The sequence below is a fragment of the Motacilla alba genome, chromosome 18, assembly GCF_015832195.1.
Source record: "Motacilla alba alba isolate MOTALB_02 chromosome 18, Motacilla_alba_V1.0_pri, whole genome shotgun sequence".
Classification (NCBI taxonomy): domain Eukaryota; kingdom Metazoa; phylum Chordata; class Aves; order Passeriformes; family Motacillidae; genus Motacilla; species Motacilla alba.
In genome coordinates, this window is record NC_052033.1 from 5646976 (window position 1) to 5715257 (window position 68282).

The window sequence follows — 68282 nt, forward strand, 5'->3', positions numbered from 1 at the left end:
TGCGTGCTGTGCTCCCTGGGCTCTGCGCCCCAGGACAGGGACTGTGGGAAGAGATTCTTCCCAACAACTCAGCTTCTTTTCCTGCAGCTGCACAGGCTGGGACTGCTGCGAGTTTTGTGACGAAGACCGAGCCAAGAGTGAGCCCTGCCTGGGAGGGACATTCCCAGGGGGAGCCTCTGCCCTGCTCCCACCTCCTGCAGGGAGGAGAAGCCTTTCCCAGAGTTGTCACAGGAGGGACGTGCTGAGGAGAGGTTTCCCTTCGTCAAACAGCCACGTTTTGGACAATTTCCAGAGGAGTTCTGGTGATGAATAAGCATTTCTGCCCTGGAAAACTCTTCCTCCCCCTCCCTGGAGCAGCACAGTTCCCCAGCTCCAAGGGCCACATTGCCTGAATTCCAGGCGAGCCACCTCCCGTCCCCATCCCTCCCAGTGCTGGCACAGCGCGTGGCACGGATCTGCTGGGGGCTCTGGGACCCTCTGCCAGCCCCACACCACTCTCTCAGAGGGGCTGTGCCTCTGGCCCGGTGGCTGGGGACAGGCTGGGGTCACTGAGGGCAGCTCCTCTCACCCTCTGACAGAGGTCACCTCACACGGGGCTGTGTCACCTGCTCCTTCCCTTCGGGGCAAACCGGGGTGTCCTGGTGCTCACTGGGGCTGGGGATGCCCCCACAGCAGCAGGACAAACCACTCCTGCCAGCTGGGTGTGGATCCATCCCTGTCCATGGGACACGGGCTGGGGGGGCATCCATCCATCATCCATCATCTGTCCATCTGTCCATCCATCATCCATAATCCATCCATCCATCATCCATCATCCATCATCCATCCATCCATCCATCCATCATCCATCATCCATCATCCACCCATCATCCATCATCCCTCCATCCATCCATCCATCATCCATCATCCATCCATCCATCCATCCATCCATCCATCATCCATCCATCCATCCATCCATCCATCATCCATCATCCATCCCCCGGATGTTGTCTTTTCAGTGGTTTTTTGTGGTTTTTCTTTATGAGATCTGATCTGAAGCCCAGGGCTCGCTTTTGGCCGTGGCTCCGCAGCCGGGCAGTTCTCGGGAGCTGTCCCGGGAGCATCCCTGGCTTTGCTCCGTGTGGCGAGTGGGGCTCGGTTCTGGCCCAGCCCCTCAGAGCCACTGGAGCCCCTGGGGGGTTCAGGATTCCCTGGGGCTCTGGTCACATCCCGGGGGGCAGTGGGTGGCAGGAGGAGCTGCTGGAGTCAGGCTCTGCTCAGCCCTCGCTGCTTTTCCTGTTTCCCTTTGGGAATTCCTGGAGCGCCTGGTGCAGTTTGGGCAGGATTTGGGAAGGAGCGCTTTGGAAAGGAGGGAGGGCCGGGGTGGGCTGCACACGCATCTCTGGAGCTCCCACGGCAGCCCCTCACCATTCCCAGCTGCTCCCAGACAGCCCAGAGAATCCGTCCTGTTCCTTCCTCACTTTGGGTTTTGCTCTTGAGCCTCCACAGTTTTCTTGCAGATTCCAACCAACTTGGATAAAGTTTTTTTCCAAGCTTTTTTCCCCCCGAAGTTTCCTCGCATTAAGGGGAACAGAATCTGGGGTCTGAATTCTTCCCTTGCCCAAACAATCCGTTCGATATTGACTCAAGCACAAATATGCTCTCTGCAATCCAAGGTAAAGAGCCACGGAGCCAACAGCTCCTTCCAAGAGCTCTGTGGTGTGAAAATGAAGGCGCAGCCGCCGAGCCCTGCCTGGCACTGGGGAGCAGCCCCTCGAGTGCCTGCTGTGCCCCCGCTGCACACCAGAACTGGCCACGGGGCTCCCGGTGACCGGCCCATGAGCGAGGCTGACCCTCCCTGGAACGGAGATGGGGCGTCAGCGGGAGCGAGCACCCTTCCCGGGGCGATGGCTCTGCGTCCCCGGGGTGCTGCGGACCGTGTCCCCGGTGTCACCGTGGCCGGTGGCGGCGGGGCTGTTTCCGTGCTCGGCCGCTCTCAGAGGCAGCGTTTGCCGTGGCGCTGGCAGCCTCAGCGCGACCTTCTCGCGTTACAGAGCTCGGTGTGCCTGTGAGCTATAAACAGCCCGCCGGGGAACTGCGACCGCAGCGCGGCCCCGGCTCCGCGGGGACGGTCCTGCTGCCTTCGAGGGGAGGGAGCGCGGGCAGCGGGGGGTGTGCCGCTGGCTCTGTGTGTGCCATAGCGTGTGACACTGGCTCCGTGTGTGCCACGGTGTGTGCCCCTGGCTCTGTGTGTGCCATGGCGTGTGACACTGGCTCCGTGTGTGCCACGGCGTGTGACACTGGCTCCGTGTGTGCCACGGTGTGTGACGCTGGCTCTGTGTGTGCCCCTGGTTCTGTTTGTGCCCCTGGCTCTGTGTGTGCCACTGCAGGGACCCCGTGTGTGGCACTGCAGGCACCCTGTGTGTGGCACTGCAGGGACCCCAGGTGCGCCCCTGCGGGGACCCTGTGCGTGGCACTGTGTGTGGCACTGCGGGACCCCGTGCGTGGCCCTGCGGACACGAGCAGGGTTCCAAGGTGCCAGCCCCGGCCAGGCCCCCGGTGTGTGCAGGGCTGCTGCTCCACACCTGGGGCTCCTCGGCTCCGTGCTCCCGTTCCCGCGGGCTCTCGGGGGAGGAAGCTGTTGCACAGTTCAGCCGTTTGTTTTGGCAGCCCCTGCGGCCGTCAGCTCCGGCTCTCCTGGCTGTGCTCGCGGGAGCTGCTGGGCCCCGAGCGGAGCCTCTGTCCCGCCCTGCTCACATCACAACGGGCACAGCACCAGAGAGGTCCCTGCGCTGGTCCCGCTCCCATGCCAGGCTGCCCAGGCACTTCGGGATCCTCTGCTGCGAGTGGAAGGTGCTTCATCCCACCAGCCCTGCCAGAGCAGCGTTCCAGAGGAACCCCTCCTGTCCCAGCTCCCCCTGCCCTGCGGAAAGGAGACACCCCAGCTTCAATCAGAGTTCCCATCCACAATGTCCCATCCCATCCACAATGTCCCTGCAGCCCTTTCTGGATGCAGCAACTGCCAGCGGGCAGGGCTGGATGGGATCTTGGGAATTGGGGATTGTTCCCTGTGAGGGTGGGCAGCCCTGGCACAGGTGCCCAGAGCAGCTGGGGCTGCCCCTGGATCCCTGGCAGTGCCCAAGGCCAGGCTGGACAGTGGGAGGTGTCCCTGCCATGGCAGGGGTGGCACTGGATGGGCTTTGAGGTCCCTTCCAACCCAAGCCTCTCTGGAATTCCAGGATCTCCCATGCTCTTGCCCTGCAGCACCAGAGCTGGGGATGACAGGGACTGGGGGTGTCTCTGCACCAGGAGTGTCACTGCACCGGGGGTGTCACCACACCGGGGGTGTCACTGCACCAGGAGTGTCACTGAACCAGGAGTGTCACTGCACCGGGGGTGTCACTGCACCAGGAGTGTCACTGCACCGGGGGTGTCACTGCACCAGGAGTGTCACTGCACCGGGGGTGTCACTGCACCAGGAGTGTCACTGCACCGGGGGTGTCACCACACACCGGGGGTGTCACTGCACCAGGAGTGTCACTGAACCAGGAGTGTCACTGCACCGGGGGTGTCACTGCACTGGGAGTGTCACTGCACCGGGGGTGTCACTGCACCGGGGGTGTCACTGCACCAGGAGTGTCACTGCACCGGGGGTGTCACTGCACTGGGAGTGTCACTGCACCGGGGGTGTCACTGCACCGGGGGTGTCACTGCACCAGGAGTGTCACTGAACCAGGCGTGTCACCACGCAGGGAGTGTCACCAGCCCGGCAGCACTGTCCTGGTGACACAGGAGGGGCTGGGACTCGTGCCCAGACTCTGACTGTCATTATCCCTCTCAATCACTTGAGCGAGGCTGATAACAGCAGATAAGGCTGCGATTGCTGCTGCCCGTTCTGTCTGGGAGGATTCTCTTGCCTTTGGGGCACTGATCCCATGGGTGGCGTGTGCTGGCAGGGTGACACGGCCACAGCTTGGTTCAGCCGTTCAGAATAGCATTATTAATTGCAGGAAAATCAGAGCTAGCTAAATGTGACCATTATTCCATTAGAAACTGTTTTAATGAAAATTGTTTGGAGGCAGGTGGAGTGGAGTCGAGTCAGAATAAAGCTCACAATTTTTACTTTATCTCTGTAGGGCTCTTTTCTCCAGCTGCAGTCCCAGGGCCAGGCTGTGCTGAGGCAGGGCTGGGCCCAGGGTCCCTCTGCCACTCCTGAGGGAGCCTGTTCCCCTCACGAGCCCCAGGCTGGCACAGGGCAGCTCAAGGAGACACCGAGGACAGTGACCAGCGGTGGCATTTGTGTCACTGCGCCTCCTGCCCAGCCCAGCTCTGAGCACAGGAGGTTTTGTCGGCTCTATCCTCAGGATGAATCCCCCTCACTGCCGGTGCTCTCTGCACTGCCCTCTCCTCCTTGTGAAATCAGAGTATTCCAGAGAGCTCGAGTGTGTCTCTACAGCCTCACATCCCCATTTCCAGCGCAGCCTGGCCACACAAAAGGCCAAATCTGTGTTGTGTTGCTCCAGAGCAGCAGAGATTTGGCCCATCAGACCAGCAGAAATTGGTTATTTAATCCTGAGGAGAAGCACAGGGGGATGGAATTGCTCCGAACCTTTGTTTGTGCCAACTTTCAGGAATAAGAAGTTGGAAAAACACAGTCTCAGTTTCTGTCTTTGCTGCTTACCTGTGGCACAGCGTTTTAGCTCAGCAGATAAAAGATGGGTGGGAATGCTGTGGGGATGAGTAGGATGGGAGTATCTCAGATATTAAAGCTACTAAAAATTATTCTCAGGACAACTTTCCGTATGAACCAGCAGGTTAATTGAACCTGAGCCATGCAGTAGAAATGTGCTGATTCCAACAACATTTTACAGCAGAGGAAAAAAAAAAAGTGGAAATATTTTGTTTGGACAGTATAGAAGCTCCAGCAGAAGCAGAATGTTTCTGTTCTGTCATTAAGTTAATTTCACGTCATGCAGAGTGTGAACTTTCATGTTATTGTCTTTCCAGACCGTGCCACTCCTCGCACACGCAGCGGGGCTCGGGAACGGCTCGGCAGGGACAGGACCAAGGGAAGAGCTGCTGAGTGAGCCCCTGCGCTGGCCTGAGCTGCTGCCCGCGAGGAAACGCTCTTCCTCGGCAAACACGAGGATTCCAGCTCTCAGTGCAGACCAGAACCGGTCTCTCCCTTCGCGGCAGGATTTCCTCGGCAGTGGAGGTTGCGGCTCCCGCCGGGATGTCGTTCCGTGTTAATCATTCCCTGGAGTCAGATGTAGGAGATAACGCCGGGGAAGCTGGATGTCACCCCTGCTCGGGGCCATTCACACCCCGGGCTCCTCCCAGGCCGGGGCTGGTTGTGATCCCTGCTCCAGGAGCGGCGGCGGCGTGAGAACTGCTCTGATTCTTCCGTGGCAAACCTGTGTTCACCTTGGAAAAACAGCAGCCGCAGCAGCACCTTCCCCAGAACATTTCAAGGAGGAAAAGGCTTTCTGTTTCTAATAAGGGCCTCCAGCATCAGCTGAGCAGGCTTTATTTTCATTTTTCTTCTCCACAAAAGTTTCCATTGTGTCCAAAAGCCATTTTCTGTCAAAAAGGGTTTTGATGGAAAATATTTCACTAAATCTGTTTGCAACTGATTCGAAGCTGAGCCAAGAAAGAGGGAACGAGTGGAGCCCCTGAAGCTGCTCCTCGGCACATTGAAGGGAATATCCCAGACTCCCAGGGCCTCTGGAGGGTGTTTGGGTGGTCCTGGTGGGGCTGGGCTCATCCCAGCCTCCGGTAAATGTTAAACTAACAAATAAATCTGCCTGGCTCAGCAGCCAGGGCCGAGCCTCGGAGCTGGGGCGAAGCTTTTAAAAACCATCAGGAGCATTTTCTTTAAAGGAAGGAAGGATCTTAATTCCAGCATTCCAACCCAAAATAGACGTCCCTAAGAATAGCCCTTCCCCATGGCAGGATGCTGCCAGCAGGAAAAGGGGTCGGGGAAACCAGGGGTGCTGTCCCTGGGCAGGCTGGGACTGGGCAGGCTGGGGCTCAGCTTTGGCTGGGGGGGATTGGAGCATCCAGCCCCACGGGGGGAGTGGAGCCGTGCCCCAGGCAGGGAGAGGATGCCCCAGGCAGGCTCCCTGTGCCCGTGGAGGGAAGCAGAGGCATCCCTGGGATGGCGGGGCTGGGCAGGGGGAGTTCCCCTGCGTCTGGAGCTGCCAGAGGGATCGCTCTGGCCAGGGAAGGCTCTTGCTCCCATCTCTTCCAGTCTGGGGTAGCCCAGGCTCCACGGAGCTCCACAGGAGAGCAGAGGGATGGAGTCTGCATTCCCACCCCCACAAAGTGCAGCTCTGCAGCGTTTGAAGATTGTGACTTGGATGTTCCCCTTCTGGGCTCACCTTTTCTGTGCAGGGGGGAGCTCCAGAGAGGAGTCGTGGTTTGAGGGAGGAGTTTCTCACACAGCTTCATGGCCCCCGAGCTGTGGCTTTAAGAAAACCCCGAATTTCCCTGGAAGTCCAATGAAACAATAAAAGCTGGCAGCACAGGCAGCTCCTTCACCCCATTTCCTTCCTGCGAGGGCTGGCAGCGCAATTGCAATTTCCCAAGCTATAAACACCCCCAGAAGCTGAGAGCTCAGCATCTCCTGGAGGTTCCAGCTGCACCTTCCCAGTTGCTGCAGCTTGTCCCTGCTCCTGGGAATCCTCCCAGAGCTTTTGGGAGCTTTCCTCTGCAGCTTTGGAGTCCCATTGGACTGAGCTCTCCCCACAGTCCCCCACTGGACTCTGGTGGTGCTCAGCACTCAGTCACCAACCCGAGGCTTTCATGAGCATGTGCCAGACCTCAGAGATCCTGCTTTTGGCTTTACCAGATTGTGTCTTTGAGGGCTGCGTGTGCCTGGTGCCGGGTGGCATTTGTCCCAGTTCGGGTAGGGAAGGTGTCCCCATGGGAACTGGTTGTGATGGTTCCCGCAGCTCTCGGGGGGCAGAAAGAGGAAACTGTGGGGCAGAATCACCCCCTGCCCTGATGATACTGAATGTGCAAGCAAGCAAACGAGCCGGCTCTGTTTTACAGCCCAGCTTTGCAGCTGAGATGATTTATGGATCAGGTGGGATGAAAAACGTTGGTGTAAAACCAGGCTGAACCCCCCGGGCCTGGCCAATTGCTCACTTGGATCCTTGGGGCCCTCTCAAGGAAAACTCCAGGTGGGCGTAATGAAACCACAAACCCCCACATCGGAAAGAGGCCTCACCCAACCCCTGGCCAGCTGTGTCTCACACTCTGGAAAGGGGAAACAATCAGGTGGGAAAGCGTGAGCTCCACCAGGCTGGGAGCCTGGAACCTCCTGGTGCTCCTTTGGCAAGGAGGGGAGCTCAGGGCAGGACTTGGGAAGGGCTGGTTCCTTCCTGCCTCTGCACTTTCTGAGGGATAAACCCTCCTCGGAGACAGGAGGAAAAGCATTTCCCGTGGGATAAGGATTCAAACACACCTCTGTGTGTGCTGAGCCCTGCCAGGGCCTGAAGGGGCTCCAGGAGAGGGACTGGGGACAGGGCACGGAGGGACGGGACACAGGGAATGGTTCAGACTGACACAGGGCAGGGCTGGATGGGATATTGGGAACTGAGGAGTGTTCCTTGGCAGGGCGGGCAGCCCTGGCACAGAGTGCCCAGAGCAGCTGGGGCTGCCCCTGGATCCCTGGCAGTGCCCAAGGCCAGGCTGGACACTGGGGCTGGGATGACCTGGGACAGCGGGAGGTGACCCTGGGACAGCGGGAGGTGTCCCTGCCATGGCAGGGCTGGCACTGGAGGGGCTCTGAGGTCCCTTCAAACCATTCTGTGATTCCAGAATTGTTGGTGATTGCAGATGATCAGGGCAGGCAGATCACGAAATAATATAAATAGTATAAATAATTTCTCTGAAGAGTGTGGGGAAATGCAGATTTCCTGGAGTGCTTTTCCTGCTTTTGTGATATATTGCAGAGTCTTGTGGTCACTATTTGCTTCGCTGTCCGTGTCTGGTTTTATCTGTTTGCACTGTTCCTCGGTGCCCTCAGGGCGGGCTGGTCTGCTCTGTCCAGCTGGTGGCTGAAGGTGCATCACGCCCCAGGCCCCCTGCCCACCCCGGCTGCTCTGTGGGAGGAATTTTGGGCTGCAGGACCCTCCTTGCCCAGGCCCGTGGGTGGCACTGGGAGAGCCCAGCCTGGAGCCGAGAGTCTGTGCCCGGGTTATCCGTGTGTGAGGCAGAACTCGGGAAGAAACCACGGGAGCTGGAGGAGAACTGAGGGGCTGGCTTCTGGGGATGCAGGTGAAAATCCCAGCTCAAACCTTTGGGAAGGAGAGCCCTGAGTGGTTCTCACCCTTTCCTGTCAGTCCGAGCGACATCCATCTCTCCAAGCAGGCCAGAATCAACCTTCTCCTGCAGGCAGCTCGGGATACAACCACGAAACATCATTTACCTCGGCTCCTTGAAGATATTTGTCACCTCCAGGGGAAGCAGCCCACGGCCCCACCCCTGCTTGCCATTCCACGGGCAGCACCGTGTGCCCCTCTGGCAGAGTGGGCACGGCTGCAGGGATAAAATCGTCTGTAATATGAGAGAAAGTATCAGCAGAATATTTCTGTAATGAAATGTTAACGATGCCCCAAAGGCCTGGGGCAGGGCAGAGGGGAGCTCTGCTCTCGCTGCAGTGTCACAGGCAGGGACAGAGGCACAGAAGGCCCTGGCAGGGGCAGGAAAAGGGCCTTCAGTGGGAAATGTGATCTGCCTTTTCTAGCAAAACCCTGACAGAGACACCGAGTCATCTGCAGGATCTGCTCTGATCGCAGCTGTCTGAATTACTTTTCAGCTGGACAGGGAATGGTTCCCCTTTGTTTTGGAGGATAAACATCCTCCGTGCTGGAGCTCAGGGCTCGGAGCCAGCCCCGTTTCCCCGTTCCATGGAGGATCCAGCGCTGGGAAGGGGCTGCAGGGACCATTCTGGGGCTGCTGGGATTACTTTGGGATTGTTGCAGCTCCTGTCTCAGTGATCCTGCAGGCCAGCACTCAGGGGCACTCCGGCAGCAAAGGCTCTGGTCACGTCCTGAGTGGCACCAAAAGGACGTGGGACATCCCCAGCCTGTGCCAGGGGACACTGCAGGGCACAGCCCCCTCCCCAAGGACCCTGCCTGGGGAAGCGGGTTGGGATGGGGCGAGCACCTTGGCAGTGCTCAAGGGGAGCTGAAAAGTGAGGAGAGAGATTTGGGGGTTGGGACTGGAGGGTCTTTAAGGTCCCTTCCAACCCAAACCATTCTGTGATTTTTATTTATTTTTTTAGAAGCAATTTCCATGAGTGCTGGTTTGGTTTTCTCCCAGATGAGCTTTCTGGGCCCCTCCACACCAGGCTTGTGTTCAGCCCTCACGGTTTCCTGAGGAGCAGGAGCTGAGGTTGTTCCCATCAGCTCTGCAGACGTTCTGATCCTTTTGCTGGCTGTGGAGTCACAGCCTGAGTACGATGACAGGCAAAAAAAAATACAGCAACTCTGCCTCCCTTTTCCAATGCAAGCCCTTTGCCAGAGCAATAAAAAGCTTTAAACAATGGCCAGTCATGACAGAAACCAGCCCTGGAGCCGTCTGCCAAAATTCACCTCAAGAAAAGAGGTCCAGAAATAAACAGTAACCTATAAAAAGCCCCGCAGACTTCGAGAGAGTCCTCTCAGTGTGTTAATTGCTTTCACATCTGGCTCTGAAATGACGAGTGTGTGAGGCAAGGAGAGGCCACCAATAACTCACTGCAGCTGAGCACTACAGCGTGTGGGGAGCATCAATCACCCGAGCCATCCGCTTCCACACGGAGACCTCAGGTGCTGGGGCTCACTTTCAGATCTTGTGTTCAAAGTGCCCTGAAATAACGGGGCTGATGTTAATAAACAGCTTCACAGGTGGGGTATTCCAAGGTAAATGTGGAGAGACCGGGTTCATTGCCCTTTTCCCCCTCCACTGGAGCAGTTTTTACCTGCCCCTCTTGGGAAGAACTCAGCCCCACGGTGACAATGCAGGGTGCAGCAAGGTGGGACAGTGCAGGGTGCAGCAAGGTGGGACAATGCAGGGTGCAGCAAGGTGGGACAGTGCAGGGTGCAGCAAGGTGGGACAGTGCAGGGTGCAGCAAGGTGGGACAATGCGGGGTGCAGCAAGGTGGGACACAGCAGGGAAAGCGCTGGGGATGGTTTCAGGAGGCCGTTTCTGTGTGCCCAGGAGGTGAGCCCAGCCTGTGAGAGCTCCTGTGAGAGGGGCAGAGCTGCGGTGGATGCCCTGCACCCCCTGCTCGGGGCTGGTCTCCCCTCTCAGGCCAGGGCTGCCCCTCGTGGGGCTCAGGGGGGCTCCTGCTGGAGCAGCTGGGGGTTCTGTGCTGGCAGAGCCCCTTGCCTTGCTGGCTGCAGGACATTGTCCCCACTGCCCTGGACACTGTCCCCAGGGCAGGCAGCAAAGGCCAGAGCTCCCCCAGCCCAGCCCAGAGGGACTGGGGAGGCTCTCCCTGAACCCAGTTTTTGATTTCTGATGGTTCCTGGGCACTGCTGAGAGCGCCACCAGTAAAGGATGACATTTTCTGAGGCCACCACTGCTGTGATTACAGGAGTGATCCCAGGCTTAACCGTGGGGATGAGCAGAGCCTGCCCGGAGCATCTGTGGTTTGGTGGTTGTGACTCATCACGAGAGCTCGGGGAGGGGTTTGAGATGATTTATTCATGCCACACTTATTGTTTGGAGAGCTCAGTCAAATGCTGCTCTGGTTAGACTGAATAATTCAGCCGCCAGTCTACTTTTGGTTTAGTTTTGATCTCTTTATTGCTTTCTCTCTAAGAGCCTCGTGTTCAGAGGTGAAAATCATCTCTGAGAACCCTGGAATGGTTTGGGCCGGGAGGAAACCTCGAGCCCATCTCATCCCACGCCTGCCATGGGCAGTGTAAAAGCACACTAGAACAACCCCCCAGCGTCCCAGGCTGCTCCAAGCCCCGGCCAGCCCAGGCCACGCTGGGTTCTGTGCTGCTGGGAAGGAGCAGCTGATCCCTTTCAGGCAGGTGCAGCGTTTCTGGGAGCCAGAGGAAGATCCAGCGTGAGTGAAGGGTGGCTGGCTGTGCTGGGTACGTGCAGGCTCCCAGGGTGCTGTACAGGGTCTGCATCTGGGTGTTTTCAGCAGGGCAGCCTCTGACCAGCGTCATGCTGTATTAATAGACAGCAGAATGCAGAGCACACAGAGATTGACAGCCCTTGGCAGTAGATTTTGTGCTCAGGTATCTAAATGGATCCCTTGAAATTCCAGTTTGGCCAGCCTGGGCTGCCGTGCTGAGAACTGGCACCTCTGCTTCCCATCAGCCTGGTTTTGTTCTTTATTCTGGGCTGAGCTGGTCGGGGCTCCAGCACAAGCCGTGTCCTCACGTGTCCACCCGAGTAACTGGCTGTGCCCCAGCACAACTGGGTGGGGACAGTTGGTAATTTTAGTGATGTTGCAGCTGTTGGAGCTGGAGTCAGGATTAAGGAACCAGGTTTAATTACTCGAATAAATGGTGGTGATGTAAACAGCCTGTCTAATTCCCTGGGGTGCTCAGAGATCTGGGGTTTTGGGATCGCAGGCTGTGCACTTGGCAGCTCCTTGAGAGTCCCTTGTGGTATTTGACTGTGCCACCTGTGCCAGTTCTTCTCTTTGCAGCGTTTAGGATGTGTGAGAGGGGGTCTGGGGTGGATTCTAGGAACAGGTTCTCCCCCGAGGGTGCTGGCACTGCCCAGGCTCCCAGGGAACGGGCACGGCCCCGAGGCTGCCGGAGCTCCAGGAGCCTTTGGACACCCAGGGCGGCCCAGGGTGGGGCTGCTGGGGGTCTGGGCAGGGCCGGGGGTCCCTAGGGATCCTTGTGGGTCCCTCCCAGCTCGGGGCAGTCTGTGATGCTGGGGGCCCCCCGTGATGTCCCCACTGTCCCTCTGCCCGTGGCGCTGCCCCGGGAGGTCCTGCCCGGGCTGCACGGAGCACCCCTGGGCCATTTACAACACGATTGAATTATTATTGCCTAATTCAGCAAATGCCTCGGAGCCCTGGGGTTGCCTCCCACAATCAGTGGTGTCCCTGGCCGGGCAGTGATTCATCTGAGCAGAATTAGCCACGGGCAGGGCGTGAGAGCCGGGCTGGAGCTGGGAGCCTGCAAGGGGCAGAGCCGGGCTGCTCGCAGGGTGGGTGGGTGTCCTGCTGGGGACAGGGCTGGGCAGCCCTTCCCTGCAATCATTTATCTGCTGTGGCTGCAGAAAAACCAACTGCTGGGCTGATGCTTTGCTCCAGGTTGGTGGAGCCGATTGCTGCCCCGGCTCAGGCAGGGTGTGTGTTTGAGGTGAAATGAAGATGTGCTGCACTCTGGGTACTCCGAGCACTCTGGGTTCCCTTTCCTGTCGCTCTCTGGCCGAGGCAGGGCTGCCCGGGGAGCCAGCTCAGGACGGTGGCCAGGGTCACCAGGAGCTGGGTACCCCCGGTGCAGTCCCAGTCTGCAGCCGCAGGGGTTGGGGGAATCAGGAGAAGCTGAGGCTGTGAGAGGGCAGAAACACCCAGGGGACCAAGCCTGGGTCCTGGATGAGCCGTGGACACAGCTGGGAAATGGAGAAAATGAAAATATCCCTCTGGAGAAGGTGAGATGTGGAAGCTGGCACAGCAGAGCTGGGTGGTGTTCCAGAAGCTGGGCAGAGAGCCCCTGGGTGAGCTGGGGCGCCTGGGCTCGGCCCCAGATCCTCCCCAGCTCCTCCCTGCCTGCTCCCGGGCCAAAGCCAGCCTTTGCTGTGCCACGGCAGGGCGGGTCAATGGCCAGGACGGGTCACAGAGCCCCGCCAGTGTCACAGAGCCCCCCAGAACGCGTCACTGGCCACGGAACCCCCCGACCATGGCAACGGCAGAGCCAGGCAGTGCCAGCGCCAGCAGAGCAGCCGGTGATGAGCAGCAGCCCCCCCAGGCGCCCCCAGGCCTGACGCGAGCCCAGGGGGAGCTGAGCTCACCGAGGGAGGCCCCGCACGGCCGGTACTGTCCCCAGCCCCAGACCCCAGCCCCAGACCCCAGCCCGGCTGTGCCCGTGCCCAGGGGTGCTGGCAGCTCCCAAGGGGCGTGCCAGGGCATTAATTTCAGCTGGAAATGCTGGAAGAGCAATCCAGCCCATTCCCAAGGGTTTTTTCTCTCGAACACTTGTCTGTCAGGGTCTACAGGGAAGGATTTGTTGGCAGGGTGGGAGCCAGGGAAAGCATCCCCCACTCTCCAAATGCTGCTCCCCGGGTAAATACGTGGCACAGGGGCAGGGAATGGCAGCGGCCTGTCCCCAGCAGGGACAAAGGGCCGGGGTGACCGTTTGTGGGAGCAGCACACACAGGGCAAAGCTTTGCTGGAGCTGAGCGCAGACATCTCCTCCTGGTTCTGCCAAGGTGACCCGGAGCCAGTCACCCCTGGGAAAGCTCTTGTGCTGCGTTTGGGGCTGTGAGGGTCCCGCTGCCCATCCCAAAGCCTTTGGCCGGGCTGGATCCTGGCATGAGACTCTCTGGCCTGGACTGGAAGGGACCATCCAGTGCCAGCCCTGCCATGGCAGGGACACCTCCCACTGTCCCAGGGACACCTCCCACTGTCCCAGTGCTCCCAGCCCCACGTCCAGCCTGGCCTTGGGCATTCCAGGGATCCAGGGGCAGCTCCAGCTGCTCTGGGCACCTGTGCCAGGGCTGCCCACCCTGCCAGGGGAGGTCATTAGATTGACTGGGAAAATGAAGGGATAAGGGGAAATAAGGAATTAAGGAATAAGGAAAACAAAGGTACAAGATCTGGCATCCTCCCACTCAGCCGTGATTTGTCTCTCTCCTCATTTCAAGACCTGACACAAGCCACCCACAGCAAATCTGGTCTCAAATCCCTCCCAGTGCAAAGGCCTGGGGCGCTGTCAGAGGGGATTTACGTTCAGGAGCTTTAGGGGCTCTGTGGGTGCCCTGGGCAGGGCCGGGCCCATCACAAGCCGGGTGTGTCTGTAAGAGGTTCCACAAGGACAGGAACTTTCTGAGCGAGGTTTCCCTCTGCCCCCTTTGCGCAGGCCCTGCACCAGCAGCATTCCAGGATGGAACTCTACGGCTATCCCTTGAAAGCCAAGTTTAACCAGCCACGGCCACCCCCTCCCAAGGTCCTGCCAGCGACCAGCTCCGGGGCGGCCGGCTACAAGAACCGCATTCCCTATCACCCCGAGAGCGTCAGCATGCCATGGATGCCCAACTCCTACTACAAAGCAGCTGCCCTCAACCCCACCTTGTCCCCCCTCTCCGAAAGCTTCCCAGGGCTTCCCCCCACCAAGATAGTTCCTTTCATCTCCGAGAGACCCAACGGTGTCTTCACCCGGCACACGCTGGATGACTGGCACAGGTCCAACATGACCAACTACAAGGAGTCGGAGACCACGCGGCACAACGCGGAGCGCCTGCGCGCCGACCTGACCCGCACCATCAAGGACGTGTACCAGCAGGCCAAGAGGACCCAGGGGGAGAGCACCAAGAACCTGGGGGAGCGCATCAATGACATAGAGTACTGGAAGTCCGAGCTCTGCATCGAGCTGGATGCCATGATCAGGGAGACCAACTCCCTGATGGACATGCAGAAACGGCTGGAGCGAGCCTTGGCCGACACCGAGGGCCCCTTCCAGGTAGGGACCCTGCAACCCCAGACATCTGCAGCCACTCAAACCTCTCACAAAGTCCATCCCAGCCCTGTAAGGCTGGAAAGGTTTCAAGAAGAGCCCATTAGCTGAGTCAGTGATAAACAAATCCCCTGCATCTGCTGCATCCTCCTCCAGCTCATGCTGAGCGCATCACTGCAGTGTTTGTTTAAGCAGATGTTTCTATATCCAAGATCCTGGCTCGGCACACAAAAGCCCATGTCTTACTACGAGGCTCTGGGGAGGCCAACACCGGGCCTGACACGGGTCCCCGCACTCCGCTGTGGTGGCCGGGGACACGAGGGCTCTGTCCCTTTGGTTCCGTGCTGTCGTGGCACTCGGCTGCTGCTGTCACCAACCCGGCTGCCTCGGGCAGCTTTCTCCAGGCTGCCATCCTGTGCCCACCTCCACTTGCTGTTCCTGCGCTCCCTGGCATGGGCGCAGTCCCCGCAGGGAGCCCTGTCCCTGCAGCCAGCGCTGATGTCACCGCACGTCCCCACCAGGTCGCTCACAAGTGTTTGCTCAATCGGGAGAAGAGGATGGGCATCGACCTGGTCAACGACGACGTGGAGAAGCAGCTCGTCACGGTGAGTTTGGCAGCACGCCTCTGTGACAGAGCTGTTTCTGCCTGAGCTCCCCTGAACGAGTTTGGCAGCCCCGCTCCCTCACTGGCCCTTCAGCGCTGCGGAGGTGCCGAGCTCTTCAACCCCCCAGCCTGCTGGGGCAGGGGCTGGTGTTCCCACCCTGCAGCGTGTCCGTGGGAGGGGAAGGAAGAGCTGGAAAGGAGCCGGGTGCGTGTGGCATCTCAGGGTCCTCCAGGCCTCTGTGAGATGGTCCTGCCTTTGTGAGCCCTGCCTGCACAGATCTGTCTGTGTGCTCCGGCTGTGCATCTGCACATTCTGTGTGTCACACGCACACACGGGGAGGGACAGCTTGTCTGCTTGTCTGCTTGTCTGCTACATTAGCTGGGCTGATAAAAGATGTAACTGCACTTCCCCAGCTCTGCTTTGCTCAGGGCAGAGCGGCTGCAGCAGAACTGTCACTGTGTGCTCAGGCAATGGACTTGATAGAAATCATAAAAACCTGCGCTCCTGTCTGCCTTTATCTAAGCTGCTTTAAATCATGGATAAAAGCAATCATGGCACGGCAAATGGGATCCTAATGCAGGGTGCAGCGCAATGTAATCACCGCAAAAGCCTCACAAAACTGGGAAGGAAATCGCAGCCCCTGGGCCTGGGAAGCCGCTGCTCTCTTAGAAGATTTTTTTGTTATGAGCCAGGCCCTGAAAAATTAAAAGATTAGTTTAAAGGTCATGAGGGTTTAGGAAAATTATCAGAGCTGGCATCTCCATAATGCCATTTGGGTTTTTTAATGTTTGGGATGCATTTAGGCTGTGCTTTCAGCCGGTTCCTGCAGACAGGAGGGATTGAAAATCCCTGGCTTTGGAGCACTGATCACCTGTCTCTGGAAACCCTCAGGGGTGCAATAGGCTTGTGCTGGACCAAGGGAGCTGAGAGCAGCACGAGCCTTCCCCCAGGGGAGCTGAACCCTGCCTGGAACTGAGAACCCCTAAAACTGAAAACCCCTAAACTGGGTTTACACCAAAGTCCTCTTGTCCCATGCGGATGGGATTTCTTGTGGGGAGGAAAATGCCCCAGGGCTGGAGATGGGGATGTGTGGCACTGCTGGCCCAGGGCACCACTGTGCCTGTTAGGTCAGGTCAGGTCCTGTCTCCCTGTAATGGAGAGCAGCCCTGGCCATTGATGTCGAGGGAAAAAAACTTGGGAACCCACCCTGAAAGTGATTGCAGAGTGTCTGATTGTGACCACAGCCCCTGCCTGTCCCTGGCTGTCACCACAGCCCCCTCGTGTCCCCTGCCTGTCCCTGGCCATGGCCACAGCCCCCTCCTGTCCCCTCCCTGGCCCCAGCTGGCTCAGTTGCACAGGTGGGTGCCCTGGGGCTGGCACAGGTGGGTGCCCTGGGGCCTGGGGCTGGCACAGGTGGGTGCCCGGGGCTGGGGCTGGCACAGGTGGGTGCCCCGGGGCTGGCACAGGTGGGTGCCCGGGGCTGGGGCTGGCACAGGTGGGTGCCCCGGGGCTGGCATAGGTGGGTGCCCTGGGGCTGGGGTCCCCTCCTGCCCCCTGTGTTTGCTGTGGGGGAAGGGGAATTCCTGCTGTGTGCCCCAGAGCAGGAGTGCCCAGGGTGTCTGAGCACGGAGCTGATGGGCTTGTTCTGCCCTTGCCCAGGAAATCAAGATCATCAGGTCCTGCCGGGAGAGGCTGCAGCAGTGCCTGGACACGGTGAATGCCCAGATCATGTAAGGAGGGCTCGGGGCCCTTGCTGCAGGGCTGGTGTGCAGTTGCAGCCGTGCCCCCAGCAGATCCCTGCGGGTCCAAGCCCTGCGGGCTCTGTGGGAGGCAGGCAGGGATGCTCCGGGAGCACAGAGGGGCTGAGGGCAGCGGGGTGGGCACAGAGCCGCCCCACGGCCCATCCCGACTGAGGCTGCTGCTCGTGTGCTCCAGGTGCAACAAGGAGGCCCGGCAGGAGCTGGAGAAGGACCTGGCTGACAAGCAGCTGGGCCACCACATCGACAGCAAGTGCTACCAGCTGAAGAACACCTCCAGAGGCATCCACTTCTTCAAGGGCGTGGAGAGGATTGATGCCACGTGAGCTCTGGGGGCCCGGCAGGCACGGAGCGGGGAGCTGGGATTGCCCAGCCCTCTCTGCAGGCACATCCCTCCCTCCTGGAGACACCATCTCCGAGGGAGCTTTCCCTCGGGGCTCTCCAGGGGGAGAGGAACCCCCTGCTCTCAGCTGGATGCCAAACACGCGGCAGGCAAAGGCGAGCCCGACCTAATTAAACATTAGATCAGGGCTCAGGGCTCAGCCCGCAAACGAATTCAGCCCAGCGCCTCTGCACAGCTCATTAAGCTCGTGCATATTTTCAGAGATGTCTCAGTGCTTGCCTGAGTGCTCCTCACTGATGGGAAGTCTGAGGGCTCACCCCTGCATGGAGAGGGCCTGGCAGGGAGCTGAAATGACCCAGAAAATCAAGACATGAGAGCGTGGTCCTGGGACAGGGTTCCGCTGCCTTTGGGTGCCAGGAATTCAGCTTTGGCTCTGCAGTTAATGAACAGTGACCCAACCCAGCACTCGCAGAGAGAGGCCCAAGTGGCAAAGGGCTGAGAGAATAAATCTGCTCACACAAGCCCATGAAGTTTATGGAGAGGCAGAGGTTGAGACAATTTTTCCAACAGTTTGAATAATTATTCACAGTAGAGCTCGGACATATTTAGACAGGCAAATGGATTGCAAAGGATTGAAATTCAGAGGGGGGTAAAATGTGCCGAGAATCAGCAGGTTTTAAATGGAGCTTATGTGGTATTTAAGTCTTTTGTTGACCTTGTTCTGGACTGTTGCACAGGCAGGAGCTTCATCCCAAATGCACCGATGGGGAATGGAGAGGGATCTAGAGCTCGTTGGGTTTAGTGGGAGACTGAGATGGGCTGTGAGCAAGAGGAATTGACTGAAGTGTGATCTGTGTGTCCTTGTGAGGCTGGGAGTTCCTTGGCACTCGATGCCTGGAAGGTGCCAATAGAGCTCTGATTGGAATCTCTGTTTTTTATGGGAGAATGTTTGTTTGTCTGCGCTTTCACAAGTTGTCTTTGTGAGCAGTTGATAAATACCATCGAACAAGCGGGGTCCGGACGTTCCAGTTCCACGTAATTGAATTCCCAGCGCGGATCCCCGTGCGCGGCGCCAAGGCTGTGCTGTCCCCCCGCAGGGTCTCGGTGCCGGAGACGTGGGCCCGGTTCACGGACAACAACATCTTCCGCTCGCAGAGCGCGCGCGCGGCCTCGGCCAAGCTGCGCGCCAGCACCGAGAGCCTCCTGATGGGCACGGCCGACGAGATGTGGCGCCAGTTCAGCAAGGTCAACGACGCCTTCACCAGCCGCATCACCGAGATCGCCAACGCCAAGAGCAAGATCCAGACACACCTGGCCAAGGTAGCGGCCCCGCCTCCCCGGGATGGCCGGCTCCCCGGGGGCTCCCTGCCCTGCTCCGCCAGGCACGGCAGGGGCAGAGCCGTGATGGGCCCTGGCTCAGACCTGAGGGACTCGTGGGAAGCTGCCTGGGAAGGGCTCAGACCCTTCCGGGCTCAGTTTGCAGCACAAGGGGCTGACAGCACATCCTTAAATAAGGGTCATTAAAACCTTTTCCTGATGGATGACCCATTCTTGCAAGCAGCAGTTTTGGGAAGCTGGTAATTCAAGAGATCCATCACTCCTAGCTCTCCTCTGATGTGGCAGCAACAGCAAAGAGATTTTCCCTGAAAACTCTGCTGGATCTAGTCCTTGATGTGGCCTGAGCCCAGGGGCTGTCTATTGAACTTGGGTTTCTTCCTGCACCAGCAGGAGAGAAGGGAATGATGAGATCACTTCAGAAGATCTCTTTTCATTGATTCCTGTGTTTGTTTCACCCCAGACACGGCAGGAAATCTTCCAGCTGGAGACCAAGATCCAAGTGATCCAGAAGACCATAAGGGACAAAGAGGTTCAGCTGAAGGTGGCTCAGACCCGGCTGGACGAGCGCACGAGGAGACCCAACGTGGAGCTGTGCCGGGACGCCGCCCAGATCCGGTGAGGCCGGGCTGCCAGGGCCCGGGGGGCACTCAGGAGCATCTCTGCATGACAAAATGGCTTTTTTCCCCTAAATGTTCCTTCCATGAGTGCTCTGGTTGAACCTAAAGCACTGAGCAGGTGTCCCAGCCCTCGGGTGCCATCTCCTCTCCTGCCTCCTCCAGGTGGCTGCTTGTGCTCAGTTTTGGAGGATAAACATCTTGCTCTCCCTGCTGTGCCCCCCCAGCACCCTCAGGGGGCTGGAGAAGGAGGGAGAGGGCCTTTTCTACAGGCAGAGTGACAGGGCAAGGGACAGTGGCTTTAAACTCAGAAATGGCAGGGACATATGGGATATTGGGAAAGAATTCCTCTCTGAGAGGATTGGCAGCCCTGGCACAGGTGCTCAGAGCAGCTGGGGCTGCCCCTGGATCCCTGGCAGTGCCCAAGGCCGGGCTGGATGGGGCTTGGAGCAGTGGAAGGTGTCCCTGCCATGGCAGGGGTGGCACTGGATGGGCTTTGAGGTCCTTTCCAACCCAAACCACTCTGGGATTCTGGTTTATGGTTCTGGGATTCTGCTCTCTGACAGGCTGAGATGGAAGCGCTGAGCCCCTTCCTTTTGGGCAGCTCCAAGGAAGGGTGCACATGTGGAGCTGTCCTCCCCTCGCTGGGCACCCTGGAAATCCTTTCAAGGACCTGGGGACTGTGCCCCAGGGAGTGCCCAGCAGCAGCCCGGGGAGGCGCCCAAAGCTCACAGCTCCTCCTGGGAGCCCTCTGAGCACAGTTCCCTTTCCAAAGTGATTTAAACCCAGCCCTGGAATTGGTTCAGCATCTCACACACCGCTGGTTTTTCCATCCTCCGCTTGTTCCACGTTCCCTTTCAGCCTCTCCCAGTGTCCTGTGCTGCTGTGTGTGTCTCCTGTGCAGAACCCCTGCACGGGGGAATCCAGGAGCGTGAACCAACAAAGCCACAGACCCAAAGAGCAATGGGAAACCACAGCTGCTTGCCCCTGTTCTGGTGGCAGAGCTGCTCTGGCACACGTGGCTGAGCATATCCAGAGCTCTGGAACAAACTTCTCCACTCCTCCCCGTGGAGGTCGGGAGGAGCTCTGCCCTCGGCTCTCCCATACGGGGGCACGGGGGCGGGAATCTCCTGGGTGTGCTGGTGGGGGAACCCTGCGCCCAGAGCGCCCCTCTGGGTGGACACCGCCCCCACGGGGGGCTCTGACGGGGTCCCGCTGTTTTCCAGCCTCGTCCAAGAGGTCAACGAGATCAACGAGACGCTGCGGAACCTGCACCAGTGCCTGCGTGCCTCCGAGGACATGCTGCAGATGCTGGTGCGCTCCAAGGGGGTCCTGGAGCACGACCTGGTGGTCAAGAACAACTCGCTGTTCATCGACCAGGAGCGCTGCATGGGCATGCGCAAGAGCTACCCCAGCACCGTGCAGATCCTGGGCTACGTCTCCGCAGGCCTCACCTGAGCGCCCGGCGCCCGCCGCACGCCGCGTCCCCCTTCCCTCAGCTTCTCCGCAAATACACTGTTGCAATTTCACGACTTTGTTGGGATTTCATTTCCTGGCGTAAACTCCGGGTAGGAATTAAATGAGTGTTTTGTTTGTTGGGTTACCAGGATGATTCTTTTCCTTTGTATTTTCTCTTTCACTGTGCGCCAGGAAGGAGCGGAAAATATCCTGTATGTCACCAAATCCACCCACGGGGATCCATCCCTACCCTTCCAGGCCGTGTTTTCAGGAGAAAAACTGCCGTGTCTTCCTCCTTTTGAGTGTGTGTGATGTGGAGAAGGCACAAGGGGAAGTAAAGCCACTTGCCAGAATAATGAGCTGCTGACATCCAGGATGGATTTTTAATGGTGCAGCAGAAGAAACACAAACTGTCCCGGAAAGAGTTGCAGTTTGTGCTGTTCCTAAAATAGAAAAATGTGCATTTTAAGCTGATTTCTAATGATAATTGTCTTGCTTTTGAAAAAATGTTGAATGCCATCAAAAATGTCAGTGCTGGGGTCTTAAAAAGAGGAAGTAGGTTTGACTTGGAGAAAGTTCATTGAAGAAAATGCTGTGGGTTTAATTTTGGGTTCCTGGTTTAACCTCTCATGTGTAGTTCCTTGCCAGGAGCACCAAAGCACTTTGAAGATAAAGAGATTAATTGGTGTTTAAGCCCCTCTGGCTGCACGGAGCCTTCTCTCCTGCTGTAAATCCTGATTTTACCAAGTAATCTTCAGAGGGATAAGTCTTCAATCAATCTGAGTGTGAAAGTCACGTTGCAGTTTCTCTCCTTAGGCTATCACAACCTGAGTATTTGAAGCTCAGCTGTTGAGCTCAGCCTAGAGCCGGCGGGCACCAGGAATGCCAAAGGGGCAGAAGCTCGAGTCCCTCCCTCGGGAACCCAGGGCAGGGACCCCCAGCCCAGCGTGGGGCTCGCAGGAGCTGGGAGCACTTTCCTTGTCTGCCCCTCCTCACCCCACGGAGCCTCTGCCCTCCCAGCCCCTCCTGGCCTCAGCGTCCTGGCAGGATCTCCCTCCCAGCACCAGCCCTAAACAGGAAGCAATTGTCTTTCTAACCTTTTTTTTTTTCTTTACTAGCACTTTTGTCGAGACTAAAAATAGATTTCCTCTACTTTGTGTGTGTCCTGGGGCCGGAGCCCGTCGGGGGCAGCAGCCACCCTTTCCAAAGGAAAGAGACAACCGTGAGCAGGAGAGACTGCCCGGCCGATCCCACCTGGCCTTTCTGCACTTCCCCGCCTCCCAGGGGAGCCAGGGGCAGCTGAGCTCGGTTTTTGTCAGCAGCCTTGCTGGCCTCGGGCTGCTCCGTGCTGTTCTCTGCCTGTGCTGCTGTCCCCAGCCCCGGTGACCTTGGCTGCTCCGCTCATCTGCAGACCCACCCCAGATGTTCTCAGGCAGAGCTGCCAGGCTTTTGGGCCCCAGCAGTCTGTCCCCAGCTGAGCGGGGGGCAGCAGAGGCACCCACAGCCCTTTCCTTAAAGGCTCCAGCCTTGGAGTGCCCGGAGCCAAGTCCTGGCACCAGTGACAGCTTTGCCCTCGCTTCACTTCCACCTTTGGTTTGAGTCACGTCAGAAATATCTGGGCTTTGTTGCACAATGAGGGCACACCAGGTTCAGTCTCCACTTTTCTCCAGTTTTGCTTTCAGAGCTCCCCAAACACTGATCCTTCCGCTGGCAGCTCCTTTAGGGCTCTCTCCTAACTGCCCGCATTTGTGCGGCGCTGCAATTACCCAGCTCCATTTCCTCTTGCTGTCCTGGCCTCTCCGTGCTCCTTTCCAAGCACTGCCAAAGAGTTTCTTTCCTCTGTTTGAGCCATGACCAGAGGAATTTCAGCTTCAGCTCCTCTAATTTCTTTCACAAATACTTTCCACTTTCCTGCAGCAATTTCCCAGACGTTAGAGAATTCCCAGGCCCCTCTGGGGTTTCGTTCTCTCCACGCCAGTTTTCCATACGTTGACAGCCCTGGTGTTACTCCTGGCAGCTGACATCCCCCGGCCCCCGGCACTTTGATGGGGCATCCTGCGTGTGCTTCAGCATGAGTCTCCTCCTGGCCCTGGGGGAGCCTGCCCTGCCCCAAAGCCCTGTCAGGGGGGTCTCCGGGGACGGGCCTGGGTGCAGTTCCAGCGAGCACGAGGCTCTCCTGCGCAGGGAGGGATTTGCTTTCCATGACAGAGCTGCTGCTGAGTGAAGCTGCTCCATTTAATCCCTGCAGGGCCGGCTCTGGGATTTGAGCTGCCTTTGATGTGCTGGGAGATGAAACAGCAGCCCTGCCTCCTCCTGCTGATGGCTGAGATGCCTTTGCTGCCGTGCCATTAAATGATTTCCTTTCAGAGATCATTTCTAAATCACAGCCCAGGCCCATCATCTGCCTTTCTGCGCTGAGGGGATGGCTCCTTTCTCCACGAGAACGACGCGTCTGCTTTTATTGCTGTTTATTGCTGGTTTATTGCCGCCTCTATCAGCCAAGTTGCTGAGAAAGTTACTTGGTGGAAATTCCTTTGCCTCTTACAACCATATTCCCACCCCTCTGCATCATTCCGTTTGCATCACTGCGGCAGAGCTGGGTGTGTAAATTAATTGTGTGCTGACTGGAGGAGAGACAATAAATTAATAAACCCAGGACCCCGTTGCTGCGCGCCAGTGCAGGATCAGGTGAACACTGCAGGCAGGGCTAGCAAGAAGCTTCTCAGAAAGGAGGTTTTGTTGTTTAAGGAAACAAAAGTCATTGAATGTCCTGGAAGGGTCTGATACAAATTTGGGTGAAATCAAAGCTTGCCAAAACCCGTGTTAACAATGTCTTGCATAACCAGTGTAGATTATTGTGCTCCAGGGAGAGAGAATTCCCCAAACTGCATCAGCAGTCAGAAAAAACACCAACCCTAAACTCACTGCTATTATGGAAAACAAGGGAGAAAACTTTGGCAAAATGCAGAAGGAAAATCTGGGCAGTGCAGGATGGCAGAAACGCTCGTGCTGGCTCAGACCAAAGTGCAGCCTCGGGCGCAGCCCCGGCCAGAGCCAACGGGAGATGCTGAGATAAAAGCAGCAGAGCTCAGGCACGAGAACTCTGTGAGATTCTCCCAGCCCACTTTCCCAGCTTCCAGCAATCAGGATCCCAAGGACTTCCCGAGCCTGTCCTTGGGTTTAATATCCCCCAATGGATTTGTTTCACATGCTCCTCTTCAAGCTCTCTTGGAGCTGGTGCAGCTTCCGCCGTGTCCCTCGGCAGGGATCCTCAGGGCGGCCGTGGCCACTCTGGGGACGCTGAGGGGACAGGAACGGGGGCCACCCCTGGCGCTGCTGGAGCCAAAGCTGTAAAACCCAGCAGTCTGGGCAAAACTGGTTGACACCTGTGCCCTCTGTAGGGTCTGCTCCGTGCTGGCAGGACAGGAGCACGAAGCAGCTCCTCAAAGGGACCTGGGGATGTTCCCAGTCCCAGCTGGGGAGCTCAGTGGATTTTTTGAGGGTTTTGGGGTCAGTGGGTAAATGCTGGTTTCCTTGAAGTCAGTGGGATTTTCTCCTGTGATTTCAGCCTGGCTCTGTCAGTGCTGACACTGGCTTGGAGTGGAAAGCAGAAGGTTGGATGGAGCTGGTTTGGGGGCACGAATGCAGACACCACTAAAGTATTTTATAAATTCTTCTTGAACTGGTAGAAAACAAACCGGGAAAAATAAGTCAGTGTCTCCAAGATGCATTAGACCCTTTGTTATTGAAGTCTGCTGAATATAAAGTCTCCCTTTATGTTCTTTTTTTTCTGGTAGAAATATTTTTTTCCAATACCCATTCCACCTGTGTAAATGTATTTATATATATTATATATATATATACACATCTGCATGTGTGTTCTTTGCGGGAGCACCCTAGATCTTGCACAAAGGGCAGTCAAACCATGTCTTGCTCTCCTCCTTTCGCTGGTGGCACAGTGGTTTGAGAGCAGGGTTTTGCCCGCCCCGTTCCCTCCCCAGCCCGCAGCGAAGAACGGCAGGAGGGGTTCGCCGATGGCAGCGCAGATTTCGGCCCCTGCCCTTTGCATTTCAAACCCCCCTCGTGAGTGCTCTTAATCACCAGGGTAGGGAACAGGAAGCGATCCCTCAAATGTGATGAGAGAGCAAAATGTGGGGTTAAACGAGTTCATGCTCACAAGGACAGACAGAGGAAATGTCTTTTTGTGTAGTCGGAAACGGTTTGCCTTGAGAGGGGTTTCGTTCACCTGGCCCGAGGAAAGGGATGAGCAGAGCCCCGACGTGCTGGGTCAGTGGATGCCACAGCTAAAGGAGCATTAGATCCCTTTCAGCCCATCCCTGCCCGGTCAGATCAGCATCTGAGCCCCATAAAGTGACAGAAACCCCCCTTTCCCTCCTGGACTCTCATCATTTTAGTCTGGGATTTCAAGCTGAAGCACCACATTGAGAGTACTCCCATGGAATAGATTCAAAGTGAGAAATCCACACTTTTAACCCAGAGTTTATACCACTCTTCAATCTTCCAGTGTTCCCAGCACACCCAGTGAAGAATCCTGCCTGTACACAAAACATTTTCCCAATTTATTGTGGCGCCTGCTCTGAATTTTGCGGGGTGGCACTGCCAGCCCCAGAGGGGGCAGCAGCCCCGAGCGCGGGGGAGCACCGGGAGCACCTCCAGCCCGTCCTGCCCTGCCTTGGGGGGGACCTTGTCCCTCCAGCAAAACCCCGGGGGCTCTGCTGTGACCATCCTCACTGTCCCTCACTGCCCTGTGACCTTCCTCACTGCTCTGTGACCATCCTCACTGCCCTGTGCCCATCCTCACTCCCTCTCCTCCTCTCCTCTCCTCCCTGGACAGGCTCCCTCCAGCAGCTCTGGCTGGTGGAAGGTGTGCAGAGGAGCTTTGCCCGAGCCCCAGAGCTCTGTCACAGCACCCACAGCAGCGGCTGATGTCTGTCCAAAGCCCTGCTCGGTTTGAGCAGCGCACCTCCCCAAAAGCAGTGTCCAAGGAGCAGGGGAGTGATGTGCTTTTCTCTCTGGGCTTTCTCCACCGTGTCCAGCCCACGCCTCTCGGCCAAAGCTGGCTTTGCTACCACAGGCTGCTCTTTTCCCTGGTTTGACTCTCAGCTAGTTCTCCCCACGCCTAAGAAGCTGCTTCTGGCACCTTGTCCAGGAGGGGCTGGGGCGGTTTGCTGTGCCGCGCTCACGGGGGGGCTCGGGGCTGCCTGTGACCCCCGGCCTGCCGGGGCACCCCGCTCTGCCCGGGGAGCAGCTGGGATGCTCTGCCCAGAAACAGCAGCCGAGATCTCAGCCCGCACACCCAGGTCAGAGAAGGGTCTCTGCCAGAGCCTGGAGGGCAGCCCTGAGGACGAGACCTTTCCAAGACCTTTCCGAGACCTTTCCCTCCCAGCCCCGAGCGCGGGGGCTCCCTCAGGCACCCGGCCCAGGACAGCCCCATCAGCCTCGTTAGCCGGGAGTGTTCTGATGGTGGCGCAGATGTCCAGCCCTCTGGATGGCACTGACAGGCGCCACAGGGTGCGCACGGACGGCAGCAGCAGAGGAGTTGGCGGGATCTTTGGAGGGGAAGGGAAATCGCGTCCTTTGGAACCTGGCTTCAGCCGCTGCCCCTCTCCCCGGGCCCGGCCGGCGCTCGGAGCTCCGCTCCCCCTCGCTGGCTGCTGCCTGTGCCGGGACCCCTTCCCTGAGCGAGAGCCCGTGCTGCGGGAACACGCCTCTGCTTGCCAGGAGAGAGGAGCCAAGCACGCTTCCCCAGCTCCCTTCTCCCGAGATTCACAGTCCCGGTGGCTGGATGCCGAATTCCCGATTCCCGAATTCTGTTTGTGCAACACCGCGGGACGGGTCTGCAGCTGGTGCGGGGAGAGGGGAGCGCTGGGGATTGGTGTGAGTGCTCAGGGCAGGAGTCCTGGCGGGATTATCTGGGGGCTGGGGGGGCACTCTGCGTGTGGGGGGTTGTTTGAACACATTGGCTGTGCTCGAGAATGAGCGAGGGCGGCAGCGCAGCCACCCCTTCCCTCCCGAGCACCTGAGTCACCGAATCCCGGAATGGTGTGGGCTGGAAGGGATCAAAGCCCCTCCAGTGCCACCCCTGCCCTGGCAGGGACACCTCCCACTGTCCCAGGCTGCTCCAAGCCCGGCCTTGGGCACTGCCAGGGATCCAGGGGCAGCCCCAGCTGCTCTGGACACCCTGTGCCAGGGCTGCCCACCCTGCCAGGGGACAATTCCTGCCCAAGATCCCATCCAGCCCTGCCCTCTGGCAGTGGGAGCCATTCCCTGTGTCCTGTCCCTCCAGCCCTTGTCCCAAGTCCCCTTCCAGCTCTCCTGGAGCCCCTTTGGGTACTGGGAGGGCTCTGAGCTCTCCCCTGAGCCTCCTCCAGGCAGAACAGCCCTAACTCTGAGTGTTGTCCAGAGCTGTGGAAAATCGCACTCTCCGTTTAGTGAAAAGTTGCTCAGTTCTACCTAATTTGGCTCTCGAGTGCTAAAGAAGGTCGATTCCAAGTGCTCGAATCCCTTCAGCTCAGCCAGACGCTCGTTCCCCAAATCCTGTGCCACGGATCCCGTCCGGGGCTGCCCAAATCCCCCGGGCCGGGGCGAGGGGACCCGCGATGTGCAGAGCTCCGTCCTCCCCGGGCACGGCCGGTGCCGCTCACGCCGCCCGGGGCTCCCCCGCCGTCGGGGGGCCGCTCGGAGAGCGGGGCACGGCCGCCTGGGCAGGGGGCTCAGGAGAGCGGGCTGCTCGTCTCTTGTCCCCCCGCGAATCTCCTCGCTGCGGGGCGGGAGCCGCGTCCGGGGAAGGCGAGGGCTCCGGGGGGAGGCGGCGGGGCCGGGGCCGGGCGCTGCCCCGTTTATAGGAGGGCGGCGGGCGGCGGCTGAGCCCTCCCCGCGCCGCAGACGCAAACGGGGCGGTGGCCCCGGTTAAAGGGGAAACTTGACAGCGCCGCCGCCCGCTCCGCTCCGCGCCCGCTCCGCCGCCAGCGCGCTCCGCTCCGCCGCGATGTGAGTACGGAGCGCCCGTCCCGCCGGGAACCGGGCCGGCCGAACCGGGCCGCAGAGACCCCCGGGGGCCGCAGCCCGCAGGGAGGGCAGAGGCACCCCCGCTCTGGGGCTCTAAGGAGAGGGGCCAGGGCAGCCCCCTCCCCTCTTCACCGAGGGGGAGACGGGCTGGGGAAGGTCCCCCCTAGCTCGGGACAGGGTCCGGGAGAGGCTCTGCCGGGGGAGCCGAGGGGAGATGGGCCGAGGGCACCCCCAGGGAAGAGGGGCCGAGGCAGCCCAGCGGGCTGGAAGGGGCAGGGGCTGACGCTCCCTGCTCCCCGCCCCCTGCCCTCTCCCGGGGGTCGCCAGGGCAGATGAGCCCGGTAGAATTCCCCCCGGGGTGGGGGCCGGCAGAATCACCCACGCTGCTCCCATGGGTGGGTGGGCAAGGCACCCTCGCCCCCCTTTCCCCGCGGAACGGGGCCGGGGCAGCCCTCGGGTGCGATGAGCCGGGCCCGAGCCCTCCCGCCGGGCGGGGAGCACATTCCCGGGGGAGAGGGGCACCGGACCCCTCTCGGGAGAGGGGCTGGGGAGCCCCTTGGGGACCGCCCCCCTGTGAAGGTCCCCGGGGAGGGACTGGGAGGAGCCCCCTCGGTGGGAGAGGGAGAGCAGGCTCGGGGGAAGGTCTCGGGCGGTCCCGGCGATATCGGGGAGCGGGCAGAGGGCTCGGACCCTTCTCCGTCGGCGGGGCCCGCGGAGAGAACCCGAGCGCCGGGCACTGCCCCAGCAGCATCCCCCGCGCCGGGCGGGGCAGAGCGGAGCGTTCCCGCTGCCGCCGGACAGACAGACGCACGGACAGACAGACACACGCACTCAGCATCATCCCTGTCCCGCTGCAGCTCTGCCCTCCACCGCCGCCAAGATGCTGCTGCTGCTGCTGGGGATCATCGTGCTGCACGTCACCGTGCTGGTGCTGCTCTTCGTCTCCACCATCGTCAGTGTGAGTTCGGATTGCCCTGCTCGGGCTCCCGCCAGGCGCGGCCGCGGCGTGGCGAGAGCGGGAGGGGTGGTTTGTGTTTGTGGCCGGTTTTCAGCCTGGCTGTTAGCAGGAAGCCTTTGCTGCTGGGTGCTGGTCCCAGCAACGATGGGATTTGGGAGTTTGTGCCGTCAGGGCAGCTGGTGGGACCCTTGGCTGTGCTCTGTGGGGCTGCTCGGGGCATCCACGGTGGCACAGAGACACAAAGGCTGTTGGAAACCATCTCCTCATCCTCCCCAGGCTGTTCACATCGAGGAGCAGCCTCGGAGCACCCCAAATCCCCTCCTCTGGGGAGATGCTGCTCTCTCCTTTCGAAAGGGAGCTCCACCTGCCCTTGGGCTCCGGGCACAGCACCAGAACAGCCAGGCTGAGCAGGGCCCCCGACGGGGCTGGCTGGCGCTGACCCCTCAGCACGGCAGCGCTGCTCCCAGCTCTCCTCCTCGGGGTGGGAATGAGCACAGCCTCTTTCCTCGCCCAGCTTCCCAGGCTGGATCTGTGCGAGCGGCGGAGCGCTGGACGCGGCACCGAGGCTCCCCAGCGCTGTCCCGGGGCTGCAGCCCAGTGACCACGTCAGCTGCCCGGGGAGAGGCTGGAGCTGGCTTCGGGGCAGCTGTTCTGTGGAGCTGGCTTCCAAGCTCGCTTCACCAGCGGCTTCTTTCCCGGGTTTTTGGTTGTTTTTTTGTTTTTTTTTTTTTTTTTTTTTCCTTTTTGTGGTAGCAGTCACGGAAAACGTTACAAAAATCTTCCGAGCCGTTAGGAATCACGTGGAAGCATTCAAATATCCCGGCCAGGCAGCGGGCGAGGCCGGCCAGGGGAGGGGAGCGCGGCCCCGCGGGACTCGCTCCGAGCTTAAAGAGCATAAAGAGCCTCTGTTCCTGCGCCGCCGGGGCTAGAGCAGCTAAAGCAAACACCGGGACTGACTTCCCAAACCCCTCCGGACGGAAAAGCGTGTCCCTGGGAGCGCCTGGCCGGGCAGGCACGCCGGGGCGAGCCGGGGGGGACGCGGTGGCGCTGGGGGGACGCGGCCGGGGGTGGCGGGCCCTGCTCACGGGCTGTGTCTGTGTGTCTGTCCCGCAGCAATGGCTGGTGAACGGCGAGCGCGCGTCAGACCTGTGGCAGAACTGCAGCAGCGGCGGCGACACCATCCAGTGCGTGGCATCCTCCTCCAACGGTGAGTGCCCTCATGGGAGCGGGGCTGTGCCCTGGGATCGGGGCTGTGCCCCCCCCGGGATCGGGGCTGTGCCCCGGGATCTTGGCTAAGCCCCCATGGATCGGGGCTGTGCCCCCCCCGGGATCGGGGCTGTGCCCCGGGATCTTGGCTAAGCCCCCATGGATCGGGGCTGTGCCCCCCCCGGGATCGGGGCTGTGCCCCCCGGGATCGGGGATGTGCCCTGGGATTGGGGCTGTGCCCCCATGGATCGCGGCTGCTCCCCGGGATCAGGGCTGCTCCCTCCCGCTGTTCATTCTCCCCTGGTGCCTATGGATTCCCGAGGGATTTCCCAGACGGGTTGTTTGGGATTCCTCCTTGGATTTTCCTTTCCCCATCCCCTTGCCTGCTCTGCTCTGTCCCCCGCCGCAGGAGCACGGCTCTCGTGTCGGGTGTGGGGACACGGGGCTGGCCCGGCAGTGGGGGATTGCTCCCCGTCCCCTCCCTGTCCCTGAAGCTGGGATGGGGCTTAGGACAGGACGAGACCCGCTGGCCATGGCTCTGCCCGGCTGCCCTCGGGCTGAGGGCAGCTCCTGGCAGCTCCGGGGCAGGGGGACGCGCTCAGCTGCACCGAGCCCTTTTGGGGGGTCTCCTGTAATCAGCACATTTTCTTCCTGAACACACAAACACGAGGTGCTCCTTGGTGTGGCAGCCACTGGGCCCTGTCACCCTGCTGGAGGTTGCGGGGCTCTTTTTGGCACAGCTCCCTCTTGCTCTGCTTGTGAGGGGTTTCAAGGATGCACACGGGGTCCTGAGGACCCCCTGATCCAGAGGACACCTGTCCCCTCCCTGGAAATGTGTCCTGGTTCTGCGCTGGCGCAGGCTGAGTTTGGGCTCAGCCCTGGCCCCGGGGTTTGCTGTGGGGGCCGAGCTGCGTGCCCGGCCCCTCACCCCTGCCCCTGCACGGCCGGGGGCTGCACGGCCCCCGCGGGACCCCGCCGGCTGAAGGCTGATGTCACACCGGGTGTGACACCCCGAACTGTTTGCTGAGGTCGGCAGGGGAGGACAGTGTGCTGAGACAGCGTGACACGCACTTCCCCGGGTGGCCAGTGGCACCAGGAACACAAAATCCGTGCCAGAGAGTCGGGCGAGCCCGTGCCTCAGTTTCCCTGGAAGACAGAGCTAATGCCAGTGGTGCTGGGGCCAGCATTGGTTCTGTTAGCCTGGTTTTTGCTTTCCTGGGAGAACAGATTGTCCCAGGGCAAGCCCCAGTGACAGCAGCCGCGAGTCCCAGCGCCGGCACCGGGACACGGGCACACCGTGCCGGGGCAGGAGCACAGCGGTGCCGTGCGGCCCTGGCGAGGGGGCACGGTCACGCGGGGAGCATTCCACGCTCCCGGAGGGTCCCTCAGTGACGGGAGGCTGAGAGAGGGTTTTTGGAGACTCCCATCAGAACCCCCCTCCTCTGGGAGCGCATCCCCGTCCTCTGGGAGCGTTACCCCCGTGGGGAGGCGATGCCCTGCTGTGTCCCCCCGCTGTCCCCGCCGTCCCCGGCTCTGGTTTCCGAGGCAGCGGCGCTCCCAGCCCCGTGCCGGTCTCTGCTGACGCCTGCTGGTGTCGGGGCCGGCCGGGAGCGGCTGGATCGCATCCCGGGCGCGGAGCCCCCGGGGCCGGGTCCCGCGGCAGCGGCGGCCGGGCTGGCTGCTGCAGCGTCGGCAGCCCCGCTTCAGGGCCAGTCATGCGAGCTGCGAAACTGCTGAGCCCCCGATTGTCATGAAAGGCAGCGCTTGCCCCCAGCAGCCCCGGAGCCCGGCGCTCTAAAGCCTCCCCAAATCTCCGGCTTTTCACGCCCTCACCGCTCTTTCTGGATGTTTACAGGACGCTCTGTCGGGGCTGCCAGTGCTGAGGGGGCTTGTCCAAACCGTGCTTGGGTGGTTTCCGCACACCCGACGGTCCTGCCGCGGGCTGGGAGTGTCCCCTGCCCGTTCCCAGAGCCCCTGGAGCCTTTCCCGCGCTGATGTTTCATCATTAAAGGGACAGTGGCCGCGATGGTCCTGGTGAAAAGGCAGCTGAGCTGGGGTGACAGCCCCGATGCAGTGCAAGGTGGGGTGGAACGAGACCACCTGTAACGTCCCCTCCAACCCAAACCAGTGTGGGATCCCGGGATAAAGTGCCCCGGTGAGCTGCTCTGTGAGCAGCAGCTCACTGTGCTCTCTGACAGCTCTCACTCGCCCAAAGCCTCTGCTCTGGCGTCAGCACAAGAGGCTTTTGCTCGGATAAAAGCTTGTGCCCGCTCACCCTGTGGCCCGGGTGTGGGAGCAGGCTGCTGAGGACCTGCCCTCATCCTGGGGGACCCTGGACGCCGGCTCCAGAGCCCACTGCCGCTGTAGGAGCAGAGCACCAAAGGACATTTCCCGGGCTGACGCAGGGCTTTTCAGGTCTGTTTGTAAAAACAGCAAAAATGCCGCATGGTCTCCTGTGCAGCAGGTCCTCCCTGCCCTGTCGCTCTGCGGGAGCTGCTGTCAGCCCCCCTCGGGAGCAGCAGCGAGGTCACAGGGCCAGGACACCGTGGAAGAGCCACCTCCGAGGCTCACGCTGGTCTCCTGCCTCATCCTCACCCCTTCCCTAGGAATATGCTTATTTCAAAATCAGGAAGGATCCCATAGAAACACCACAAACCACGCTTGGCCACGGCTCAGAACAGGCTGTGAGCAGTGGCTCCAGGGAGCCATAGGAGCTCATCTCCCTGTGCCTGGGACGGCACTGAATGGTTAATCCTGGAGTGCCAAGGTGCTCTGGGGAGCAGCGCGGAATCCTCGTCGGGAATTTTGGCAGAACTTCACGCGGGACAGGTTTTGCTCTGGCCATCACGGTGGCCTCTGGGCTGTGGTTATTTGTTCTTCTCTTTGCAAAAGGCAGTGGCACTCAGTGAGTGGAATTTGGGAATTAGATGGTGCTGGGTCACCCGTGCTCGTCATGGATGGGGATTTTGGGGGGTGGAGATGCCGTGGTGCCCCTTGGTCTCAGCTGAGCCTCCCCTGTCCTGTCACACAGGGACCTTTCCTTGGTGTGGATGCCCACCGAGAAGCAGAACCCCTGGATGCAGGTGCCAGCAGGATTTGCTCTGGATTCCCCGTGGGCAGGCTCTGGCTGGGCTCCTCGCCCTGCAGACCCTCCCGTAGGGATGGGGCAGCGCCGGGGCTGGGCACAGCGCTGCCGGGCGGGCACTCGGGAGCCCCTGGGCACGGGCTGGGCTGCCTCGGTGGGGCTCAGCTCCCAGCTCCCAGCTCCCCGTGGCCCTCGGTGTGTGCAAGGGCTGAGCCGTGCCAGCAGGAGCCCCGGCACATCCCCGCTCCCTCTCCGTGTGCAACGCCTGCTTGTCGCTTTGATTTTCGCATCTGCTGTTAGATAATGCTTTTTTTTTCTTCAAGAGGCCGAGAACTATGGAAAAAATGTTGCAATCTTTGCTGGGTTTGCGCTGTCAGACATTCCTGGAAAAGCCTTATCTGAGGAATCCAGCTGGGAGAGCGGCCGTGGGCCGGCAGGGCCGTGTGCCAGCCCGGGGCACGCGCTCGCGCCCTGCAAGGGCTCTCCAGGAGATGCCAGCCCAGACCCCCCGACGGCGATGCTTTCTGCTCCAAAGATGCCCTTCCCTTTCCTCAGCTGGATGTTTCATGCAGGAAGGAAGGCTTCTCTTCTGCTGCGTCCTCCTCTGGTTGTGGCGGGAGTGCTGAAAGTGGGGAGGCGGCGGGGCTGTCCACGGGGATCCACGGGGATCCCCCACCCCGCTGCAGTGCCAGGAGACGTTTCCTCTGTTGTCCTCTCCCGGCTTCCCCCGTGGCTGGCTCGTCCACAGGCAGGCTGGTTTGGGGCTGTGTAAAAGGGAAAAGGAGCCCCTGGACCTTGGGAGGAGCCCGATGGCAGCGTGCCGGGGGCCCTGTGATGCCCACGCTGCTCTGCTGATGTGGTGGCCACAAGCAAAGCCCAGCTGCTTGCCCAGAGCAGATTTTATTACTGTTGCTAGTAACAGGTGATACCAGCTGAACCCGGGCAGGGCTGGACCCTCTCTGCCAGCCCGGGGGACAGTAACCCATCCCTTGGTGTTCTGAAATCACCTGAGGGGTATTCACAGGATCCCCGATAGGTTGGGTTGGGAGGGACCTCAAAGCTCCTCCAGTGCCACCCCTGCCCTGGCAGGGACACCTCCCACTGTCCCAGCTGCTCCCAGCCCCATCCAGCCTGGCCTTGGGCACTGCCAGGGATCCAGGGGCAGCCCCAGCTGCTCTGGGCACCCTGTGCCAGGGCCTCACCTCCCTCTGGGTAAAGAATTCCTGAAATCTAAAAAATCTCCTATTCCTAAAATCTAAAAATCTCCTTTTCCAAGAGAATATTTTATATTTCAGATCAGTTTGTTCCATAACTTTCTTGCCCTCAATAGGAAAGGGATTTCCTCTGCTTAAAACCATTTTTTATTGTTGCTTGTTCTTCTCACAAAGAGCATCTGATGAGGAGAGGCCGGGAGCTGGTGCTGGTTTTCTCTCAGCTGCCCCAGATGTCTTTGGCTCCCATTTTTTCTGTGCGAGGAGGGCTCAGCCAGCCTTCCCTGCCACACTTGTGCTCTGGCCCACAGAGGATGGCAGGAAGAGGGCAGCACGTGGCCAAGGGATGACTGTCAAACCAAAAGAAAGGTGGGGGTGTCCCCTGCAGAGTGTGGTGCTGGAAAACCCTTCAGCCCGCATGGTTTTGGCCTTGGTGAGCCCCTGGGATGTCCCTGTGGGCTCAGGCTGAGTGACCCTGCCCCAGGCCCGTGGGCCAAGGCACCCCTGCTGCCCACTCCTGCTGCCATCCCTGAGCTGGCCCCGGAGCCCTTGGGAGGGTCTGGGATGGAGCGATGGATCTGCTGCCTCAGCACACGCCAGCAGGAGGACAGAGGGAAAGGAGCTGCCTCGGGCTTCGTGGAGCTGCTGGAAGGAGTGTCTCGTGGTGCCAGCAGCTTTCTGCTGCCTCAGCTGCACCAGGAGTGCCTCTGCAGGGTGGGAGCTCCCGTGGGATGCGGCAGCTCTGGAGAGCTCTGCACGTCCTGGCCTCGTGGACGACTTGGATGGAGCTTCAGGGAGAAGGAAAGAAGAGGAGGAGAGGAGAAGAGGAAGGTTTGAGGGGTTCATCTCCATCTGAAGGAGCTCAGGAGAGGAGCAGGAAGCCTTGGAGGACTCGGAGCGCTGTGCTGGGTCTCTGCCTCCCTGCAGCCCCTCTGCTCATCCCCCACCAGCACCCTGGGAGCTCTCTGGAACCCCCAGTGCTGCTGGGATTTCCAAAATACCCGCATCCAGCACAGCGTGGCGGCTCCAGGCCATGGAGATGGCAGGACTGGGAACGAGCAGCGGGAATGTCTGGCTGGGCCACAGCAGGAGAGAGCTGCATGGGAGCGGCACGGGAGCGGCACGGGAGCTGCACGGGAGCTGCACCAGAGATGCCCTGGAGATGCCCTGGAGCTGCCCTGGAGCTGCACTGGAGCTGCACTGGAGCTGCACTGGAGATGCACTGGAGATGCACTGGAGATGCACTGGAGATGCACTGGAGATGCACTGGAGCTGGGCTTGCCCTGCAGCTTCCCTGGGACAGAGCAGTGCCTCGGCTGCACAGACGAGGAGGAGGTGTCCCAAAAGGACAGAGGAGAGGTCCCTGCAGACCAGGAGAGGTGTCCCTGCAGCCCTGGGCTGAGGGGCAGGGCAGGGCTGGGGCAGTGCAGAGCAGCCCCACAGGCACTGGAGCTTTTCTGGCCCTGGGGGATCTGCGGGGCTCTGCCTGAAGGGCAGCCCAGAGTGCTGCAGCTGAGCTGGTGTTTCTGCTGGGTGTTTCTGCTCCTCCAGTTCACACTTTTCCAAGCCTCTTGGGGGTGGCTGAACATCAAAACCACTGCAAGTCCCAGCCTTTCGCTGCAACCTGGCCTCCTCAGAGGGGAGGATGGAGCTGCGCTCAGGATCTTGGTATGGCCTTGGCACCTGAGACTGTGCTCTGGAAAAGCTCTGCTCAGAAAACCCAGCTTTTCCTGGCAGCCTGGGCTGGTGCCTTGTAGCCGTGCTGTTGCTGACCCTGCTGAGATTCATCTTGCAGCGTGGAAGCAGCAGGTTTCACAGCTGGGAGCATGCGTTTCCCTCCCTCCAGCTTTGGCTGTGCTCTGTGCTGCAGTTACCTCCTTAATGGACGTTTTCTTCCCCAGAAGTGGTTGCTTTTTAAATGTACAGAGTACACGCTTGGCAAAGGGAAAGCTCCATCTGCAGAACGTTCCCATCAGCCGCAGATCCCAGCACGCAGGGGTTTTAATGCCCAGCACCCATTTAGGGAGCTCTTACAGCAGTGGATGAGCTGAGCTCCAATAAGTGTCTTCAGTGTGCTCTTTGTTTTTCCTCCTTGGCTGGGCCAAAGAGGGCGTGGGGGGCATGAATCGAACCCTGGGGAGGCAATGCCTGTCCTTCAAGGCCCCTGCTCCTGGCCAAGGCAACGTTTTCCCCTGCCCTGTCAGTCCTGTCAGGGCATGAAACCCCCCTGCAAGCCGGGCTGGGGCTCTGCTGCCAGGGCTGGGTGGGCTGCTGTCTCTCTGGGAGGTTCAGCTGCAATTCCTGCTCCAGGCTCCAGTTCCTGCTCCAGGTTTCTTTCTTTCCTGCTGGATTTTAGGGCAGTGAAACATGGTCTTTATCTTCCCAGGGCTGAACTCTTCTCCCTGCTGTTGTAAGTAGTGCTGTGAGCACATCAGGGCCTGCGTAACTTAAAGGAAAATTCAAATTTGTTTTGTAAGAACTCTGTGCTGGCTGCTGACAGGGCTGTAACCCGCCGGCTCTGCTCCGGAAGCGGCGTGCAGGGTGTTATCTGTCCTTTCCACGCTGCTTCCTTTCCTCCTTCCTCCTGAAGAACAAAGATATAAACACAGAGCTGAGGAGATGCAGGGGGAAAAATGGGATAACCAGCTCGCTGCCCAGGGGAAACCACAAATAACAGCCTGGGAGTAAACAGTGCTGACAGCCCGGCTGCAGCTCTGGGAAACTTGCTGTGTTTGGGATCCCGAGGGCTGGGCACGGCCCCAGCAGCAAAGGGTTAAAGGCTCGTGGGGCTGAGCCTGCAGAAACCCTACCTGCAGTTATGGGGGTGATTTTAAATACATTCAAGGCAGTTAGCTGTCCTAATCCAGCTGGAGTCTGCGGGCAGCTGATGGAGCTCTGCAGCTCTCGTGGGTCTCCGTCCTGGGCGGCGATCCTGCCCTTTGTTTTCACAAAGGAGGCCAGCAAAAGTCAGCAAGGGCTGGATGTGAGCTCAGAGCTCTGGGCTGTGGGATCATCTCCTGATTTCCCGGCTCCCGGGCTGGCTGCCCAAACCCTGCAGCCACGGTGGGCTCCCCCCTCAGCGCTGCCGCTCTCTGCCTCTGACGCGGCTCTTTATTACAATGGGATTTTGCAAAGCCCCTATAAATCATTTGCATTCAGAACCAAAAACCGGGCAGGGGAGGCGGATGCAATTAAAGGGCAGCTCAGCTCAGCTCAGCTTTCCGTCTAGACAGCCCTCTCCTAAAATAACCAGCAGTGGGAGCAAACGCCTCGCAGCAGAACGGGGCCGGATCCCCCTCCCCGTGGCCTTTGCCACCACAAAGGACTCGGCTTTCTGGTCCTGGGGGAGCTGCAGGGCTTGGCTCCGGCTCAGCCGGTGCCCGGAGCTGGGAAGGGGCGAGAGGAGAGCTCGGCTTCCCCGAGCTGGGATGGGAGCCCTGTGCTGAGGGACGGAGGGAGGTGCAGTTCAGCACTGCACATCCGCCAGCCACCTCTCTGGTCCGATCTGAGCAGAGATTTAGGATGATTTTGGTGGTGCTGGAGCTGCCTCACCCCGTTCCCACTGGTGGGGGACGGCCAGAGCTGAAGGGACAGGTGGGGCTGAGGCAGGGGGGGTTTCCCTGCCCGGCTGCCTGAGACAGGGGAAATCCATTGGACATCTTGTGGGCACACTGCAGGGAATCCACCCTGGGATTTCCTGGAAGCAGCAGCTGGGGCACAGGGACCCGGTGCGCTGGCGTGAGGGCAGGGCAGCAGCTGGAAATGGGGAGCGGGAAGGGAGGGGAAGGAGCAGGCTGGCTGTGAGGAGCAGCGGCTGCTCGGGGTGCTTCCAGAGCTGCGGGAGCAGGGGCTGCGTCTGCTGAACATCCAGAGACAGGAGGCAGAGACCAGGGGTAGAAATCCTGCTCCGAATCAGACACAGACGTGGCTGAGTGGCACGGGATGTTCCTGCGGCCGTGGGTTTGCTGGCAGTGCCACGGGTCACCACTGCCACCCCAGCTGCAGGCTGTGCCTCACCCTCAGGTCCAAGCCCCCCTCTGCCCTCCACGAGGAGGGCTCACAGGAATTTGGGAGGACCTGTGGTCACTTCTGGGGCAGACCTTGCCCTGGACAGTCCCGATGGCCCCGTTGGAGGTGGCTGAGCTGGAGGGCAGCTTTGTTGGGAGCCGATTCTGCAGGCAGGGAACTGAAATTGGGGGGAGTAAAACTGTGGCAGAAACATGGAACTGAGTCTGAGGCTTCAGTGCTGCCTAATCCCATCTGAGGATCCAGCCCCAGGCAGGATTTTTCTGCCTTTCACTGGGTGGTTTGTGCCTCAGTTTACCTGCACTGAGTCCTGCATCTTGATTTCAAACCTCACAAGGGAGGGGGGAGGCAGAGGTGTCTGCGAGCATTGCCTCCCTCTGTCAGGATGCAGCAGCTCACGGCATGGAGCTGCATTTTGCTTGTTTATTTATATTTTTTTTACGTGGGGTTTACACACCCACTAAGCCTGGAAATAGCTGAGCAGTGACTCACACGGGCTGGTTGAACTGGTCTGCTCTGGGACACAGCTGCGTTTGGCAGCTGGGGAGGACTGCCCAAAGGTTCAGCTGCGCAGGGGCACAGGGAGTTTTCGTTCCCGTGTGTTTGCTTGCCCTCGGAGCTCGGGCTCCGGAGCTCGGTGCGCGTGGCTGTGGTGTTTGCAGCACAGCCCAGCAGCCAGGGCCGGCGCTGAGCTGGGGCAGAGAGGCTCTGCGTGCTGCTCGTGGGGCTTTCGTGGCAGGCACTCCTGAGGGCAGTGCCAGGCCTGTGATCTGTCGTGTTCCGGCAGCCATGGCATCCCCGTGGCACCCGAAATCCCGGAGCAGCGCGCCCAGGGCAGCCATGGCATCCCCGTGGCACCCGAAATCCCGGAGCAGCGTGCCCAGGGCAGCCATGGCATCCCCGAGGCACCCGAAATCACGGAGCAGCGTGCCCAGGGCAGCCATGGCATCCCCGTGGCACCCGAAATCCCGGAGCAGCGTGTCCACGCTGGGCACGGCCCCCAGCTCTCCAACCCCCGCGGGAGCCGGGGTGGGCCAGTGGCAAGGCCACGGGCACAGCAGGGGCTCCACGGTGCCCGCGCTGAGCTGTCCGTCTGTCTGTCTGTCCCCAGAATGGCTGCAGTCTGTCCAAGCCATGATGATCCTCTCCGTCATCTTCAGCGTGCTGTCGCTGTTCCTGTTCTTCTGCCAGCTCTTCACGCTCACCAAGGGCGGCCGCTTCTACATCACCGGCGTGTTCCAGATCCTGGCGGGTGAGCGGGGCTGAGGGTGCCCCTGCCCCTGGGACCACTGCTGCCCCTGCCCCTACTGCCCCTGCCCCTGGGGCCACTGCTGCCCCTGGGGCCACTGCCAATGGGGCCACTGCTGCCACTGCCACTGGGGGCACTGCGCTGGGCTGCGGGCACGGAGGGGCCTGGAGGGGGGAACAGCTCCTGGGGAAGGGAAGGGAAGGGAAGGGAAGGGAAGGGAAGGGAAGGGAAGGGAAGGGAAGGGAAGGGAAGGGAAGGGAAGGGAAGGGAAGGGAAGGGAAGGGAAGGGAAGGAAGGGAAGGGAAGGGAAGGGAAGGGAAGGGAAGGGAAGGGAAGGGAAGGGAAGGGAAGGGAAGGGAAGGGAAGGGAAGGGAAGGGAAGGGAAGGGAAGGGAAGGGGAAAGGAAAGGAAAGGAAAGGAAAGGAAAGGAAAGGAAAGGAAAGGAAAGGAAAGGAAAGGAAAGGAAAGGAAAGGAAAGGAAAGGAAAGGAAAGGAAAGGAAAGGAAAGGAAAGGAAAGGAAAGGAAAGGAAAGGAAAGGAAAGGAAAGGAAAGGAAAGGAAAGGAAAGGAAAGGCAAGGCTTGGGGGTGTTGAAGATGGGATCCTGGGGTGGGATCCAGCTCTTGGGTCGTTGTGCCTCCAGGCTCTTCTGCCCTGGCACAGCGAAGGTGCAAGAGGGTTTCTGCCCCAGCCAGGGAGGCTCTGGAGGGACAGGGTGCCCCAGGCACTGGGGCAGAGCTGGGGGCAGTAGATCACAGGGATGCTGGAAGGAGAGCTCTGCCTGTTCCCCAGGGTGGGATGTTGGGTGTCCAGGGTGGCTGTGCTGGCTCTGGGACCCTTCACCAGGCTGGGTGAGGCTTCCACAGCTGCTGGTGGGGTGGGGAAGGTCGTGACAATCCTGTTTTGGCAAGAGAGGGCTCGGTGTTTATTTATGAACTTGCCATGAGGGGGCCTGGTGCTTTCCCCTTGAGCACAGAGCCCTGGAGCTGCAGGGTGAGCTCTGGCTTGGACTGTCAGCTGCTATTTTTAACTCTTTGAGAACTCAGTGCTGGAAAGGAGCCACAGCTCCCATCAGGCTGCAGTTCCCCAAGTACTGATGCTGTAAAGCCACTGGCTCTGTTTATGTTTCCATGTATGAAACCAGTGGAGAGGATTTTCAAGAGTTCAGGCTAAAAAATGTAGTGGTACTTCGAGGTCCTGGCTGCGTTAGGACAGAGTGTCTGGGAAGGAGACTGATTCTTTCCTAGAGCTTTAGATGTTAAACTAGAAGCCACCCGAGGTCCTGCTATTTTATCAGTGGAAAAACTCATTCACTGAGTTTAGACTTTAAACTTTCTGGGCATCCTCCAAGCAACTGGCCTTCCCAAACGCTGGCAAAATCCAGAGCTAAGCTTTATTGGCATGAATTCCATGATGAGTGGGTCTGCTTGGCCTCAGTGCAGGTGGAGTTCAGATCAGTTCACCATCTCTGGAAAAAGAGATGTACGGAAACCCCTTAGAGCCATGGAGCCGAGGAGGGGAAATGGGCATTAATAATGCAATTCCCTGCAATTACCCCTGTTAGAGCTGCTCTGATAGACCCGGAGCAGAAGGCTTCTCTCTCCTGAGTGCTGCTGGCCAGCCCTCACTCAGAGGAGGAGGGGACTCAGCCTCCAGGGCTGTGCCTGCCCTCATCCCACAGCTGTTTGCAAACACCTGGCCTGGAGAGCTGCCCTGCTTCCTGGGCAGGGCCGGGGCTGCTCCGGCACGAGCAAGCCCCAGGAGCAAATGTCGGGAAGCGTTTGCCTCCTGACCTGCCAGAGCAAGGCTGGAGCGTGCTCCGGAGCCAGGGATGGAGGGTGCATCACTGCTCGCAGCTGGCTGCAGCTGGCGTTCCTGCCCGCGTGTTCTGGGCCCGGAGCAGGGCAGGTGCCCCAGCAGGGCAGCGGCAGCCGTGGCCTCCGGCCGGCCGAGCTCCTGCTGCAGACAATCGCTGCTGTTTCTGGCCTCTGGAGGTGACTGGGTGGCCACGCACCCGTCCCCTGTCCCCCAGACAATGGCCGTGCTCTCTGTGCCTGGGCTGGGCAGTGGGAGTTGGCTCCCGTGCCTGCAGAATGGAAACTGCTCCAGCGGCGCCTTAATGAAGTGAATTCCCACTTGTGCACTTTCCTGAACAAAAGGAGCAGTGTCAAGTGGAATTACAGCTCAAATATCACCGTGCTGAAATGTAGGTGGTCCTGAGGGCCGGGCAGGGGACTTGGAACTCGGCTCCAACAACAGCCCCACGACTGGATAATGGAGCTACTGGGATTGACTCAAAGAGCTCGTTTGGGGCAGGAATAGAGGTGGCTTTGTGTGAGCTCCGGGCGGTGCCCACCCCTAATGGGGGGTTTGCAACAACACTTGAATGCTGCCCACCGGGGCTGGGCACCCCTGGGACCCCCATGGGCCCTGGCTGGGCAGGGGTGCCACGAGGGAGGAGCTGTGGGCACAGAAGGGTTTGCAGGGAGCTGGGGCTTCAAGGAACAGGGCTTGTGGGGAACAGGGTTTTCATGGAACAGGGGTTTCATGGAACAGGGTTTTCAAGGAGCAGGGTTTTCAGGGAACAGGGTTTTCATGGAACAGGATTTTCATGGAACAGGGTTTTCAAGGAGCAGGGTTTTAAGGGAGCAGGGTTTTCAGGGAACAGGGTTTTCATGGAACAGGGTTTTCAAGGAGCAGGGTTTTCAGGGAACAGGCTTTGCTGGGAATGGTGTTTGCAGTTGAGCTTGTGGTGCAGCTGTGAAGCATGGGGGATCAGAGCCAGAGCATCCTGAGGCCCAGCTGGGTTTGTGTTTGTATCACCCAGAGAGGTGGTACAGAAACCTTGCTCTGAAAGCCCAGCTCCGTGTCTGCCCTCCTGCAGCACTGCAGGGAGGTGGCTCAGGCCAGGGTTTTACACAGGGCACCGGGGGAGCGGGGTTGGTCTGGAGCAGCATCGCTGCTCTGCCTGAGGGATGGGTTAGCCCAGGGGATGCTCCAGCTCTGTCTGCTCCAGAGCCTCTGGCTTTGTTTGCTGAGCGTGGCAGAGACAACCCTGCTCACCTCCAGCCGGGCCCGAGCCCACAGCACCCCCTCCCCAGCCTCCCAGGGGACAGGATCCAAGGGGGCAGAGCAAAGCCAGCTCCGTGCTGGTGCTGGCTGCTGTCCTGCGTGGGTCTCAGCAGGGACTGGCCCGTGCCGTCACTGACTGTCCCCGTGCTCCCCGCAGGGCTGTGTGTGATGAGTGGCGCTGCCATCTTCACTGTGAGGCACACGGACTGGCACCAAGCCTCGGAAAACACCTCCTACGGCTTCGCCTACATCCTGGCGTGGCTGGCCTTCCCCCTGGCCCTGGCCAGCGGCATCGTCTACGTCATCCTGCGGAAGCGCGAGTGACCCGCGGGACGCGGCCGGCGTGACGGGGACAGCCACCACCTCCTCGCAGCAGACGGAGGCGGGGGAGAATAGACGAGAAAACGGAAAAGAAAATTAACCAAAAAACCAAAAAACATAAAAAAAAAGGAATAAACCCTCCCATCCAAACCAAACCCAACCCCCCCAGAGGAAACACTCAAAGGGTTCCTTGTTAATTGAAGGTGTATATAGTATCTATGGTTTAAAAAACCTATTTATAACACTTTTTACATATATGTACATAGTCTCGTTTGCTTCTGTTGACCATGCGCTGTTTTAAAGCCTAAAGCAAGTGCCTAAGGAACTCTCACTCCTAACAGTGTAACAAGAGCGCAGTGATTTTTCTCTCATGCAAAATCCTCTTTGAGCGGAGCTCTCCTGCCCTGTCCCAGCCCGTCAGAGCCCCCAGCTCTGGTTTTAGGCTGGCGTGGCTCAGCCACGCCTGGTTCCGCAGCCAGAGGGCTGGGCCCTGCTCCTGCCACACGCTGTGATCCGGAGGGCACGTCCAGATCTGACGGGAGATGCTTCCAAAGGGTTTGAAGGATTTCGGAGCAAAGGCTTTGACTGCCCCAAGTGCCTAAATGACTTATGTGCCTAAGTCCCACTGCCTTGCCTCCACACCCGCTGGGAATTTGGGCTTTTAAATCACTTAGGCCAGGCTGCAATCCAGCCCGGGCCGTCCTCCCTCGCCCGGCTGCCGGGGCTGGGCTGGGAACTGCTGCTCCCAGCCTGGGGCGTGCTCTGCCCTTGCCGTGGAGCTGAACTGCCCTGAGAACGCAGCCAGCCCAGCCTGTCCCTGAAATCCAATACCAGATGTATGAAATGGTGCTATCTATTTACCATTCCTTACCCTGCTACGCCATTTAACCTTAGTCACTGGAAATTCAGTTAACGACCTTGAGGTAAACAACCAAGCTAGAAATGAGAAATAATTCTGTGTAATATAAATGAGCTATAACTGCTTTTGTACTTAGATTTGCTCTTACTATTATTTTTAATAAAGCATTCATAACCGAGATTCCTTTTTCCCCTCCGTGGTGCAGAGGAACAGAAGCAGCTCTGGCTGGAGCCCGTGGGGCTCTGGCACCGGAGCGAGATGTGAGTCCTCTGTCTGTCAGCAACGAGTCTGGCCATGAATGGAACAGGCACCAGCACAGACCCCAGGCTGCCTCTGAGGACTCCAGACACTGTTGCTTTTTTGGTTAATCTTGGATTTTTTTGGGGTTCTACTTTTATTTTATTTTTTTTTGCTTTGCTTTTCTGATTTTATACCAACTGTGTGGACTAAGAAGCAGTGAAATAAAAGTCAGAATAACTCAGGTGCTTCTACTTTTTGGGGTTTTGGAGGGTTAGAGCTGGACTCTGCTCCACCAGCCTGCTTGCAGAGCCATCCCATGGAATCATGGAATCACAGTGATTTGTGTCAGAAGGGACCTCGAAGCCCATCCTGTTTCTCTGGCTCTGCACCGGGGCTGCAAACACACAGCGCAGCTCGGAGGGGATGGGAGCTGCTGGGTGACCCCTGCACCAGGGTGCTTCAGCACCTCCTTTGCCCATTTCCCCCAGTATCCCCCATTATTTCCCCCTGTTATCCCCGTTATTCCTCCCTGTTATCCCCCTGTAATCCCCCGTTATTCCCCCCGGTATTCCCCTCCGTTATCCCCCCATTATCCCCCGTTATCCCCCCCGTTATTCCCCCGTTATCCCCATTATCCCCCATTATTCCCCCGTTATTCCCCCCGTTATTACCCCGTTATTCCCCCGTTATCCCCCATTATTCCCCCGTTATTCCCCCCGTTATCCCCCCAGTTATTCCCCCCGTTATTTCCCCCCGTTATCCCCCCAATTATTCCCGTTATTCCCCGTTATCCCCCGTTATCCCCAGCCCGTTCCCGTCGGTCCCGGCCGAGCGCGGAGCGCGGGCGCCCTCCTGTGGCTGCGGGCGGAGCGGCGGCCGAGGGACCCCTCGAGCCCCGCCGGGCCTGGGGACAAACACGGATGGGCATGGGGACACGGATGGGCACGGGGACACACATGGCCAGGCCTGGGGACACGGATGGGCCTGGGGACAAACACAGCTGGGCCTGGGGACACGGATGGGCCTGGGGACACACACAGCTGGTCCTGGGGACATGACCGGGATCCAGGGACAGCCACAGCTGCTCTGGGCACCCTGTGCCAGGCCTGCCCACCCTCACAGGGAACATTTTTCCCCCCAATATCCCGTCCATCCCTGCCCTCTGGCAGTGGGAGCCATTCCCTATGTCCTGTCCCTCCATCCCTTGTCCCCAGTCTCTCTGCAGCTCTCCTGGAGCCCCTTCAGGCCCTGGCAGGGCTCTGAGCTCTCCCTGGAGCTGCTCCTCTCCAGGTGAGCCCCCAGGTGTCCCAGCCTGGCCCCATGGGTGCTGTCCCTGTGCTCGGACGGTGGGAGATGGGCTGCAGCTCCCAGGCCGTGTTCAGCAGCATGGAGAGCTGGCTTCCCTCCAAAGGCATCACTTACAGCCCGCTGGGAATGCCTGCGTGAAAGCGTTAAAGAGTTAAAGTTTGTACCGAAACCACAAGATGCTCAGAGGTCTTCATTGCCGTGTGCTGCTCGGGTGTGTCTGCCACCAGCTCCAGGCTGGGCTTTGTTTCACCAAGCCTTGAAGACCTCCAGGTGTGGAGAGCCCCCAGCACTGCCCTGCTAGGGAAAAAGCCTTTCCTAAACATCCCCGACCTCATCTGCCCTCACTGCCTGCCCTGGCCACAGCACCCGCCCAGGAATCGCTCTGCACCACGACGCGGCACCGCCGGCCCGGGCTGGGCTCATCCCCTCCCGTGTGCTCTGGGCTCATCCCCTCCCGAGCGCTCTGGGCTCATCCCCTCCGTGTGCTGCGGGCTCATCGCCTCCCGTGTGCTCTGGGCTCATCGCCTCCCGAGCGCTGTGGGCTCATCGCCTCCCGAGCGCTCCCCGCGGCTGGAGCAGCTCCCGGGGTGACAGCCAGAGGCGGAGCAGCCTCCCTGCCCCATCAGCTGCGAGCACTCCCGGAGCTAAATGAGTCTCCGAATTTCAGCGCTCCCCGGGGCTGCAGCGCAATTAAAATCCACACAGCCCATAAAGCAGCGAGCAGAACGCGGCGGCAGCAGCGCGGCACGAAACGGCAGCGGGGTGAAAAAAATATTAGGGAAGTTTCTTTAATGTGTGTTGTGTCATAAAAGCAATTGTTTAAATGGCTTTTGCGGCGCTCTCAGCAGTAAATACTCCTGGAAAATGCGCTGAGCGAATCTCGTCTCCCTCTTTCATTTACTGCCTTGTAAATTGAAAAATTACGGTGGGAATTGGGGCACAGCTGCGGCTCCAGCCCCGCTCCGGCCGGGCGGGGGCGGCCCCGGCCCGCGCTTCGGGAGCGCTGCGGGAGCGCGGGGCAGCGGCGGGGCCGGGCCCAACCGAGCCGAGCCGAGCCGAGCTGTGCGGGACCGGACCGAGCTGTGCAGGACTGAACCGAGCCGAGCCGAGCTGTGCGGGACCGGACCGAGCTGTGCGGGACCGAACCGAGCCGAGCCGAGCTGTGCGGGACTGAGCCCTCCCCCGAGGGACCGGGACCCGGGATACGGGACCCGGGATAGGGGCAGGACACGGCTCGGCCCCGCGCAGCGCGGGCTGCAGCAGCCAAGGCTGGGCCAAGGGGCTCCCTCTGCCCGCTCAGGTGAGACCCCAGCGGCACAGCTGCTCCAGCCCTGGGATCCATCCCCTGCTCCCACCCCACCGCCGAGGCTGCTCCTGCCTCTCCAGCCTCCCTAAGCTCCCAGCATTAACAGGGCACTTCCCCCAGGCCGATGAAAGGATAAAAGCTCCGTGTTGTCCCTGGTTTATTTGCTTCCTGGGGGATAATTCAACACGTTTAGCTTTCCCCAAGGATGAGCTTTCCTGGGGGAATCTTTGGCCGGCACTTTGCAGGATGGTTTTATTGCTCCTCTGCAGGCACTGCGTGGGGAGAGGCTTTATTTTAAAGTCCTTTAACTGCTTCATTACAGTCTCTGTCGGTCCTGTCTCCTTTCATATCCACTTTTTCAGCTTTCATTTCCCAGGGCTCCCTCTTATCTGCCTTTAGAGGCAGCCCTTGTAAAAAAAAAAAATTAAAAAAGGAAAATCAAACCTCAAAGCTCTGTCCCTGGGCTGCTTTCAAGAGAAAGGCCCCTGCCCCCTTTCAAACCTCTTTTGGGAGGAATAGATCCCAGCCCGGCGTGTGCCACAGCCCCCAGGAAAGCCTTTGAAGTAAATTAAACCAAATTAGTGTCTGTGATAGAGATGAGCGGAGGAGCCCCCGCTGCGTCCCTGGCCTGGCCCTTGGCGTGATCTTTAACCCCTGTCCCCTGCTCCCCCCGCCTCTAATTGACCGTGAAGCACCTGGGGGTGGCCTGGGGGGATCCCATCTGCCCTGGGCAGGGCAGGATCCCCCTCCGCGGGGATGGGGGGGTTTAACGGGCTGAGCAGGGCTGGGATAATGAATTAGCTCCCACCTCCCCTTCCTTGTGCTCAGTGCCCAATTCTGCTGCTTCTTCTCTCTTATTCCCCCTTAATGAGAGGCCCCCCAGAGCCCAGGGGAGCCCCAGCCCTGCCCCAGAGCCCGGCCTGGGGGTGCTGGGGGAGCTGGAGCTGCTCCTGACCCGGCTCAGCGCAGGAGCAGGTGGGGCAGGAGGCTCCTGAGCCCGGCACTGACAGCTCTGCAGGGTGGGCTTTCCCGGGGTCCCCGGGCTGTGACAGCCCTGTAAGGTGGGCAGCTCCTCGAGGGGGTTCCCACAGGCTCTCCCAGCCCCCCGACACTGTGACAGCCCCTCGGGGGTGTTCTCAGCCCCCCGACACGGTGACAGCTCCTCGGGGGGCTCCCACAGGCTCTCCCAGCCCCTGGCGTGCCCCACCCAGCGCGGCAGGGCCAGGCTGCCTCTGGCATCCATGGGGCTGAGCTGTGCTGGCGTTCATTTGCTCAGGACAGGCCGTGGTGGGGATTTTGGGTGTGTGAGGGGGATTTGAGGGTGCTCTGGCCCTGTCGGGCTGGGAAAGCAGCCTTGCAGGTTGGGCAGGCTCAAGGGAAGGCCAGGGATATTTGCATATGCAAATTACACTACACCTGTGAACGAAATGATTTCTGCTTCCCTCCCCTGTCCCGAGGGCTGCCCGGATCCCCCTGAGCCGCCACCAACGCTTGGGGCTCACCAACCCACAGCAGGGTCACCTGCTCCTCTTCCCGAGGGGTCTCAGAGCCAACCCTGGGGGCCCCTTGGGACAGCTGTCATGGTGCTGGAACATCTTCATGCGGTGGCAGCAGCGTCCAGGGGGCTGTGGGCTCAGCTGGTGGCACCAGCTGCGTCCCCTGGCTCCGAGGGACCAGCAGGGCTGGGCTTGGCAGGGCAGGGATGGGAGCAGGAGCATGAAATTTGCTGGTAATGCTGCAGGGCTGCCTGACAATGTCCCGGTCTGGGGGAGGATGTCCCCCGGTGCCACGGCAGCCCGGCAGGGTCCCCTCGGGGCTGTCCTGGAGTGCTCGAGGCAGCGGTTTCGGTCCCGCGGGTGCTCGTGTGCGCGCAGCCCTCGCAAGGGGCTGCACATTTCGTAAATAAATAAACCAGGGCCAGATGAAATGGTGCAGCACGAGAAACCCGCGCGGAGCGGAGAGGGGAGCAGGGCAAGCCCCGAGCCCGGCGCTGGGCAGGAGGGGGCGGTAGGGCCCCGCACAGCCGGGCCGGGAGCTGCTGCGCTCCGGGGCTGCTGCGCTCCTGCACTCCTGCAGCTCCTGCACTCCTGCAGCTCCTGCGCTCCGGGGCTGCTGGGCTCCTGCGCAAGAGCCAAGAAATCTCCATGAAAGCAAAGGGTGTCAGCAGCCAAGGTGTGCAGTGGGTGAGGGGATTTCGGGCAGGGCAGCTGACCCTCGCTCCAGGTCACACGGGTGTCTCTTGGAACATCAGGCATGGTGTGAGACTCCCCTGCAGGGAAAACCGGGATTTGTACCTAGGAAGTGCAAGGAGAGACCTTTTAGGTGTGAATCAGAGCAGCAAAAGGAATTTCTCCTTGCTGAGGGTGGTGGGAGGAATTATTGGTGGTTTTAAGTGGTCTTAGTTCACTAAGCACTTCTTCAAGTGCTCAGAGCAAAGAGACACGAGGAGAGGAAGCAAATGACAAGAATAAATCCCACTGGCATCTTCCCAGGTGGGAAGGGTTTTGCAGGATTTCCTGGTGTGCCAGGGTCACCAGTCACTTGTGCCTTGGCTTTGAGCTTCACAGGGGTGGGCAGGGCCCTCGAGGAGCCCGCTGCTGCTCTGCCCAAACTGCTCTCCAGCCCTCTCATCCCGACCAGGCAGGCCGAGCTCCCGCAGCCTGGCCGGGATCAGCAGCCAGGTGCAGGCACTCAGGCAGAGCTGCAGCCCCAGGGCAGGGATCCCTCTGGCTGCTGCATCCCGCCAGTGCCCCCACCAGCAGCCAGGGCGGGAGTGGTGCTTCCCTGCTGCCTCCTGGATCCCAGCAGTGCCCTCCCAAACCTGCCCAGGGCAGCTGGGGCAGTGGGGAGAAGGGGTGGGGATCCCCAAGTGCTTAAATGTTCTCATCACCCCATCTTCTGGGAGATAATACTTTTAATTTTCACCACACAAAGAATATGTCTTGAACCAGAAGGGGTTTGCCTAATTCATCATGCTTGCTCCACACACAATACCAGGGCTGACAAGCAGAACATTTTAAAATGAGAGAAGTGGACATAATTAATGCTCATGAATTGCAAACGCTTCTTTATTAAAGGGCTTTTGCTTGCCCCGGGACCATCTGCTTCATATCACTGGGCCGGGGTCCTCAGGCTATAATAACTTGAAGCTTTAATAATTTTACCTCTTAATTAAAGCTCATCTCAAAGCGCAGGAGCACAGACATGTTCCAAGCCCAAATCTGATTTTAACGGAGCAGACCTTGAGGGATGGGTAATAGAATTTGCATTTTTCCTTTGCTGAGTGGAGCTGCTGCCCGGAGAGGAGCACAGCCCCGGTGTCCTGCACGGTGGGGATGAGAGGCTGAAGGCTCAGGAGCCGTGCTCCTGCCGGGGTGGCCACGGACCCAGTGCCAGGGTGGAGAGCAGAGGGGTCCCTGCTGCCCTCCCAGCCCTCCGGGGCACGGCTGGGGGTGGCCTGGCTGCACCCCTGCCTGCACCCATTGCAGCACCCCTGGCTGCACCCCTGGCTGCACCCATTGCAGCACCCCTGGCTGCACCCCTGGCTGCACCCATTGCAGCACCCCTGGCTGCACCCCTGGCTGCACCCCTGGCTGGGCCATCGGGAAAGCTCCTGCCCAGGCACTGGGGGGCTGATGGCAGCCTTCTCCTGCAAGGGCACCCCAAAGCCGTGCTCCAAAGCGGAGCTGGTAAAGCCCCGGGCTGCAGGGAAGGTGGTCCCAGGCTTGGCCTGGTGCCCCTGGAGCCTTGGGGCACCCCATGCGGTGGATCCCCAACCTTTCCAAAGCTGACACCATCCACAGCTGCTCTCCCCACAGATCCAGGTGACCTCTGGGGGGCTGTGCTCCGTGGGGGTGGGATGAGTTGACAGCCCATGAAATACGGTGGATTAATTCCCACTTCATTGTGCCAGACACGAGGCCGAAGGTCGAGGTCCATTACGAAAACTGGGTACGAATTAGTGCCCTGCATTTCACACACTGAGGTCTTCTTATGGACTGAACATTTCATTGGAAGTGTTTTAATTATTTATGTGTTAATTGAGTGCTGTAGAACTTGATTCAGTGAAGGCGCATTAAGGAGGAAGAGTTTGGGTTTTGAATGACGCTTTGTTTGTCCAAATTGAAAAATCAATGAATAACCTAAGAACCACAGAGGCATCTTGATCCTCTCCTCTCCTCTCCTCTCCTCTCCTCTCCTCTCCTCTCCTCTCCTCTCCTCTCCTCTCCTCTCCTCTCCTCTCCTCTCCTCTCCTCTCCTCTCCTCTCCTCTCCTCTCCTCTCCCTTCCATTTTTCCCTTTCCTTTCCATTTTTTCCCTTTCTCCCATCCTCTTTGCCCTTTCCTTTTCCTTTTCTGAGTGCTGAAATGCTCCAAGCAAGCCACAGGCAGGAGTCTCCCAGAGTGACCTGACCAAACCCTGAGCCTTGGAGGGGCGCTGGGGCAGAGCTGAGCTCCGGGTGGGGGAGATGAGAGCCCTGCTCCTGGGGGGCCCGGGAACGGAGCCCCTTCCCCAGGGATCTGCCCTGGCTGTGCCCAGAGCCGGCTCCCTCCTGCCCAGCAGCAGTTCCAGCGAGGGTTGGGAAGCACCTCCAGAGGGATTCCTGCACTGTCCAGGCACTGTCCTGTGTGGGCTTGCTCCAGGAGAACCAGAGGCAGGGTTTGCTCCTGCAGAGCCACGGGCAGGGTTTGGTGCTGCAGAGCCACGGGCAGGGTTTGGTGCTGCAGAGCCACGGGCAGGGTTTGCTCTGGGACAGCCACGGGCAGGGTTTGGTACTGCAGAGCCACGGCAGGGTTTGCTCTGGCAGAGCCACGGGCAGGGTTTGGTCTGGCAGAGCCACGGGCAGGGTTTGGTGCTGCAGAGCCACGGGCAGGGTTTGCTCTGGCAGAGCCACGGGCAGGGTTTGCTCTGGCAGAGCCACGGGCAGGGTTTGGTGCTGCAGAGCCACGGCAGGGTTTGCTCTGGCAGAGCCACGGCAGGGTTTGCTCCTGGACAGCCACGGGCAGGGTTTGCTCCTGGAGTCGCTGTCCATCCTGCTGAGCGCTCCCAGAGCAGGAAGGGGCTGCAAACACTCAGCATCTGCAGCAGAGCCAGGGCACCACAATCGAGTCGTGTCTTCCCTTTATGTTCTTGGAAGTTCTGAGGAAAACATTTATTTTAGTCGTTGCGACAGTTTCCTTTTGTTTTTGCTTTGCTGACCGAAGCAGCTGCTTTTCAAAAACGTTTTAAAGAGAAACCTTCTGGTTTTGGTTACAGAAAACAAAACAAACAGCTGCTTTTCTGTAACCAACATTTACTTTAATGAAAATTCTTGCTTTTAATGAAAATTGGAACAAATGATTGATCATAGTTTTGTTGGTTTTTTCCCTGCAAAAACTGTAATTTCCAGTGACACGTCTCCAGCCAAATTTCCATTTGGATGGGGAGCGCACAGCCAGCTCTGCTGCAGAGGTTCTGCCTGTCTGGGCTCAGCCAGCAATGAGGGGGTGTCCGCGTGGGTCCGTGAGCCTGCGGGGTGCAGGGAATGGCCCAGGGGAGCCCCGCTCCTGCTGCCTCCAGTCCAAGCTCTCGGAGCACGGCTGGGCAAGGAAAGAGCTCGTGGAGAGGAGCTGTGACTGTGCTGACCCAGGCTGCAGCTCAGAGTTCACTCACTGATCGTAACCAATCTTTGCCCTGGAAGGGAATCCCCTTGAAAAGGGATGGACAAAGCCCTGCCTTCCTCCTGGCGGCGCTTGCAGGTTCGCTCCCTTCGCCGGAGGCACGGGAGCAGGGACCCCTGGCAGCTGCCTTCTCCTGCAGCTCACCCGTCATGGATGGGGCAGGCTGGGCTGGGCTGTCCCCACAAGCTGTTGGTGTTGTTGTCTGGAAGAACCCTCAGCTGTGCTCCAGGAGAAGGTTCCCATCACCTCTGTGCATTTGGCTCCTGTGCTTCCCACCCGGTGCCCAACGTCCTTCCAGCTCTCGCCCTGAAATGGACAAAACCGGGTCCCTGACACACAATTCCTGACAAAACAACAATTGAGCAGGAAGAATATTGCCCGTGTTGAGCAGGAAGAATATTGCCCGTGTTGAGCTCCAGGCCACGCTCAGAGTCTGTGGGCTGTTCATCTCTCCGGGGACGTCGATACTGGGCACGGATGAGCCACCAGGCACTCAAAACCCCCTGGGCTGCTCAGATCTCCAGTTCTTTATCTCCAGGGATGGTGCTGGACCCTTCGAGGGCTGCTGGGCAGGAGCCCTGCTGGGAGGGCAGGGGACACTCCTGTCCCTGCAGTCACTGGGGCCAGAGGAGGGCAGGTGGCCTGGGAGGGAGGAGCAGGCTCCTTGTGGGACTGCCTGGAAGGTCTGGAGCTGGAATCTTGAGTCTTCCCTCTGTCCCCTGGGACCAGGGCCTGTCCTGCTGCCCCTGGGCTGGGGCCACCAGAGCGAGCCCAGGAGCTGGGACAGGGCTCTGGCACCTGCCTGCCACCCTTGGGCCCCTCCAGGGATCCAGGGGCAGCCCAGGAGCTGGAACAGGGCTCTGGCACCCGCCTGCCACCCTTGGGCACCTCCAGGGATCCAGAGCAAACCCAGGAGCTGGGACAGGGCTCTGGCACCCGCCTGCCACCCTTGGGCCCCTCCAGGGATCCAGAGCAAGCCCAGGAGCTGGACAGGGCTCTGGCACCCGCCTGCCACCCTTGGGCACCTCCAGGGATCCAGGGGCAGCCCAGGAGCTGGGACAGGGCTCTGGCACCTGCCTGCCACCCTTGGGCCCCTCCAGGGATCCAGAGCAAGCCCAGGAGCTGGGACAGGGCTCTGGCACCTGCCTGCCCCCCTTGGGCACCTCCAGGGATCCAGGGGCAGCCCAGGAGCTGGGACAGGGCTCTGGCACCCGCCTGCCACCCTTGGGCACCTCCAGGGATCCAGGGGCAGCCCAGGAGCTGGGACAGGGCTCTGGCACCCGCCTGCCACCCTTGGGCACCTCCAGGGATCCAGGGGCAGCCCAGGAGCTGGGACAGGGCTGGATCTGGCACTGGCCTGCCACCCTTGGGCCCCTCCAGGGATCCAGGGCCAGCCCAGCCCCTCGGGGCACCTCTCACCCTCTCAGGCACCCAGCAGAGGATGGGAGGCACAGAGAAACTACAGAAGGTAAATTAATTTTCCCATTTCTCTCCAAATGAGTTATTAATCATATCTCATTTGCATATTCATTAACCATAGTACACACCATATTTTTATTAATGTGGCAAAGAAACAATTACAGGTGAAAAATGGGTTGTCTGCTTGTTTCATACAAGGATCTTGTTCCTCATTTGCAGGAGTTAAAAATTGATGTTTTTTTCTTGCCACACAGAAAAGAAACTGCTGGGCTGCATCCAGCCCGTGGAAAGAGGTGTTGGATGAGCAGCTGGAATCAAGGCCTCTGGCACTGGGGGTTTCCTTCTCTTTGGCAGGCATGGGCGGCACCGAGCCCTGGGCTGGGGCAGGGGCAGCAGCCTGCAGCAGGGGCTTCCATCCAGGGCTGCCTCCTGTCGGAAGGGCTCCAGAAGGCGCCTTGGGAAGGTTCTGGAAGCCAGCACAGAAACCCTCTCAGTGCATTTCCACTTGGGCAAGAGAAATGTGGGGAGCAGAACTAACAAATGAATGTCCAAACCCAGCTCTGTATTGATTACAAGGGGGAGCCACCCAATCAAGTTTATTTTATAAAAATAAATAGTTTATTTTATTCTCATGGAAGTGAGATGAGGTTTTGGGTTAAAGTGCTTGAGGAGCTACAGCTCCAAGTCCTTCCCACTTCCCTCCCTGCAGTTTCGGGATGGAAATTACTGGATTTCAATACATTTTTTGGTGAATCAGGCATGAGTCACTCAAAGGGGGAGCTCTGGTTTTCCCATTGCCAATTCTTTAGTCCAGAAGGTTAAGCTGGACTTAAGCAAAATGATGCGGCAGAGAAGAAATGCATTGTTGATTAAAATCTTGTATTACGGGTTCCTGTGGGTGAGCTGTGGTGTTGGGACCACACTGGGATGAGGGAAGCTCCCCTTGCAGCCCCAGCAGGGCTGTGTTACAGGGACACCAATTCCTTTCTCCAGAGAACACACATCTGACCCAGCTCAGGCAAAGCTGCTCTTGATCACAGGGCTCAAATTTAATAATTACAGCAAAGCTGCTTTCCTGCAGCTTGGACCAGCACAGGCCAGCGCTGCAGCAACCACAAAAACACAGGAACAGCACCCGGCGCTCAGTGGGACCTGCTGGAAACCAGTGGGCATTCTGTTCTCGCTTTCCAAGGGGAAACTGAGGCACAGGGAAGACCTTGAACGCCTCTGAGCAGCCTGGGGTTTGGATGAAGTGATCTTTAAGGTCCCGTTCAGCCCAGCCCAGCCCATTGCATGATCCTGGGATTCTCTCTGGATGGCAGGAACGCCCAGGGCAGGACGAGTGCTGGTGTGTCCTCAGAGGAGCAGCACAGCTGTGCCTCGCCAGGGCTGGGCCGAGCTGCTGCCCCCACAGACAAGGTGGGTGCTGTGACTGTGACCCCCAGGGCTTTCCGGGACTGTCTCTGCCTTTCCTCTGGCCTATCCACCAGTCCTGGCACAGGCAATCACCTTCTTTATAGAGTTTGTGATGACTGGGCTACCTGGATTGAGCCTCCCGCCTCCTCTCCTCCCTCCAAGGTGCCCCCTGGGTGCCTGTGGGGTGCTCACGGGCTCCCGGCTCAGCAGGGACCCTGTCTGGGCAGGATCGGGCCCCATCCCTGCAGAGCCTGTGGCAGCAGTGCCTTTGCAGCCCAGCTCCAGGAGCGTGCCTGCGCTGGATTTGCTCCCAGTGAAGCCAGGGATTTATCAGCAGTGAAGCCGGGGGAGGAGTTTTCATCAACTCCATTTCTGCATCCTTGTCAGCCCTGTCGAACCCGAGTCATCTCCTCCTGACCACTGCACCCGAGCATTGCTGCCCTCCTTTGTTTCCAACAGCGCCTTCCTTCTCTCCCAAGCCCTTGAACAACCTGGACTGCGGCGAGCTGGCGATGGCACAAACACACATCCATTCCAAGGGAAGACAGCGATGCTCCTGCGTCATCCCGTGGCACATCTGGGGTCCCAGGGGCCCAAATACCAGCCCTGCCCAGCCCGCCAGGCCAAGGGAAGCAGGAGGAAGAAAAATAAATGTGATGACAGTTGGGCCCTTGCAAATGAGTCGTGGTCTGAAAGAAGCCAGAATAAGCACCTCGAACCAGCTCACACGTGGGGCTGGAGCGGGGAAAGGGGGAACGTGCAGCGTTCACACCGCGGGGGCAAAGGTCTGCAACATGAGCAGCACTGCTCAGAGAGGCAGATTTCCTGCCTAATCATGCTCCAGGAAATACCTGGGCACTTGCTGCTCAGCCGTGTGCAGCGCCTGCGTGGGGAGCGGGAGGAGGGAGAGCGGGAATGCTGCGGCAGAGCTCCTCCAGCCCAGCTTTGGGGCACAGCCCTTGTCCAGGTGTGTGCTTGGCTCTGGACCCTCACAGGTCCCTTGTAATTTGGCCTCTGTGCTGCAGCCTGAGCTGTCAGGCCTAAAACCCAGCCCAAGCCCATGCACAGGGATGTGCTGTGAGCCTGAGCTCGGGTTCAGCTCCCTCCAGAGGGGCTGGAACAGGCTCTGCACAGGGGCTTCAGCTCACGGCTGATGGGCCCTGGGCTCCAGGACAGGCTGCTCCTGAAGGCAGGGGAATTTTGGCTCCATCTCCTTTGCAGTGAGGAGTCAGCTTGGGTCTGAACAGCACAGTTTGGGGTTTATTTTCCTCTAATGCCACCAAGCAATCCCCTGCGCTGCTTTTTCCAGCCTTTTTAGTCATTCCCTTTCGTCTCCTTCCTGCACACCCCGAGTCTCTGGGTGGTTTGTGCACACCTGGCTCAGATCCCCGTGGCCCTCTCCATTCCTGCAGCATCTGCACTGGGTTCCAGTTAACTTCTGCTCCACCAGAAACCTGGAAAGCTTCTCCAGCAAGGTCAGGAAGCTCCTGCAGTTGATATTTATTAAGGCTTTTGCTGCCGGTAAGAAATGTCAAAGCCAACCCAAGCGATGGATGGGTCTGATCTGCTTTGCTCCCTGCCTTCTTGGCCAGGCTGAGATTTGGCTTGAATGAATGAAATCTGGAATTCTCTTTTGAGCAGCAGCACGGTCCCAGCTTCTGGCCAGAGACAAAACAAAGGCAGAGCAGGAGCAGGCAGGAGAGCCAGGGGAGACTCTCACCTGAGCCCCGGCCTGCCCCACCTGCACTGCGGCGGCTTCCAGGGCTCCTTCCCAACCCTGGCCAGCTAAATCCATGGTCAGCAGCAGCAGCGGGTTATTTATGCACCATCTGCATCCAGAGCTCAGCTGCCCCTGCTTGTGTGGGAGCAAGCCACAGCTCCTGCCTTCAAAGCAGAGCCAGGCTGCCAGGTCTCAGCGCAGCTCCTCGCGTCCGCTCAGCCTGGAGAGGGCTCTCTGTCTGCTGCTGCCCCCCTGCAAACCCTTCCGATCACAGCTGTCCTTCCCACCGATCAGCCACGCCAGGCAAACAGCCTCACCCCACGCTCCGTGCCCGCTTAATCCCCGAGAGGCTTTTGGGGAGCGGTGCCAGAGCTCCCGGCAGCCCCGGGCCTGCAGGGCTGCGCTGCCAGGGGAGCTTCCAACCAAAACCCTCCACATGCTTCTCCTGCAGGCCAAGGGCTCGGGCTGGGGGAAATGTGGGAGCAGATGGCGGCTCCGGATGACAGCGAGAGCTGCGGGATCACCCGGGGCAGGGCTGGGGGAAGCTGGCACGCCCTGGCACGCTGCAGGGGCTGTGTCTGGGCAGGAGCCTCATGGAAAGCAGGCTCAGAACCACTGGGTTCGGAGAGACTGGGAGTCATGGGAAGGAAAACTGCCCAGCCGTGCTTGCCAGGCTGATGCTGCTCAGCCCCACAGCTCAGGCATTTGGGCTGGGGTCACTGCTCCTGTCCTCTCTCCTCGGGGAATTACATTTCCTGGCCTTTTCCTGCCTCAAACCAGAGCCTTTCACCTCTGTCTGTCCTGCTTGTGTGGGTGTCTAGAAAGGGTGTGAGCAGTGTCCCTCTCCCTGGCACGGCTCTGCTGCCCAGCACTGCCAGGGGCCACAGCAGGGAGCTCAGGGGACACATCCGTGTGTCACACCCCTGCCAGGCCCTGGCAGCCACTCACAGCTGAGGCGTCACGCAGGGCAAGGCTGCAAAGTCTTGGAGATGAAGCCTCTGCTGAGACAGGTGGGAGAATGAGGGTGGGGTTGGGGGCTCCCCCACAAACCCCAGCAAAGGCAGGTGAGAGCCTCCATCCCCCTGCTCACCGGACCACGCCGCTCCCTGGGCGAGGCCTGGGCTGGCTTTGGCTCCTGGGGAAGACAGAGCTGTGCCTTGTGAAACCAGGAGCAGAGGGAAACGCTCCCACTTTCCCACAAGCCGGAGCCAAGGAGCGTTAGGCTGTGAGGTCACGCTGGGGGGATGCTTGTCCCATGAGCTCACCCGGGGATGGGGAGGGAGCAGGTGGCTCTGTCCCTCCTCCCAGCCCACCCTCAGCCCCCCCCTTGCAAAAACCACCAGAGACCCAGGGAGGACAACATCCAGGGAAAGGGGAGTGGGAAGTTTTCCCCCAAAGTAGTACTTTGTTTTTTTTTTTTTTTTTTTTAACTAAGGAAGTAATTATCAGCAAAATGGGAAGCTTATGGTTGAAAACCATTTGGGTTTTTTTCAAAGAACATTTCCAAATGGAACATGGGAGTGTTTAAACAAACACCTCAAAGCAAGACTCAACTTGGAAGCGGCATTTAGGGGGAATGAAACAGCTCTAATCACCCTGGTCCATTACTCCTGACAAGAGAGATGAGGAGCTGCTGAGCATCCCTGTCGAGGGGAGGCTGAGCTCGCTAAAGAACGAGCCTGAGCCAATGAGCTCGTGAATCTGTCAGCACGGGCTCCACATCCCATCTGCACACGCTGGGCTGTGCTGACAGCCGGGCCGGCCCTGGGAGCCCCTCCAGAGCCCCCCCAGCAGCTCAGCCCGGGGGGATTCCCCTCAGCTCCCCGAGCAGTGCCTGGGGCCTGTTTGTGCAGAGCTGGCAACAGGGGCTGGACTCTCTTCAAGTTTTTCCACTGCCTCGTCCTAAATTTGAAGTTTTCCGCTTGCCTTGCAAGATTTGCTGAGAGCATTCACTGCTTGCTGTTCGCACCGGGCGAGGCAAGCAGCAGCATCTCAGCTGCTGGGAGTCGTTTGTGCAATGGAGCTGTTCGTGGCTCTGTCTCCTGAATACCACTGGTGGGAACAGAAGGAATAAAAGCCAGTCCATCCCAGGAACAGGCAGATTTCTAGGAGGGCTTGGCACTGCAAAGTGGAATTTCAGCAAGGGACCTTCTCACCTCAACAGCTGAACAGCACAGCACAGGCTGCTGGGCCGTGGCGTGACACAAGGCTGCATTTGGCAGCTGGGTTGGCAGTTTTCTGTAAGAGGCTGCTGTGATGCCCCGGGATTATCTCCACCTGGAACAAGTGGAGATGTGTCTGAGGATGTGACTCAGCTCCAGGCTTCCACCACAGCTCCAGCCCAACAGCTTTTCTCTGGGCTGGGGCAGGGCTGTGACCCAGGGGGAGGGTACAGCTCCCCTCCAGGGCTGCTGTCACCCCTGGGGACAGGAACGTGCTGCTGAGACTCCTGGTGGGCAGGAGGAGCATCTTGGGACCTGTTGAACAGAAGAATTTTAATTGGCATTATTAAAATGTTTTGCATGACATCCGAAGCTGGGGATGTAATTTGGGAAACAGCCCTGTAATTTATGCCCAGATATTACTTGGCACATCGGCTGTTCCGTGACAAAGGGAACTGAGAGGGAACAATGTTCCACCTTCTCCTTGCTCCTCCCACCATCTGCTTGCAATATTCCTGCCCGAGCACATAAAAACATTCGTGTCCACAGGAACTGGCCCCGCTCATCAGGCTAAATATGAACCATGTCAGAGTGATTATGGGAGAACAGGGCAAGCACGGCTTCAACATCCAGCCCTCCTCATTAATAGCTTGTTATTGGCACAACTGATGTGTGTTCCCATCCCACACTGCACTCAGCCAGTACATAAATGTTTTCCTTAGCATATTTTTAATGTTGCTAATTTATCTGTTACTGTCACACTGGGGCTGTTAGCTTTGAACAAATGGCTGTTATTAATCACGGGAGAGCTGTTAGACACCGCAGCCCTGGTGTTAAATCAGCTCAGGAGTGGCACTCGTAGGGATATTCACACAGAAATATAAAATTGCCTTGGTGCTGGGCGTGTGCCTGACGCCTCTGGGACGGGGCCACAAGCGCCTGCGAGCGCTGCTCCCGTGTGCCCAGCGTGCCCCTGGAAATTCCTGCCTCTCAAGAGCCATTCCCGTTTAAGACCTCATTATGAAGTTGCTTGGGGTGGAAAAAAAAGGCAGAAACATTAGCAGGAGTTGGAGTTGAGCAGGGTGGTTTAACCCCGGCGGTGCCGTGCCCAGGCTGGGGGCTCTGATCAGGGTTTGTGCTCCCTGGATCCCCGCTGAGCTGGGGAGGGACAAGGCGCACGGGGTCCACTGTCTCTGGGCTGAGGAGAGGGTTCATTCTCCCTGCTAAGCTCGGCTTTCCGGGAGGCTGTGCCAGCGTGCTCATCCCTCCTGGGCACAGGCAACACCTCGGGTGTTGTGGGATGGGAAGAGCAAAGATCTTCAGTGCAGTTCGGGCTGCAGGGGAATCTGGCTGATGTTCTCCCCGTTTTCAGCTTTGTTTTAATCACGAAGAACTGAGCTACAGGGAGAGGAGCATCTTGAGCAGCCCTAAGCTGGGCTCAGACCCAGATGTCCTTTTCAGTCCCCCACTCTCACCTGTGTGAGCAGGACACGCCTGTTCCTCCAGCCTCTGGCACGACAGGCTCTCTTTGGGATGATGGCAAAACCAGAATCAGAGAGTCCCAGACAGGTTTGGGCTGGAAGGGACCTTAAATATCAGCCAGATCCACCCCTGCCATGGCAGGGACACCTCCCACTGTCCCAGGTGCTCCCGGCCCCATCCAGCCTGGCCTTGGGCACTGCCAGGGATCCAGGGGCAGCCCCAGCTGCTCTGGGCACCTGTGCCAGGGCCTGCCCACCCTGCCAGGGAACAATTCCTGCCCAAATCCAAAGGGAATCTCTCCTCCTAGATGACAATGGTAGGTTAGACCTACCCTCTGTGGCTGGGAAGCATCCTGCAGATCAGGCACTTGCAGGGCTGAGGGAGCTGACCGGGGCAAGGAGCTTCCACAGCAGCTCATTCAGAGGGGAGATGGTTCAGACAGATCATTTGGGGTTTAATGGATTTGTGTTTTCCAGCAGGACACTGATTCATGAGAAACCTTTGATTCATGAGGCCTGCTGGACGCACAGACCCCGAAATACACGGCTGCTGTAAGGGAGGTGCCAAAAAGCAGCCCTGAGCGGGAGAGGCCTGGTGGTCACCTGTGGTGTTCCACGAATGTTCCTTCAACTGAAAGCAAATGGAGTTTGGCACAGTTTTGTTGCTGTTTTGGAAGGCCTGCTGTAATTTTTTATCTTCTCCCCCCTTTCTGGAGGCTGAGTCCGTTTGGAAGGGCAAACCCCAGCAGCAGAGTGCTTTTGTCATTAACCTTGTGGAAGACTTCAGAGGGAAAACTTGCCGGGATTTCGGGCTCCCGTGAAAACATTGCAGCCCAGATCTTGTACTGGAATTTCCCAAATCCACTGTAGCTGCACAGCTTTCTGTGGCTTCCACCAGCACTGGCTCTGTACCCTCTGCACTGCAGGGACATTCCTCAAGGACTGGGAATCCCCAGAGCTGCCTGCCTGGAGCAGCCCCACAGCGCCCAGGCACCCGGGGCTGCTGCTGAGCTGCCTGAGCAAAGGCACTTTTCTCTCCCTTTGGCACTTGCTGCAGTGTTTTTCCATGGGGCACTGGGCTGGGGACACGTGTGCATCAGTTGTTCTAAAAGCCTCACTGAATTTCCACTGAGATTCTGCCCCTGCCCAAAAGGAAAAAAAAAAAAAAAAAAAAAAAGAGAGAGAGATAAGAGCCAGTTGAACTTTCAGCCTCTGGGTGCTGCCCAGCACCTTCACATCTGAGAGCAGTGTCAGGGTAAGGAACGTTTCCAGGGGAGCTTCCACCCTCTCCCTCCTCAGCACACATTTCTGGCAGCTTGCACTGGAGATCCCCAGTGCCTGCTGGGCTGCTGCAGGCAGGTAAAACACAGACAGAACACATTAACTGCCTCATTCCTTTACGCCCCGGCTCTTTGCTGGCTCGTAACAGAAACCCAAAGCCTGCCTTTTTTAAAGCTCAGATCTAAACAGTAGCTGCTATAACATATTAGGCTGGAGTATGAACTCTGTATGAAAGATGAAGGGGAAATGATGAATTTCAAAAATGATCTCAGTGGGTCCGAACTTAAAAGCATCTGTAGGAATTCATTGCAAGTAATATGCTCTTAATTATTCATTTTCCTTGGCACTGGTTAAAGAGCCAAGTAAGGGCTTCTGTCTCCTTATATTTAGTCTGTTATTGTTTGAAAAGGGCCAGGGGGACGCCAGCCCTGGGCAGAAGGGATATTGCCCCTCATATCACACCCCCCTCCTGCAGCAGCCCCAAAAGGGGCTGTGATCACCGGCAGCTGAGAGACAAGGAGGCTTTTATGGAGCTCCTGGCAAACCTGCCGTGGCAGAGAGCCTGACAAGTCCCTGGCTGCCCAAGCTCCTCCAGAGCTGGGGCAGCCCCAGCTCCTCCCAGCCCCGGGATCAGCTCATGCTGGCCACGGCAGCTCCGGGGCTGGGCTGCTCCCTGCTCCCGGCAGCACACCTGGGCTCATCCTGTGCCCCGGGCTGGGCCCTGGGGCGGGGAGGGCTCCTGCCCGCCCCAGCAGCCCTGGGGCAGGAGCACAGCTGGGCCCTGCTGGGGAGGGCACAGGGAGGGAGCAAACTCGGGTTTTCACCTCAGAGCAGCCAGCCACGGGGATTTGGCTGCTCTGGCAAAACTTGAGAAGATTTCATTCACAGAATCCTGGAATGATCTGGCTTGGAAGGGACCCCAAGGTCCACCCAGTGCCACCCCTGCCATGGCAGGGACACCTCCCGCTGTCCAGGTGCTCCCAGCCCTGTCCAGCCTGGCCTGGGGCACTGCCAGGGATGCAGGGCAGCCCCAGCTGTGCCAGGGCCTGCCCACCCTCCCAGGGTGTTCCCACCTAAATCTCTCTTCTTTTAAAGTCTAAAACGAGATATCTGGAAAGATGCCCCAAGAAACTGGAATCCCTTTCACTCCTTTGTGGTTGTGTCATCCCCCGAGCCCTGCTGAGCTCTCCCCTGCACAGAGTGGTGAGTGCTGGGGGGGAGCGATGCTGAGGGCTGGGAATGCAAGGCTGGCTGAGCTCAGATAAATCATCCTGGTGCCCCCGGCTGTCACAAACCAGCCTGTGACGGGACAGAGGGAACAAAAAGGTGATGGCAGCGGAGCAGGAGGCGCACCAGGGACGGGACAGGGGCTGTCTGAGCAGGGACAGCTCCACACCTGCAGGGATGTTCCACACTGCAAACGTGGGGTGGGTTCCTGAAGGTAACAGTGCCATCAAACCAGATGGGATGGAAGGGATAGGGCCGGCTGAAAGGAGCCTAGTGTGGATCTGTGGAAACCAGCTACATTTATATCATTTATAGGGAAATCCCTTTCAGTGTCTGCATGGTTTCTGAACACTCTTTAGAGATTCTCTAGCAGGGCTGTAATTCCCTTTTTTCCACCCATTCTTTAGGATGTCCTAATCCTTGGGCTGCTGAACATTCCCTGCAACTCCTTTTCAAAGAAGGCAGAACGCTTCTTTTGGGGCCTTTTTAATGAAGTGCTGTTGGCTTTCTGTAACTGCCTCTGTTTGCTAAGGTACGAAATGAAAGCGTTTCAGAAGTTCACAGTCACTGAGGCAAGTGGGAAAGTGAAATTTTATTTTAAATCCGTTTGTAAATCCTGCCTATTTCTCATGGATCTCTGGCATGCACTCCAGCAGTGTCCTGCTTTTTCACATCCACAGTGCCCCTTTCATCCAGGAGTGCCAGGGCTCTGGACAATGGCCACATTCACATTTTTCCAGCAGGCCTGACAGCTAATCCAGGGAATGACATCACAGCGAGACACCTCAGATAAATGGAAGGAAAGGAAAGGAGAATGAGAACTTTCACCCAGCCCAGGGGAGCCTCCCTGCCTGGCTTTCTTCAGGAGGCTCAGGGCAGGTCCTGGCACTCCGTGGGATACCCAGCTCTTAGCCAGGAGCAAACCAAGCCTTGGATTTACACTCTGCCTGGACACAGAGGATCAGGGGCAGCCACAGCTGTGCCAGGGCCTCCACCCTCCCCGGGCACAATTCCTTCCCAATACCCAGCCTCAACTTCCCCTCTTTCAGCTGGAGCCCTGCCCTGCCGCTCCAGTTCCCGTGGCAGTGTCCCTGTCCTTGCAGCCCCTGCCGGTCCTGGGAGGTGCTCTGGGGTCTCCTCACAGCCTTCTCTCAGTCACGGTGGAGCTCCTGGTGGGACACCCCAGTGCCCCCTGTCCCTGCAGGGCCTGTGGCCACGGGGACACAGGAGCAGGCTCAGCAAAGCCGCGCCCGGGCCAGGAGCTCTGCATCATCGTGGAAAAGGCGAGGCTGCCCTAAAGGCTGGATTCCAGGACCTTAAGGGTCATTCCCCCTGCAGTTCTGAGTGCTGCGGGTGTCACTGACGCCCAGGCTCAGCTCTGGGAGGAGCCCACACCTCACTGGGGCTCCTGCAGCTCCGTGTCCTGGGCACAGCTGGGCTGTGGGGTGCCAAATGCTTCCTGGGAGCTCCCGGGCTCCTCAGCCCTGGGTGTCCCCTCCGTGTCCCTGTCCCTCCCTCCTGCTCCGGGGGCTGGAGCCTGGGGAACACGAGCCAGAGGAGGCAGGGGTGTCTGCAGCACCTCAGCACGGCAGCTCCTGCTGCTCCCAGGGCACAGGGAAAAGCATCTTCAGAGGCAGCACAAGGAATCTGTGCTGTCAGCCCATAAATCTCCTGTCTCCTCTCCATCTTCAGCTGAACACGGGGAATCAGTTTCTGATAACATCTCCAAATTGCTGGGAGCGATTTTGCAGCTTGTGGTAATTGCCATCTTCTGTTGAATGCCTCTGAGCTCTTAATAACTTTGTAATTAAAGTGCAATTAACAAATTATCTTGTATATGTCAAATGGAATGCTAACGTTGTTGTTAATGAGGAGATAATTAGCTGGTGTCATGGAGAGACTCATGGGGCATCCGTGAGCTCCAGAACCCTCTTGGCTCCTGTGGGAGGTTAATGGAGTTTGCTGGGAGTGAATGAGTGAATTGTCCTTCGATGACACCGGGGGAGCAGTCAGAGAGATCCGGGTGAGTGATCCCGGTGAGTGATCCCGGTGATTCTCCCACAGCCGGGGGGTTCCAGGCAGTCCCTCCCTGGGCAGCTGCCAGTGTTTTACAGAGGTTTCCACACCACGACTGGAACGCTCCTTAAAATACATGGCCGGGCTTTGGGAAGGGCTTAGCAGGTGATGAAAGCACTCAGCACCCTCCGGCCGGGAGGCAACACTCCCACTCCTAAAACCCTGCTCAGCTTCTGCGCCTTGCGCTCCAGCGTCCCCGTCCAAACCCCAGGACAGCTCTGCCCACCCCATCCCTGCTGGACATCCCCCTCCAGATGCCCTCACAGTTTGCGTCTGTTCCGTGGCACGCTGGCCAAAGTGCCCGTGCTCGCTGCAGCTGGCTGCAGAGCCAGTCCCCAGCGGAAGCCGGGAAGCCGGGCAGGGGCTGTTCCTCGTGCCCTGGGAATGACCAGAAGCTGCCCGCACGGCCCGCAGCAGCCTCTCTCAGCTGCTGGTCGCCGAGCCCAGCTCTGCTCTCCTGATCCCACCAGCAGCGTCTCCCTTCATCCCCCTGCCCAGGCTCCTCTTGCCTGGGCTGAAACCCGCCCTGGGCACAGCCAGACCGCTCTCCAGTTCCACTCAGGTCAGAATCCTCTTCCCCAGCCTCAAAGGTGGGACCTGCCTGAGAAAAGGCCGCTGCTTTCGCAGGCAGAAGGCCCAGGAGGGAAGCTGTGGCAGGCAGTGATGCTGCTCTCCAGTGTGCTCGTGGCAGGGACATCCAGACACCTTCACACCACTTCTGTGTGGAAAGCTGGGCCTGGAGTAACACGCCAGCCAGGCACATAAACCATCACTGGAGAAGAAAGGAGCTGCTTGTGGTCTGAAGCCTGGGTTCAGTCCCAGGGGCTTTAAATTAATGATGTGCCCCATACTTTCCTGAATAGCCGTGTTTTCCTGTCTTAGGTCAGCCACAATATCCTACAGATAAACATTTCCCCCTCCCTGGATCTACAAAGAGAGGGGCTTTGGCCTCTGTGCTCCCGACTCAGAGCCATAAATTGGGCACTGCTGCTGCACTCATTCCCCCCAGGACCTGCGAGCCTGCACACGGCAGCTCAGTCATATTTTACTGGGATTTCCTTTAATGGCTTCAGAAGTGCTTATTCTTTCCCTCAACCAGCATTGCATGAATAACGTAATTCTACAATTAATCCCGAATTACTCATACACTGCGCTCCATTTTCCTTTGCATTCAGGACAAGTTTTAAAAAGTTATTGCTTTCTCCCTCCTTTCTCATTTTTTAAAGACTTCTTTAATCAGACCAAATGGGGCTTAAAAGTACTGGAAATGTCTGGTTTTCTTTCATACTCAGCCTGCTCAAAATCAAGCTAATTGCAAAGGACAAGGAAAGTGCTTTGCATTCATGGGCTGAGAGAAGGGACACGGGGGACAGGGAGTCATTCGCACATTTACGATGCACATTTCTTGGGGACAGGAATCTTTGTGTCACTATACCGGGTCCCTGGGGGACACAGAGGGGTTTAATCCCACATCAGACCTGTGTTTTGTGACTGATCTCCACAACAGTGCTCAGTTTAGGGTGGGTTTAAAACACTTTGAAAGCTGAGTTGGAGCTTGAGGCAGTCCTGGCGAGGGATGGGCTGGAGGAACCAGAGTAAGCCCAGCTGTGGTCAGCGCCAGGGCCCCCAAAGCAGCCAGGCGCCCTCTGCACAGAGCCAGCCAGGGGCAGGCCAGAGCTCCCCCGCTCCCAGGTGTTCCAGGGGGGATTGTGCCCTCTCTCAGGTCTGGGATCAAACGTTTGATCTGCTGATTGCCAGCAGAGAAGGGGAACACCTAAATTCTCCTGTCAGCTGCCAGCCTTCCCTGCAGACAGTGGGCAAGCACCTCCTCATCAGGACTCCAGGTGGAAAGACCTGCGTGGGGCTGGGGAGCAGCCGCAGGTCACTGCTGGGTCATTTACCCCACTCTGGTCACCTGTGCAGACCTCGGGGCACACGGATGTCCCCAAGCCAGGAGCAGGCTGGGGACTGCTGAGCTGTGTCTCCTGCCTGGGCTTTGCTGAGCCCAGCTCAGCCCACGCTGCAGAGCCCTGCCCCGGCTCAGCCCTGCCCCAGCCCCAGCTCAGCCCTGCCCTGGCTCAGCCCTGCCCTGGCTCAGCCCTGCCCCAGCCCCAGCCCTGCCCTGCCCCTGCTCAGCCCTGCCCCTGCAGAGGCAGCACATGGATCCTTCGGGGAGCGCTTTGGGCTGAGCTCCTCCAGGTTCTTCTGTTTAGTCTCGGCTCTTAGACTGAGTGGCGGCTGCAGGGGCTGCTGAGAGATTTACTGGGGCTGGCCGTGGGTATTTATGGTCCGTGAGCTGCAGGCCTGGCTGCTGAGCCCTGTGCAGCCTCCGGACTCACCTGCAGCGCTCCCTGAAGCGGCTTTGGGAGCCTCGGGCACAGCACCTTTTATAGAGAGCTCTGCTTCAGCTCCTGGTGAGGCGTGGGAGAAGCTTTCTGGGTGTCCTTTCTGTGGCCCCTGGAGACTTGGAGAGGTCAAGCTCGTGAGCTGACGCCTGTTATCCCTGTGGAAAGGCCACTGTGTCCCCCTCACTGCCACCAACCCCTCCCTTTAACCCAGTGCTGCTGGCTGGAATGTGTGGAAGGGAATAAATTTGTACCTTGACAAGAAAAACACTCGGCATCCGCTGCTCGTCCTGAGCTGCAGCCAGAGGGCCCGGCAGCATTAGATGGACCAGAAATTATTCCTGCCTTGACTTAAAATAAAGTTTTCTCTTTCCATAAATGTCTTAGCAGAGTAAACAGCTCCCCTCCTGAGGGAGTTAAGCTTTCTTTATCTTTGCTTTTTTCCCATCCAGCCCTGCAGCATTTCAGGTTCCACACACGGTGTTCTGCACTGCCTCTGTCGCTGCCTGCTCCTCCTCCAGGCAGTGCCAGGTTTATTTGTAGGGCATCTCCTGCACATCACACAGCCACAGCGCTGCCTGCTCTGCAGCCACGCTCCACAGGGGGACCTTGGAGGGCCCTGGGGCTGCTCTGCCGTGCAGAGCTCCCCTGTGCCACCCTGGAGCTGGCACAGACCCAGCCAAAGCCAAAAATAACCACCTTCAACCAAGCCCATGGTCACGAGAACGGAAAACTTAAATGGCAGTCACAGTTCAGGGCAAGGAACGCTTGAGGCATCACCAAGCTGGCTGGGACTAGTGAAACACGGTCCTTTGTGTCTGTCCAAGCTCATGGGGCACACGGCCTGTGCGGGCTCTCTCCTTGCCCTCTACACGTCAAATTTTGGCTCTG

At 58.9% G+C, this 68282-nt stretch overlaps 2 protein-coding genes across 2 annotated transcripts; both read left to right on the forward strand.

Annotated features, from left to right (window-relative positions):
* Window positions 1-14051: 14051 nt before the first annotated feature.
* TEKT3 (tektin 3) lies at window positions 14052-20779 on the forward strand. Its single transcript, XM_038157182.1, has 7 exons — window positions 14052-14627; window positions 15143-15226; window positions 16886-16956; window positions 17162-17305; window positions 18424-18646; window positions 19125-19279; window positions 20505-20779. Exons 1-7 carry the CDS (start codon window positions 14052-14054, stop codon window positions 20734-20736), a joined length of 1485 nt encoding a protein of 494 aa, XP_038013110.1. The 3' UTR covers window positions 20737-20779.
* A 6853-nt stretch (window positions 20780-27632) lies between these two features.
* PMP22 (peripheral myelin protein 22) lies at window positions 27633-44232 on the forward strand. The gene is made up of 5 exons (XM_038157427.1): window positions 27633-27747; window positions 28623-28723; window positions 29837-29930; window positions 39363-39503; window positions 42729-44232. Exons 2-5 carry the CDS (start codon window positions 28646-28648, stop codon window positions 42893-42895), a joined length of 480 nt encoding a protein of 159 aa, XP_038013355.1. The 5' UTR covers window positions 27633-27747; window positions 28623-28645; the 3' UTR covers window positions 42896-44232.
* Window positions 44233-68282: the final 24050 nt, after the last annotated feature.

Bases quoted from the DNA above. Each gene is read 5' to 3' on its own strand.
- PMP22 (XM_038157427.1), top strand. From the start codon at position 28,646: ATGCTGCTGCTGCTGCTGGGGATCATCGTGCTGCACGTCACCGTGCTG. The intron at 29,931-39,362 runs GTGAGTGCCCTC...GTCTGTCCCCAG, and splicing joins CGTGGCATCCTCCTCCAACG to AATGGCTGCAGTCTGTCCAA. The intron at 39,504-42,728 runs GTGAGCGGGGCT...TGCTCCCCGCAG, and splicing joins CGTGTTCCAGATCCTGGCGG to GGCTGTGTGTGATGAGTGGC.
- TEKT3 (XM_038157182.1), top strand. From the start codon at position 14,052: ATGGAACTCTACGGCTATCCCTTGAAAGCCAAGTTTAACCAGCCACGG. The intron at 15,227-16,885 runs GTGAGTTTGGCA...GCCCTTGCCCAG, and splicing joins TGGAGAAGCAGCTCGTCACG to GAAATCAAGATCATCAGGTC. The intron at 18,647-19,124 runs GTAGCGGCCCCG...GTTTCACCCCAG, and splicing joins TCCAGACACACCTGGCCAAG to ACACGGCAGGAAATCTTCCA.